Raw genomic sequence first — 60,948 nt, forward strand, 5'->3', positions numbered from 1 at the left:
GTATTACTTTGATTAAACAAACACCTAAACTACAATACTATGGATTAATTCTCCTGTTTATTCTATCAGTATCATAGTCAAACAGAATAGCAGGCCGTTACTTGACAACATCAAAGAAATAACCAACATTCTGAAGTATGACATCACAAGATGAAAGGATGGATTTTAGCAGAGGATTTGGAGAGTTACAGTATGAGAGCTTTGTGAAAGCACAATTTTAGTATTTCTTGAAAACTTGTAGCATTTGCTACATAACTCAAATCGTCAGCATTACATATAGGTCTTAAGGTAAAGACATGTTCTTCAAGTTGGAGGTTTCTCTTGAATTTGCCAATACTCATTGCTGGAAAATTGCTCTTAAGTGCCTGGTGCCAACAGGCTCTCACGCTTAGGAATAAACGAAAACAATGAACAAAACTTGTGTGTTTGCTAAGGAAAAGATCATGGTTTGGTAAGAAAAATGATGTAAGCCTAACCAATGACAGTTGGACTCACATAGGACTTGATGGCTACCTCCTAGTTGAAAGTCCTTGGTTTGATCTATTTGCTTTCCTAGTAAGATAAAGCACAGACGTTATGCACAGCCATTATTCACCATGCACCTTATAACTTATCATTTAGTATTTGCCTACTTGCACATAGCTCTGTATATACATATTTATTTCTCGTTTACTGCACATATTTCTGGTTACATCTGATGGTCCGATCACTGTCCACTTATATCTACTCTTTTATATTTTGTATTTTCAAGTTAAGTTTAAGCTTTAAGTTGTATTTAAATTGACACTTTATATTTAGGTTAAGCACTGTTGGTAATTTACTGCTCTGTGTGCCTTTGAATTGCCCCCAGGGGACAAAAAAAGTTTTTTGAATTGAATTGAATTGAATTGAAGGCAGGGCGATGTATTACTTTGATTAAACAAACACCTAAACTACAATACTATGGATTAATTCTCCTGTTTATTCTATCAGTATCATAGTCAAACAGAATAGCAGGCCGTTCCTTGACAACATCAAAGAAATAACCAACATTCTGAAGTATGACATCACAAGATGAAAGGATGGATTTTAGCCGAGGATTTGGAGAGTTACAGTATGAGAGCTTTGTGAAAGCACAATTTTAGTAGTTCTTAAAAACTTGTAGCATTTGCTACATAACTCAAATCGTCAGCATTACATATAGGTCTTAAGGTAAAGACGTGTTCTTCAAGTTGGAGGTTTCTCTTGAATTTGCCAATACTCATTGCTGGAAAATTGCTCTTAAGTGCCTGGTGCCAACAAGCTCTCACGCTTAGGAATAAACGAAAACAATGAACAAAACTTCTGTGTTAGCTAAGGAAAAGATCATGGTTTGGTAAGAAAAATGATGTAAGCCTTACCAATGACAGTTGGACTCACATAGGACTTGATGGCTACCTCCTAGTTGAAAGTCCTTGGTTTGATCTATTTGCTTTCCTAGTAAGATAAAGCACAGAAGTTATGCACAGTCCAGCAAGGCAGGGCGATGTATTACTTTGATTAAACAAACACCTAAACTACAATACTATGGATTAATTCTCCTGTTTATTCTATCAGTATCATAGTCAAACAGAATAGCAGGCCGTTACTTGACAACATCAAAGAAATAACCAACATTCTGAAGTATGACATCACAAGATGAAAGGATGGATTTTAGCCGAGGATTTGGAGAGTTACAGTATGAGAGCTTTGTGAAAGCACAATTTTAGTAGTTCTTAAAAACTTGTAGCATTTGCTACATAACTCAAATCGTCAGCATTACATATAGGTCTTAAGGTAAGGACATGTTCTTCAAGTTGGAGGTTTCTCTTGAATTTGCCAATACTCATTGCTGGAAAATTGCTCTTAAGTGCCTGGTGCCAACAAGCTCTCACACTTTGAATTGAAGGCAGGTCGATGTATTACTTTGATTAAACAAACACCTAAACTACAATACTATGGATTAATTCTCCTGTTTATTCTATCAGTATTATAGTCAAACAGATTAGCAGGCCATTACTTGTCAACATTAAAGAAATAACCAACATTCTGAAGTATGACATCACAAGATGAAAGGATGGATTTTAGCAGAGGATTTGGAGAGTTACAGTATGTGAGCTTTGTGAAAGCACAATTTTAGTATGTCTTCAAAACTTGTAGCATTTGCTACATAAGTCAAATCATCAGCATTACATATAGGTCTTAAGGTAAAGACATGTTCTTCAAGTTGGAGGTTTCTCTTGAATTTGCCAATACTCATTGCTGGAAAATTGCTCTGAAGTGCCTGGTGCCAACAAGCTCTCACGCTTAGGAATAAACGAAAACAATGAACAAAACTTCTGTGTTAGCTAAGGAAAAGATCATGGTTTGGTAAGAAAAATGATGTAAGCCTTACCAATGACAGTTGGACTCACATAGGACTTGATGGCTACCTCCTAGTTGAAAGTCCTTGGTTTGATCTATTTGCTTTCCTAGTAAGATAAAGCACAGAAGTTATGCACAGTCCAGCAAGGCAGGGCGATGTATTACTTTGATTAAACAAACACCTAAACTACAATACTATGGATTAATTCTCCTGTTTATTCTATCAGTATCATAGTCAAACAGAATAGCAGGCCGTTACTTGACAACATCAAAGAAATAACCAACATTCTGAAGTATGACATCACAAGATGAAAGGATGGATTTTAGCAGAGGATTTGGAGAGTTACAGTATGAGAGCTTTGTGAAAGCACAATTTTAGTATTTCTTGAAAACTTGTAGCATTTGCTACATAACTCAAATCGTCAGCATTACATATAGGTCTTAAGGTAAAGACATGTTCTTCAAGTTGGAGGTTTCTCTTGAATTTGCCAATACTCATTGCTGGAAAATTGCTCTTAAGTGCCTGGTGCCAACAGGCTCTCACGCTTAGGAATAAACGAAAACAATGAACAAAACTTCTGTGTTAGCTAAGGAAAAGATCATGGTTTGGTAAGAAAAATGATGTAAGCCTAACCAATGACAGTTGGACTCACATAGGACTTGATGGCTACCTCCTAGTTGAAAGTCCTTGGTTTAATCTATTTGCTTTCCTAGTAAGATAAAGCACAGACGTTATGCACAGCCATTATTCACCATGCACCTTATAACTTATCATTTAGTATTTGCCTACTTGCACATAGCTCTGTATATACATATTTATTTCTCGTTTACTGCACATATTTCTGGTTACATCTGATGGTCCGATCACTGTCCACTTATATCTACTCTTTTATATTTTGTATTTTCAAGTTAAGTTTAAGCTTTAAGTTGTATTTAAATTGACACTTTATATTTAGGTTAAGCACTGTTGGTAATTTACTGCTCTGTGTGCCTTTGAATTGCCCCCAGGGGACAAAAAAAGTTTTTTGAATTGAATTGAATTGAATTGAAGGCAGGGCGATGTATTACTTTGATTAAACAAACACCTAAACTACAATACTATGGATTAATTCTCCTGTTTATTCTATCAGTATCATAGTCAAACAGAATAGCAGGCCGTTCCTTGACAACATCAAAGAAATAACCAACATTCTGAAGTATGACATCACAAGATGAAAGGATGGATTTTAGCAGAGGATTTGGAGAGTTACAGTATGAGAGCTTTGTGAAAGCACAATTTTAGTAGTTCTTAAAAACTTGTAGCATTTGCTACATAACTCAAATCGTCAGCATTACATATAGGTCTTAAGGTAAGGACGTGTTCTTCAAGTTGGAGGTTTCTCTTGAATTTGCCAATACTCATTGCTGGAAAATTGCTCTTAAGTGCCTGGTGCCAACAAGCTCTCACGCTTAGGAATAAACGAAAACAATGAACAAAACTTCTGTGTTAGCTAAGGAAAAGATCATGGTTTGGTAAGAAAAATGATGTAAGCCTTACCAATGACAGTTGGACTCACATAGGACTTGATGGCTACCTCCTAGTTGAAAGTCCTTGGTTTGATCTATTTGCTTTCCTAGTAAGATAAAGCACAGAAGTTATGCACAGTCCAGCAAGGCAGGGCGATGTATTACTTTGATTAAACAAACACCTAAACTACAATACTATGGATTAATTCTCCTGTTTATTCTATCAGTATCATAGTCAAACAGAATAGCAGGCCGTTACTTGACAACATCAAAGAAATAACCAACATTCTGAAGTATGACATCACAAGATGAAAGGATGGATTTTAGCCGAGGATTTGGAGAGTTACAGTATGAGAGCTTTGTGAAAGCACAATTTTAGTAGTTCTTAAAAACTTGTAGCATTTGCTACATAACTCAAATCGTCAGCATTACATATAGGTCTTAAGGTAAGGACATGTTCTTCAAGTTGGAGGTTTCTCTTGAATTTGCCAATACTCATTGCTGGAAAATTGCTCTTAAGTGCGTGGTGCCAAAAAGCTCTCACACTTTGAATTGAAGGCAAGTCGATGTATTACTTTGATTAAACAAACACCTAAACTACAATACTATGGATTAATTCTCCTGTTTATTCTATCAGTATTATAGTCAAACAGAATAGCAGGCCATTACTTGTCAACATTAAAGAAATAACCAACATTCTGAAGTATGACATCACAAGATGAAAGGATGGATTTTAGCAGAGGATTTGGAGAGTTACAGTATGTGAGCTTTGTGAAAGCACAATTTTAGTATGTCTTCAAAACTTGTAGCATTTGCTACATAAGTCAAATCATCAGCATTACATATAGGTTTTAAGGTAAAGACATGTTCTTCAAGTTGGAGGTTTCTCTTGAATTTGCCAATACTCATTGCTGGAAAATTGCTCTTAAGTGCCTGGTGCCAACAAGCTCTCACGCTTAGGAATAAACGAAAACAATGAACAAAACTTCTGTGTTAGCTAAGGAAAAGATCATGGTTTGGTAAGAAAAATGATGTAAGCCTTACCAATGACAGTTGGACTCACATAGGACTTGATGGCTACCTCCTAGTTGAAAGTCCTTGGTTTGATCTATTTGCTTTCCTAGTAAGATAAAGCACAGAAGTTATGCACAGTCCAGCAAGGCAGGGCGATGTATTACTTTGATTAAACAAACACCTAAACTACAATACTATGGATTAATTCTCCTGTTTATTCTATCAGTATCATAGTCAAACAGAATAGCAGGCCGTTACTTGACAACATCAAAGAAATAACCAACATTCTGAAGTATGACATCACAAGATGAAAGGATGGATTTTAGCCGAGGATTTGGAGAGTTACAGTATGAGAGCTTTGTGAAAGCACAATTTTAGTATTTCTTAAAAACTTGTAGCATTTGTAACATTTGCTACATAACTCAAATCGTCAGCATGACATACAGGTCTTAAGGTAAAGACATGTTCTTCAAGTTGGAGGTTTCTCTTGAATTTGCCAACGCTCATTGCTGGAAAATTGCTCTTAAGTGCCTGGTGCCAACAGGCTCTCACGCTTAGAAATAAATGAGACCAATGAACAAAACTTCTGTGTTAGCTAAGGAAAAGATCATGGTTTGGTAAGAAAAATGATGTAAGCCTAACCAATGACAGTTGGACTCACATAGGACTTGATGGCCACCTCCTAGTTGAAAGTCCTTGGTTTTATTTACAAACCAAGTCCATTTACATACCTATGGTGAAAAAACAACCCCCCACAACCAGGTATGTGAAGAAGTGGTCTAAGGAGGCCACTGAGGCGCTGCAGGACTGCTTCGACACCACTGACTGGGAGGTGCTGTGCAGCCCACATGGGGAGGACATTGCCAGTTTAACCCACTGCATCACAGATTACATAAACTTCTGTGTTAAGAACACTGTACCCACCAAAAAAATACAGTGTTTCTCCAACAACAAACCCTGGGTTACCCCTGAGTTGAAAACCCTGCTCAATGAAAAGAGAAGAGTTTTTAGAGCTGGAGATAGAGAGGAGCTGAGGAGGGTGCAGAAGGAGCTCAAGAAAAAAATCAAGAAGGGGAAAGCCAGCTACCGAGCAAAGATGGAGGAGCATTTACAACCCCACCCCCAGCCACCAGAGCGCAGACCAGCCCACTTCTCAGACACTCCATCTGAGTACCCTGAGTACCCTGAGTACCCTGCCACCCCCCTCAACAGCCCTCTCCTCCACCTCCTCCACAGACGCCCCCCCAACAACCCCTTCCTCCTCCTCTTCCTCCTCCTCCGACGGCCTCTCCATAGCAGCTGATCAGGTGAGAAGTCAGCTGAGGATGATCAAGGCGAGGAAGGCCACAGGTTTCGAGGGCATCAGCTCCACACTCCTGAAGGACTGTGCAGACCAGCTCTGTGAGGTTCTTCTGCACATCTTCAACTTGAGCCTGAGACTGGAGAGGGTCCTGACTCTGTGGAAGACTTCCTGCATGGTGCCAGTCCCAAAGACATCTCACCCCAGGGAGCCTAACCACTTCAGACCTGTGGCCCTCACCTCTCACCTGATGAAGACCATGGAGAGGATCGTCCTCAACAACCTCCGCTCCCTGGTGACTTCAAATCTGGATCCTCTGCAGTTCGCCTACCAGCCGAACATCGGGGTGGATGACGTCGTCATCTACCTGCTGCAGAGATCCTGGACTCACCTGGAGAACACCGGCAGCACTGTGAGGGTCATGTTCTTTGACTTCTCCAGTGCCTTTAACATCATCCAGCCTGCACTGCTCAGGGGGAAGCTAGAGGGGGCGGGAGTGGACTGTCACCTGGCTGCATGGACAACGGACTACCTCACCAACAGACCACAGTACGTGAGGCTTCAGGACTGTGAGTCTGACATGGTGGTCTGCAGTACAGGGGCCCCGCAAGGGACAGTTCTCTCCCCTTTTGTCTTCACCCTGTACACCTCGGACTTCTGTTACAACTCTGGGAGCTGCCACCTGCAGAAGTTCTCCGATGACACAGCCATCGTGGGGTGTGTGTCTAAGGGGAGCGAACAGGAGTACAGGCAGGTCATCATGGACTTTGTCGACTGGAGTGAGCTCAACCACCTTCAGCTCAACGCCAGCAAGACAAAGGAGATGGTGATTGACTTCCGCAGGAAGTCACCCCAGACTGCACCGGTGAACATCCAGGGCTTGGCCATCGAGAGGGTGGAGATGTACAAATACCTGGGTGTTCACCTCAACAATAAACTGGACTGGTCACACAACACCGACGTCCTGTACAAGAAGGGCCAATGTCGGCTGCACTGCTGAGGCGACTGAGGTGTCCACTTATATCTACTCTTTTATATTTTGTATTTTTAAGTTAAGTTTAAGCTTTAAGTTGTATTTAAATTGACACTTTATATTTAGGTTAAGCACTGTTGGTAATTTACTGCTCTGTGTGCCTTTGAATTGCCCCCAGGGGACAAAAAAAGTTTTTTGAATTGAATTAAATTGAATTGAAGGCAGGGCGATGTATTACTTTGATTAAACAAACACCTAAACTACAATACTATGGATTAATTCTCCTGTTTATTCTATCAGTATCATAGTCAAACAGAATAGCAGGCCGTTACTTGTCAACATCAAAGAAATAATCAACATTCTGAAGTATGACATCACAAGATGAAAGGATGGATTATAGCAGAGGATTTGGAGAGTTACAGTATGAGAGCTTTGTGAAAGCACAATTTTAGTATTTCTTGAAAACTTGTAGCATTTGCTACATAACTCAAATCGTCAGCATTACATATAGGTCTTAAGGTAAAGACATGTTCTTCAAGTTGGAGGTTTCTCTTGAATTTGCCAATACTCATTGCTGGAAAATTGCTCTTAAGTGCCTGGTGCCAACAGGCTCTCACGCTTAGGAATAAACGAAAACAATGAACAAAACTTGTGTGTTAGCTAAGGAAAAGATCATGGTTTGGTAAGAAAAATGATGTAAGCCTAACCAATGACAGTTGGACTCACATAGGACTTGATGGCTACCTCCTAGTTGAAAGTCCTTGGTTTAATCTATTTGCTTTCCTAGTAAGATAAAGCACAGACGTTATGCACAGCCATTATTCACCATGCACCTTATAACTTATCATTTAGTATTTGCCTACTTGCACATAGCTCTGTATATACATATTTATTTCTCGTTTACTGCACATATTTCTGGTTACATCTGATGGTCCGATCACTGTCCACTTATATCTACTCTTTTATATTTTGTATTTTCAAGTTAAGTTTAAGCTTTAAGTTGTATTTAAATTGACACTTTATATTTAGGTTAAGCACTGTTGGTAATTTACTGCTCTGTGTGCCTTTGAATTGCCCCCAGGGGACAAAAAAAGTTTTTTGAATTGAATTGAATTGAATTGAAGGCAGGGCGATGTATTACTTTGATTAAACAAACACCTAAACTACAATACTATGGATTAATTCTCCTGTTTATTCTATCAGTATCATAGTCAAACAGAATAGCAGGCCGTTACTTGACAACATCAAAGAAATAACCAACATTCTGAAGTATGACATCACAAGATGAAAGGATGGATTTTAGCCGAGGATTTGGAGAGTTACAGTATGAGAGCTTTATGAAAGCACAATTTTAGTAGTTCTTAAAAACTTGTAGCATTTGCTACATAACTCAAATCGTCAGCATTACATATAGGTCTTAAGGTAAGGACATGTTCTTCAAGTTGGAGGTTTCTCTTGAATTTGCCAATACTCATTGCTGGAAAATTGCTCTTAAGTGCGTGGTGCCAAAAAGCTCTCACACTTTGAATTGAAGGCAAGTCGATGTATTACTTTGATTAAACAAACACCTAAACTACAATACTATGGATTAATTCTCCTGTTTATTCTATCAGTATTATAGTCAAACAGAATAGCAGGCCATTACTTGTCAACATTAAAGAAATAACCAACATTCTGAAGTATGACATCACAAGATGAAAGGATGGATTTTAGCAGAGGATTTGGAGAGTTACAGTATGTGAGCTTTGTGAAAGCACAATTTTAGTATGTCTTCAAAACTTGTAGCATTTGCTACATAAGTCAAATCATCAGCATTACATATAGGTTTTAAGGTAAAGACATGTTCTTCAAGTTGGAGGTTTCTCTTGAATTTGCCAATACTCATTGCTGGAAAATTGCTCTTAAGTGCCTGGTGCCAACAAGCTCTCACGCTTAGGAATAAACGAAAACAATGAACAAAACTTCTGTGTTAGCTAAGGAAAAGATCATGGTTTGGTAAGAAAAATGATGTAAGCCTTACCAATGACAGTTGGACTCACATAGGACTTGATGGCTACCTCCTAGTTGAAAGTCCTTGGTTTGATCTATTTGCTTTCCTAGTAAGATAAAGCACAGAAGTTATGCACAGTCCAGCAAGGCAGGGCGATGTATTACTTTGATTAAACAAACACCTAAACTACAATACTATGGATTAATTCTCCTGTTTATTCTATCAGTATCATAGTCAAACAGAATAGCAGGCCGTTACTTGACAACATCAAAGAAATAACCAACATTCTGAAGTATGACATCACAAGATGAAAGGATGGATTTTAGCCGAGGATTTGGAGAGTTACAGTATGAGAGCTTTGTGAAAGCACAATTTTAGTATTTCTTAAAAACTTGTAGCATTTGTAACATTTGCTACATAACTCAAATCGTCAGCATGACATACATGTCTTAAGGTAAAGACATGTTCTTCAAGTTGGAGGTTTCTCTTGAATTTGCCAACGCTCATTGCTGGAAAATTGCTCTTAAGTGCCTGGTGCCAACAGGCTCTCACGCTTAGAAATAAATGAGACCAATGAACAAAACTTCTGTGTTAGCTAAGGAAAAGATCATGGTTTGGTAAGAAAAATGATGTAAGCCTAACCAATGACAGTTGGACTCACATAGGACTTGATGGCCACCTCCTAGTTGAAAGTCCTTGGTTTTATTTACAAACCAAGTCCATTTACATACCTATGGTGAAAAAACAACCCCCCACAACCAGGTATGTGAAGAAGTGGTCTAAGGAGGCCACTGAGGCGCTGCAGGACTGCTTCGACACCACTGACTGGGAGGTGCTGTGCAGCCCACATGGGGAGGACATTGCCAGTTTAACCCACTGCATCACAGATTACATAAACTTCTGTGTTAAGAACACTGTACCCACCAAAAAAATACAGTGTTTCTCCAACAACAAACCCTGGGTTACCCCTGAGTTGAAAACCCTGCTCAATGAAAAGAGAAGAGTTTTTAGAGCTGGAGATAGAGAGGAGCTGAGGAGGGTGCAGAAGGAGCTCAAGAAAAAAATCAAGAAGGGGAAAGCCAGCTACCGAGCAAAGATGGAGGAGCATTTACAACCCCACCCCCAGCCACCAGAGCGCAGACCAGCCCACTTCTCAGACACTCCATCTGAGTACCCTGAGTACCCTGAGTACCCTGCCACCCCCCTCAACAGCCCTCTCCTCCACCTCCTCCACAGACGCCCCCCCAACAACCCCTTCCTCCTCCTCTTCCTCCTCCTCCGACGGCCTCTCCATAGCAGCTGATCAGGTGAGAAGTCAGCTGAGGATGATCAAGGCGAGGAAGGCCACAGGTTTCGAGGGCATCAGCTCCACACTCCTGAAGGACTGTGCAGACCAGCTCTGTGAGGTTCTTCTGCACATCTTCAACTTGAGCCTGAGACTGGAGAGGGTCCTGACTCTGTGGAAGACTTCCTGCATGGTGCCAGTCCCAAAGACATCTCACCCCAGGGAGCCTAACCACTTCAGACCTGTGGCCCTCACCTCTCACCTGATGAAGACCATGGAGAGGATCGTCCTCAACAACCTCCGCTCCCTGGTGACTTCAAATCTGGATCCTCTGCAGTTCGCCTACCAGCCGAACATCGGGGTGGATGACGTCGTCATCTACCTGCTGCAGAGATCCTGGACTCACCTGGAGAACACCGGCAGCACTGTGAGGGTCATGTTCTTTGACTTCTCCAGTGCCTTTAACATCATCCAGCCTGCACTGCTCAGGGGGAAGCTAGAGGGGGCGGGAGTGGACTGTCACCTGGCTGCATGGACAACGGACTACCTCACCAACAGACCACAGTACGTGAGGCTTCAGGACTGTGAGTCTGACATGGTGGTCTGCAGTACAGGGGCCCCGCAAGGGACAGTTCTCTCCCCTTTTGTCTTCACCCTGTACACCTCGGACTTCTGTTACAACTCTGGGAGCTGCCACCTGCAGAAGTTCTCCGATGACACAGCCATCGTGGGGTGTGTGTCTAAGGGGAGCGAACAGGAGTACAGGCAGGTCATCATGGACTTTGTCGACTGGAGTGAGCTCAACCACCTTCAGCTCAACGCCAGCAAGACAAAGGAGATGGTGATTGACTTCCGCAGGAAGTCACCCCAGACTGCACCGGTGAACATCCAGGGCTTGGCCATCGAGAGGGTGGAGATGTACAAATACCTGGGTGTTCACCTCAACAATAAACTGGACTGGTCACACAACACCGACGTCCTGTACAAGAAGGGCCAATGTCGGCTGCACTGCTGAGGCGACTGAGATGTCCACTTATATCTACTCTTTTATATTTTGTATTTTTAAGTTAAGTTTAAGCTTTAAGTTGTATTTAAATTGACACTTTATATTTAGGTTAAGCACTGTTGGTAATTTACTGCTCTGTGTGCCTTTGAATTGCCCCCAGGGGACAAAAAAAGTTTTTTGAATTGAAGGCAGGGCGATGTATTACTTTGATTAAAGGAACACCTAAACTACAATACTATGGATTAATTCTCCTGTTTATTCTATCAGTATCATAGTCAAACAGAATAGCAGGCCGTTACTTGTCAACATCAAAGAAATAATCAACATTCTGAAGTATGACATCACAAGATGAAAGGATGGATTATAGCAGAGGATTTGGAGAGTTACAGTATGAGAGCTTTGTGAAAGCACAATTTTAGTAGTTCTTAAAAACTTGTAGCATTTGCTACATAACTCAAATCATCAGCATTACATATAGGTCTTAAGGTAAGGACATGTTCTTCAAGTTGGAGGTTTCTCTTGAATTTGCCAATACTCATTGCTGGAAAATTGCTCTTAAGTGCCTGGTGTCAACAAGCTCTCACACTTAGGAATAAACGAAAACAATGAACAAAACTTCTGTGTTAGCTAAGGAAAAGATCATGGTTTGGTAAGAAAAATGATGTAAGCCTAACCAATGACAGTTGGACTCACATAGGACTTGATGGCTACCTCCTAGTTGAAAGTCCTTGGTTTGATCTATTTGCTTTCCTAGTAAGATAAAGCACAGAAGTTATGCACAGTCCAGCAAGGCAGGGCGATGTATTACTTTGATTAAACAAACACCTAAACTACAATACTATGGATTAATTCTCCTGTTTATTCTATCAGTATCATAGTCAAACAGAATAGCAGGCCGTTACTTGACAACATCAAAGAAATAACCAACATTCTGAAGTATGACGTCACAAGATGAAAGGATGGATTTTAGCCGAGGATTTGGAGAGTTACAGTATGAGAGCTTTGTGAAAGCACAATTTTAGTAGTTCTTAAAAACTTGTAGCATTTGCTACATAACTCAAATCGTCAGCATTACATATAGGTCTTAAGGTAAGGACATGTTCTTCAAGTTGGAGGTTTCTCTTGAATTTGCCAATACTCATTGCTGGAAAATTGCTCTTAAGTGCCTGGTGCCAACAAGCTCTCACGCTTAGGAATAAACGAAAACAATGAACAAAACTTCTGTGTTAGCTAAGGAAAAGATCATGGTTTGGTAAGAAAAATGATGTAAGCCTTACCAATGACAGTTGGACTCACATAGGACTTGATGGCTACCTCCTAGTTGAAAGTCCTTGGTTTGATCTATTTGCTTTCCTAGTAAGATAAAGCACAGAAGTTATGCACAGTCCAGCAAGGCAGGGCGATGTATTACTTTGATTAAACAAACACCTAAACTACAATACTATGGATTAATTCTCCTGTTTATTCTATCAGTATCATAGTCAAACAGAATAGCAGGCCGTTACTTGACAACATCAAAGAAATAACCAACATTCTGAAGTATGACATCACAAGATGAAAGGATGGATTTTAGCCGAGGATTTGGAGAGTTACAGTATGAGAGCTTTGTGAAAGCACAATTTTAGTAGTTCTTAAAAACTTGTAGCATTTGCTACATAACTCAAATCGTCAGCATTACATATAGGTCTTAAGGTAAGGACATGTTCTTCAAGTTGGAGGTTTCTCTTGAATTTGCCAATACTCATTGCTGGAAAATTGCTCTTAAGTGCCTGGTGCCAACAAGCTCTCACGCTTAGGAATAAACGAAAACAATGAACAAAACTTCTGTGTTAGCTAAGGAAAAGATCATGGTTTGGTAAGAAAAATGATGTAAGCCTTACCAATGACAGTTGGACTCACATAGGACTTGATGGCTACCTCCTAGTTGAAAGTCCTTGGTTTGATCTATTTGCTTTCCTAGTAAGATAAAGCACAGAAGTTATGCACAGTCCAGCAAGGCAGGGCGATGTATTACTTTGATTAAACAAACACCTAAACTACAATACTATGGATTAATTCTCCTGTTTATTCTATCAGTATCATAGTCAAACAGAATAGCAGGCCGTTACTTGACAACATCAAAGAAATAACCAACATTCTGAAGTATGACATCACAAGATGAAAGGATGGATTTTAGCCGAGGATTTGGAGAGTTACAGTATGAGAGCTTTGTGAAAGCACAATTTTAGTAGTTCTTAAAAACTTGTAGCATTTGCTACATAACTCAAATCGTCAGCATTACATATAGGTCTTAAGGTAAGGACATGTTCTTCAAGTTGGAGGTTTCTCTTGAATTTGCCAATACTCATTGCTGGAAAATTGCTCTTAAGTGCCTGGTGCCAACAAGCTCTCACGCTTAGGAATAAACGAAAACAATGAACAAAACTTGTGTGTTAGCTAAGGAAAAGATCATGGTTTGGTAAGAAAAATGATGTAAGCCTTACCAATGACAGTTGGACTCACATAGGACTTGATGGCTACCTCCTAGTTGAAAGTCCTTGGTTTGATCTATTTGCTTTCCTAGTAAGATAAAGCACAGAAGTTATGCACAGTCCAGCAAGGCAGGGCGATGTATTACTTTGATTAAACAAACACCTAAACTACAATACTATGGATTAATTCTCCTGTTTATTCTATCAGTATCATAGTCAAACAGAATAGCAGGCCGTTACTTGACAACATCAAAGAAATAACCAACATTCTGAAGTATGACATCACAAGATGAAAGGATGGATTTTAGCCGAGGATTTGGAGAGTTACAGTATGAGAGCTTTGTGAAAGCACAATTTTAGTAGTTCTTAAAAACTTGTAGCATTTGCTACATAACTCAAATCGTCAGCATTACATATAGGTCTTAAGGTAAGGACATGTTCTTCAAGTTGGAGGTTTCTCTTGAATTTGCCAATACTCATTGCTGGAAAATTGCTCTTAAGTGCCTGGTGCCAACAAGCTCTCACACTTTGAATTGAAGGCAGGTCGATGTATTACTTTGATTAAACAAACACCTAAACTACAATACTATGGATTAATTCTCCTGTTTATTCTATCAGTATCATAGTCAAACAGAATAGCAGGCCATTACTTGTCAACATTAAAGAAATAACCAACATTCTGAAGTATGACATCACAAGATGAAAGGATGGATTTTAGCAGAGGATTTGGAGAGTTACAGTATGAGAGCTTTGTGAAAGCACAATTTTAGTATGTCTTCAAAACTTGTAGCATTTGCTACATAAGTCAAATCATCAGCATTACATATAGGTCTTAAGGTAAAGACATGTTCTTCAAGTTGGAGGTTTCTCTTGAATTTGCCAATACTCATTGCTGGAAAATTGCTCTTAAGTGCCTGGTGCCAACAAGCTCTCACGCTTAGGAATAAACGAAAACAATGAACAAAACTTGTGTGTTAGCTAAGGAAAAGATCATGGTTTGGTAAGAAAAATGATGTAAGCCTTACCAATGACAGTTGGACTCACATAGGACTTGATGGCTACCTCCTAGTTGAAAGTCCTTGGTTTGATCTATTTGCTTTCCTAGTAAGATAAAGCACAGAAGTTATGCACAGTCCAGCAAGGCAGGGCGATGTATTACTTTGATTAAACAAACACCTAAACTACAATACTATGGATTAATTCTCCTGTTTATTCTATCAGTATCATAGTCAAACAGAATAGCAGGCCGTTACTTGACAACATCAAAGAAATAACCAACATTCTGAAGTATGACATCACAAGATGAAAGGATGGATTTTAGCCGAGGATTTGGAGAGTTACAGTATGAGAGCTTTGTGAAAGCACAATTTTAGTATTTCTTAAAAACTTGTAGCATTTGTAACATTTGCTACATAACTCAAATCGTCAGCATGACATACAGGTCTTAAGGTAAAGACATGTTCTTCAAGTTGGAGGTTTCTCTTGAATTTGCCAACGCTCATTGCTGGAAAATTGCTCTTAAGTGCCTGGTGCCAACAGGCTCTCACGCTTAGAAATAAATGAGACCAATGAACAAAACTTCTGTGTTAGCTAAGGAAAAGATCATGGTTTGGTAAGAAAAATGATGTAAGCCTAACCAATGACAGTTGGACTCACATAGGACTTGATGGCCACCTCCTAGTTGAAAGTCCTTGGTTTTATTTACAAACCAAGTCCATTTACATACCTATGGTGAAAAAACAACCCCCCACAACCAGGTATGTGAAGAAGTGGTCTAAGGAGGCCACTGAGGCGCTGCAGGACTGCTTCGACACCACTGACTGGGAGGTGCTGTACAGCCCACATGGGGAGGACATTGACAGTTTAACCCACTGCATCACAGATTACATAAACTTCTGTGTTAAGAACACTGTACCCACCAAAAAAATACAGTGTTTCTCCAACAACAAACCCTGGGTTACCCCTGAGTTGAAAACCCTGCTCAATGAAAAGAGAAGAGTTTTTAGAGCTGGAGATAGAGAGGAGCTGAGGAGGGTGCAGAAGGAGCTCAAGAAAAAAATCAAGAAGGGGAAAGCCAGCTACCGAGCAAAGATGGAGGAGCATTTACAACCCCACCCCCAGCCACCAGAGCGCAGACCAGCCCACTTCTCAGACACTCCATCTGAGTACCCTGAGTACCCTGAGTACCCTGCCACCCCCCTCAACAGTCCTCTCCTCCACCTCCTCCACAGACGCCCCCCCAACAACCCCTTCCTCCTCCTCTTCCTCCTCCTCTGACGGCCTCTCCATAGCAGCTGATCAGGTGAGAAGTCAGCTGAGGATGATCAAGGCGAGGAAGGCCACAGGTTTCGAGGGCATCAGCTCCACACTCCTGAAGGACTGTGCAGACCAGCTCTGTGAGGTTCTTCTGCACATCTTCAACCTGAGCCTGAGACTGGAGAGGGTCCTGACTCTGTGGAAGACTTCCTGCATGGTGCCAGTCCCAAAGACATCTCACCCCAGGGAGCCTAACCACTTCAGACCTGTGGCCCTCACCTCTCACCTGATGAAGACCATGGAGAGGATCGTCCTCAACAACCTCCGCTCCCTGGTGACTTCAAATCTGGATCCTCTGCAGTTCGCCTACCAGCCGAACATCGGGGTGGATGACGTCGTCATCTACCTGCTGCAGAGATCCTGGACTCACCTGGAGAACACCGGCAGCACTGTGAGGGTCATGTTCTTTGACTTCTCCAGTGCCTTTAACATCATCCAGCCTGCACTGCTCAGGGGGAAGCTAGAGGGGGCGGGAGTGGACTGTCACCTGGCTGCATGGACAACGGACTACCTCACCAACAGACCACAGTACGTGAGGCTTCAGGACTGTGAGTCTGACATGGTGGTCTGCAGTACAGGGGCCCCGCAGGGGACAGTTCTCTCCCCTTTTGTCTTCACCCTGTACACCTCGGACTTCTGTTACAACTCTGGGAGCTGCCACCTGCAGAAGTTCTCCGATGACACAGCCATCGTGGGGTGTGTGTCTAAGGGGAGCGAACAGGAGTACAGGCAGGTCATCATGGACTTTGTCGACTGGAGTGAGCTCAACCACCTTCAGCTCAACGCCAGCAAGACAAAGGAGATGGTGATTGACTTCCGCAGGAAGTCACCCCAGACTGCACCGGTGAACATCCAGGGCTTGGCCATCGAGAGGGTGGAGATGTACAAATACCTGGGTGTTCACCTCAACAATAAACTGGACTGGTCACACAACACCGACGTCCTGTACAAGAAGGGCCAATGTCGGCTGCACTGCTGAGGCGACTGAGGTGTCCACTTATATCTACTCTTTTATATTTTGTATTTTTAAGTTAAGTTTAAGCTTTAAGTTGTATTTAAATTGACACTTTATATTTAGGTTAAGCACTGTTGGTAATTTACTGCTCTGTGTGCCTTTGAATTGCCCCCAGGGGACAAAAAAAGTTTTTTGAATTGAATTGAATTGAATTGAAGGCAGGGCGATGTATTACTTTGATTAAACAAACACCTAAACTACAATACTATGGATTAATTCTCCTGTTTATTCTATCAGTATCATAGTCAAACAGAATAGCAGGCCGTTACTTGACAACATCAAAGAAATAACCAACATTCTGAAGTATGACATCACAAGATGAAAGGATGGATTATAGCAGAGGATTTGGAGAGTTACAGTATGAGAGCTTTGTGAAAGCACAATTTTAGTATTTCTTAAAAACTTGTAGCATTTGCTACATAACTCAAATCGTCAGCATTACATATAGGTCTTAAGGTAAAGACATGTTCTTCAAGTTGGAGGTTTCTCTTGAATTTGCCAATACTCATTGCTGGAAAATTGCTCTTAAGTGCCTGGTGCCAACAGGCTCTCACGCTTAGGAATAAACGAAAACAATGAACAAAACTTCTGTGTTAGCTAAGGAAAAGATCATGGTTTGGTAAGAAAAATGATGTAAGCCTTACCAATGACAGTTGGACTCACATAGGACTTGATGGCTACCTCCTAGTTGAAAGTCCTTGGTTTGATCTATTTGCTTTCCTAGTAAGATAAAGCACAGAAGTTATGCACAGTCCAGCAAGGCAGGGCGATGTATTACTTTGATTAAACAAACACCTAAACTACAATACTATGGATTAATTCTCCTGTTTATTCTATCAGTATCATAGTCAAACAGAATAGCAGGCCATTACTTGACAACATCAAAGAAATAACCAACATTCTGAAGTATGACATCACAAGATGAAAGGATGGATTTTAGCCGAGGATTTGGAGAGTTACAGTATGAGAGCTTTGTGAAAGCACAATTTTAGTAGTTCTTAAAAACTTGTAGCATTTGCTACATAACTCAAATCGTCAGCATTACATATAGGTCTTAAGGTAAGGACATGTTCTTCAAGTTGGAGGTTTCTCTTGAATTTGCCAATACTCATTGCTGGAAAATTGCTCTTAAGTGCCTGGTGCCTGGTGCCAACAAGCTCTCACGCTTAGGAATAAACGAAAACAATGAACAAAACTTCTGTGTTAGCTAAGGAAAAGATCATGGTTTGGTAAGAAAAATGATGTAAGCCTTACCAATGACAGTTGGACTCACATAGGACTTGATGGCTACCTCCTAGTTGAAAGTCCTTGGTTTGATCTATTTGCTTTCCTAGTAAGATAAAGCACAGAAGTTATGCACAGTCCAGCAAGGCAGGGCGATGTATTACTTTGATTAAACAAACACCTAAACTACAATACTATGGATTAATTCTCCTGTTTATTCTATCAGTATCATAGTCAAACAGAATAGCAGGCAGTTACTTGACAACATCAAAGAAATAACCAACATTCTGAAGTATGACATCACAAGATGAAAGGATGGATTTTAGCCGAGGATTTGGAGAGTTACAATATGAGAGCTTTGTGAAAGCACAATTTTAGTAGTTCTTAAAAACTTGTAGCATTTGCTACATAACTCAAATCGTCAGCATTACATATAGGTCTTAAGGTAAGGACATGTTCTTCAAGTTGGAGGTTTCTCTTGAATTTGCCAATACTCATTGCTGGAAAATTGCTCTTAAGTGCCTGGTGCCAACAAGCTCTCACGCTTAGGAATAAACGAAAACAATGAACAAAACTTCTGTGTTAGCTAAGGAAAAGATCATGGTTTGGTAAGAAAAATGATGTAAGCCTTACCAATGACAGTTGGACTCACATAGGACTTGATGGCTACCTCCTAGTTGAAAGTCCTTGGTTTGATCTATTTGCTTTCCTAGTAAGATAAAGCACAGAAGTTATGCACAGTCCAGCAAGGCAGGGCGATGTATTACTTTGATTAAACAAACACTTAAACTACAATACTATGGATTAATTCTCCTGTTTATTCTATCAGTATCATAGTCAAACAGAATAGCAGGCAGTTACTTGACAACATCAAAGAAATAACCAACATTCTGAAGTATGACATCACAAGATGAAAGGATGGATTTTAGCCGAGGATTTGGAGAGTTACAGTATGAGAGCTTTGTGAAAGCACAATTTTAGTAGTTCTTAAAAACTTGTAGCATTTGCTACATAACTCAAATCGTCAGCATTACATATAGGTCTTAAGGTAAGGACATGTTCTTCAAGTTGGAGGTTTCTCTTGAATTTGCCAATACTCATTGCTGGAAAATTGCTCTTAAGTGCCTGGTGCCAACAAGCTCTCACGCTTAGGAATAAACGAAAACAATGAACAAAACTTCTGTGTTAGCTAAGGAAAAGATCATGGTTTGGTAAGAAAAATGATGTAAGCCTTACCAATGACAGTTGGACTCACATAGGACTTGATGGCTACCTCCTAGTTGAAAGTCCTTGGTTTGATCTATTTGCTTTCCTAGTAAGATAAAGCACAGAAGTTATGCACAGTCCAGCAAGGCAGGGCGATGTATTACTTTGATTAAACAAACACCTAAACTACAATACTATGGATTAATTCTCCTGTTTATTCTATCAGTATCATAGTCAAACAGAATAGCAGGCCATTACTTGACAACATCAAAGAAATAACCAACATTCTGAAGTATGACATCACAAGATGAAAGGATGGATTTTAGCCGAGGATTTGGAGAGTTACAGTATGAGAGCTTTGTGAAAGCACAATTTTAGTAGTTCTTAAAAACTTGTAGCATTTGCTACATAACTCAAATCGTCAGCATTACATATAGGTCTTAAGGTAAGGACATGTTCTTCAAGTTGGAGGTTTCTCTTGAATTTGCCAATACTCATTGCTGGAAAATTGCTCTTAAGTGCCTGGTGCCAACAAGCTCTCACGCTTAGGAATAAACGAAAACAATGAACAAAACTTCTGTGTTAGCTAAGGAAAAGATCATGGTTTGGTAAGAAAAATGATGTAAGCCTTACCAATGACAGTTGGACTCACATAGGACTTGATGGCTACCTCCTAGTTGAAAGTCCTTGGTTTGATCTATTTGCTTTCCTAGTAAGATAAAGCACAGAAGTTATGCACAGTCCAGCAAGGCAGGGCGATGTATTACTTTGATTAAACAAACACCTAAACTACAATACTATGGATTAATTCTCCTGTTTATTCTATCAGTATCATAGTCAAACAGAATAGCAGGCCGTTACTTGACAACATCAAAGAAATAACCAACATTCTGAAGTATGACATCACAAGATGAAAGGATGGATTTTAGCCGAGGATTTGGAGAGTTACAGTATGAGAGCTTTGTGAAAGCACAATTTTAGTAGTTCTTAAAAACTTGTAGCATTTGCTACATAACTCAAATCGTCAGCATTACATATAGGTCTTAAGGTAAGGACATGTTCTTCAAGTTGGAGGTTTCTCTTGAATTTGCCAATACTCATTGCTGGAAAATTGCTCTTAAGTGCCTGGTGCCAACAAGCTCTCACACTTTGAATTGAAGGCAGGTCGATGTATTACTTTGATTAAACAAACACCTAAACTGCAATACTATGGATTAATTCTCCTGTTTATTCTATCAGTATCATAGTCAAACAGAATAGCAGGCCATTACTTGTCAACATTAAAGAAATAACCAACATTCTGAAGTATGACATCACAAGATGAAAGGATGGATTTTAGCCGAGGATTTGGAGAGTTACAGTATGAGAGCTTTGTGAAAGCACAATTTTAGTATGTCTTCAAAACTTGTAGCATTTGCTACATAAGTCAAATCATCAGCAATACATGTAGGTCTTAAGGTAAAGACATTTTCTTCAAGTTGGAGGTTTCTCTTGAATTTGCCAATACTCATTGCTGGAAAATTGCTCTTAAGTGCCTGGTGCCAACAAGCTCTCACGCTTAGGAATAAACGAAAACAATGAACAAAACTTCTGTGTTAGCTAAGGAAAAGATCATGGTTTGGTAAGAAAAATGATGTAAGCCTTACCAATGACAGTTGGACTCACATAGGACTTGATGGCTACCTCCTAGTTGAAAGTCCTTGGTTTGATCTATTTGCTTTCCTAGTAAGATAAAGCACAGAAGTTATGCACAGTCCAGCAAGGCAGGGCGATGTATTACTTTGATTAAACAAACACCTAAACTACAATACTATGGATTAATTCTCCTGTTTATTCTATCAGTATCATAGTCAAACAGAATAGCAGGCCATTACTTGACAACATCAAAGAAATAACCAACATTCTGAAGTATGACATCACAAGATGAAAGGATGGATTTTAGCCGAGGATTTGGAGAGTTACAGTATGAGAGCTTTGTGAAAGCACAATTTTAGTAGTTCTTAAAAACTTGTAGCATTTGCTACATAACTCAAATCGTCAGCATTACATATAGGTCTTAAGGTAAGGACATGTTCTTCAAGTTGGAGGTTTCTCTTGAATTTGCCAATACTCATTGCTGGAAAATTGCTCTTAAGTGCCTGGTGCCAACAAGCTCTCACGCTTAGGAATAAACGAAAACAATGAACAAAACTTCTGTGTTAGCTAAGGAAAAGATCATGGTTTGGTAAGAAAAATGATGTAAGCCTTACCAATGACAGTTGGACTCACATAGGACTTGATGGCTACCTCCTAGTTGAAAGTCCTTGGTTTGATCTATTTGCTTTCCTAGTAAGATAAAGCACAGAAGTTATGCACAGTCCAGCAAGGCAGGGCGATGTATTACTTTGATTAAACAAACACCTAAACTACAATACTATGGATTAATTCTCCTGTTTATTCTATCAGTATCATAGTCAAACAGAATAGCAGGCCGTTACTTGACAACATCAAAGAAATAACCAACATTCTGAAGTATGACATCACAAGATGAAAGGATGGATTTTAGCCGAGGATTTGGAGAGTTACAGTATGAGAGCTTTGTGAAAGCACAATTTTAGTAGTTCTTAAAAACTTGTAGCATTTGCTACATAACTCAAATCGTCAGCATTACATATAGGTCTTAAGGTAAGGACATGTTCTTCAAGTTGGAGGTTTCTCTTGAATTTGCCAATACTCATTGCTGGAAAATTGCTCTTAAGTGCCTGGTGCCAACAAGCTCTCACACTTTGAATTGAAGGCAGGTCGATGTATTACTTTGATTAAACAAACACCTAAACTGCAATACTATGGATTAATTCTCTTGTTTATTCTATCAGTATCATAGTCGAACAGAATAGCAGGCCATTACTTGTCAACATTAAAGAAATAACCAACATTCTGAAGTATGACATCACAAGATGAAAGGATGGATTTTAGCCGAGGATTTGGAGAGTTACAGTATGAGAGCTTTGTGAAAGCACAATTTTAGTATGTCTTCAAAACTTGTAGCATTTGCTACATAAGTCAAATCATCAGCAATACATGTAGGTCTTAAGGTAAAGACATTTTCTTCAAGTTGGAGGTTTCTCTTGAATTTGCCAATACTCATTGCTGGAAAATTGCTCTTAAGTGCCTGGTGCCAACAAGCTCTCACGCTTAGGAATAAACGAAAACAATGAACAAAACTTCTGTGTTAGCTAAGGAAAAGATCATGGTTTGGTAAGAAAAATGATGTAAGCCTTACCAATGACAGTTGGACTCACATAGGACTTGATGGCTACCTCCTAGTTGAAAGTCCTTGGTTTGATCTATTTGCTTTCCTAGTAAGATAAAGCACAGAAGTTATGCACAGTCCAGCAAGGCAGGGCGATGTATTACTTTGATTAAACAAACACCTAAACTACAATACTATGGATTAATTCTCCTGTTTATTCTATCAGTATCATAGTCAAACAGAATAGCAGGCCATTACTTGACAACATCAAAGAAATAACCAACATTCTGAAGTATGACATCACAAGATGAAAGGATGGATTTTAGCCGAGGATTTGGAGAGTTACAGTATGAGAGCTTTGTGAAAGCACAATTTTAGTAGTTCTTAAAAACTTGTAGCATTTGCTACATAACTCAAATCGTCAGCATTACATATAGGTCTTAAGGTAAGGACATGTTCTTCAAGTTGGAGGTTTCTCTTGAATTTGCCAATACTCATTGCTGGAAAATTGCTCTTAAGTGCCTGGTGCCAACAAGCTCTCACGCTTAGGAATATACGAAAACAATGAACAAAACTTCTGTGTTAGCTAAGGAAAAGATCATGGTTTGGTAAGAAAAATGATGTAAGCCTTACCAATGACAGTTGGACTCACATAGGACTTGATGGCTACCTCCTAGTTGAAAGTCCTTGGTTTGATCTATTTGCTTTCCTAGTAAGATAAAGCACAGACGTTATGCACAGCCATTATTCACCATGCACCTTATAACTTATCATTTAGTATTTGCCTACTTGCACATAGCTCTGTATATACATATTTATTTCTCGTTTACTGCACATATTTCTGGTTACATCTGTTGGTCCGATCACTGTCCACTTATATCTACTCTTTTATATTTTGTATTTTCAAGTTAAGTTTAAGCTTTAAGTTGTATTTAAATTGACACTTTATATTTAGGTTAAGCACTGTTGGTAATTTACTGCTCTGTGTGCCTTTGAATTGCCCCCAGGGGACAAAAAAAGTTTTTTGAATTGAATTGAATTGAATTGAAGGCAGGGCGATGTATTACTTTGATTAAACAAACACTTAAACTACAATACTATGGATTAATTCTCCTGTTTATTCTATCAGTATCATAGTCAAACAGAATAGCAGGCCGTTACTTGTCAACATCAAAGAAATAACCAACATTCTGAAGTATGACATCACAAGATGAAAGGATGGATTTTAGCAGAGGATTTGGAGAGTTACAGTATGAGAGCTTTGTGAGTGCACAATTTTAGTATTTCTTAAAAACTTGTAGCATTTGCTACATAACTCAAATCGTCAGCATTACATATAGGTCTTAAGGTAAGGACATGTTCTTCAAGTTGGAGGTTTCTCTTGAATTTGCCAATACTCATTGCTGGAAAATTGCTCTTAAGTGCCTGGTGCCAACAAGCTCTCACGCTTAGGAATAAACGAAAACAATGAACAAAACTTCTGTGTTAGCTAAGGAAAAGATCATGGTTTGGTAAGAAAAATGATGTAAGCCTTACCAATGACAGTTGGACTCACATAGGACTTGATGGCTACCTCCTAGTTGAAAGTCCTTGGTTTGATCTATTTGCTTTCCTAGTAAGATAAAGCACAGAAGTTATGCACAGTCCAGCAAGGCAGGGCGATGTATTACTTTGATTAAACAAACACCTAAACTACAATACTATGGATTAATTCTCCTGTTTATTCTATCAGTATCATAGTCAAACAGAATAGCAGGCCGTTACTTGACAACATCAAAGAAATAACCAACATTCTGAAGTATGACATCACAAGATGAAAGGATGGATTTTAGCCGAGGATTTGGAGAGTTACAGTATGAGAGCTTTGTGAAAGCACAATTTTAGTATTTCTTAAAAACTTGTAGCATTTGCTACATAACTCAAATCGTCAGCATTACATATAGGTCTTAAGGTAAGGACATGTTCTTCAAGTTGAATTTGCCAATACTCATTGCTGGAAAATTGCTCTTAAGTGCCTGGTGCCAACAAGCTCTCACGCTTAGGAATAAACGAAAACAATGAACAAAACTTCTGTGTTAGCTAAGGAAAAGATCATGGTTTGGTAAGAAAAATGATGTAAGCCTTACCAATGACAGTTGGACTCACATAGGACTTGATGGCTACCTCCTAGTTGAAAGTCCTTGGTTTGATCTAGTTGCTTTCCTAGTAAGATAAAGCACAGAAGTTATGCACAGTCCAGCAAGGCAGGGCGATGTATTACTTTGATTAAACAAACACCTAAACTACAATACTATGGATTAATTCTCCTGTTTATTCTATCAGTATCATAGTCAAACAGAATAGCAGGCCATTACTTGACAACATCAAAGAAATAACCAACATTCTGAAGTATGACATCACAAGATGAAAGGATGGATTTTAGCCGAGGATTTGGAGAGTTACAGTATGAGAGCTTTGTGAAAGCACAATTTTAGTAGTTCTTAAAAACTTGTAGCATTTGCTACATAACTCAAATCGTCAGCATTACATATAGGTCTTAAGGTAAGGACATGTTCTTCAAGTTGGAGGTTTCTCTTGAATTTGCCAATACTCATTGCTGGAAAATTGCTCTTAAGTGCCTGGTGCCAACAAGCTCTCACGCTTAGGAATAAACGAAAACAATGAACAAAACTTCTGTGTTAGCTAAGGAAAAGATCATGGTTTGGTAAGAAAAATGATGTAAGCCTTACCAATGACAGTTGGACTCACATAGGACTTGATGGCTACCTCCTAGTTGAAAGTCCTTGGTTTGATCTATTTGCTTTCCTAGTAAGATAAAGCACAGAAGTTATGCACAGTCCAGCAAGGCAGGGCGATGTATTACTTTGATTAAACAAACACCTAAACTACAATACTATGGATTAATTCTCCTGTTTATTCTATCAGTATCATAGTCAAACAGAATAGCAGGCCGTTACTTGACAACATCAAAGAAATAACCAACATTCTGAAGTATGACATCACAAGATGAAAGGATGGATTTTAGCCGAGGATTTGGAGAGTTACAGTATGAGAGCTTTGTGAAAGCACAATTTTAGTAGTTCTTAAAAACTTGTAGCATTTGCTACATAACTCAAATCGTCAGCATTACATATAGGTCTTAAGGTAAGGACATGTTCTTCAAGTTGGAGGTTTCTCTTGAATTTGCCAATACTCATTGCTGGAAAATTGCTCTTAAGTGCCTGGTGCCAACAAGCTCTCACACTTTGAATTGAAGGCAGGTCGATGTATTACTTTGATTAAACAAACACCTAAACTACAATACTATGGATTAATTCTCCTGTTTATTCTATCAGTATCATAGTCAAACAGAATAGCAGGCCATTACTTGTCAACATTAAAGAAATAACCAACATTCTGAAGTATGACATCACAAGATGAAAGGATGGATTTTAGCCGAGGATTTGGAGAGTTACAGTATGAGAGCTTTGTGAAAGCACAATTTTAGTATGTCTTCAAAACTTGTAGCATTTGCTACATAAGTCAAATCATCAGCAATACATATAGGTCTTAAGGTAAAGACATGTTCTTCAAGTTGGAGGTTTCTCTTGAATTTGCCAATACTCATTGCTGGAAAATTGCTCTTAAGTGCCTGGTGCCAACAAGCTCTCACGCTTAGGAATAAACGAAAACAATGAACAAAACTTCTGTGTTAGCTAAGGAAAAGATCATGGTTTGGTAAGAAAAATGATGTAAGCCTTACCAATGACAGTTGGACTCACATAGGACTTGATGGCTACCTCCTAGTTGAAAGTCCTTGGTTTGATCTATTTGCTTTCCTAGTAAGATAAAGCACAGAAGTTATGCACAGTCCAGCAAGGCAGGGCGATGTATTACTTTGATTAAACAAACACCTAAACTACAATACTATGGATTAATTCTCCTGTTTATTCTATCAGTATCATAGTCAAACAGAATAGCAGGCCATTACTTGACAACATCAAAGAAATAACCAACATTCTGAAGTATGACATCACAAGATGAAAGGATGGATTTTAGCCGAGGATTTGGAGAGTTACAGTATGAGAGCTTTGTGAAAGCACAATTTTAGTAGTTCTTAAAAACTTGTAGCATTTGCTACATAACTCAAATCGTCAGCATTACATATAGGTCTTAAGGTAAGGACATGTTCTTCAAGTTGGAGGTTTCTCTTGAATTTGCCAATACTCATTGCTGGAAAATTGCTCTTAAGTGCCTGGTGCCAACAAGCTCTCATGCTTAGGAATATACGAAAACAATGAACAAAACTTCTGTGTTAGCTAAGGAAAAGATCATGGTTTGGTAAGAAAAATGATGTAAGCCTTACCAATGACAGTTGGACTCACATAGGACTTGATGGCTACCTCCTAGTTGAAAGTCCTTGGTTTGATCTATTTGCTTTCCTAGTAAGATAAAGCACAGACGTTATGCACAGCCATTATTCACCATGCACCTTATAACTTATCATTTAGTATTTGCCTACTTCCACATAGCTCTGTATATACATATTTATTTCTCGTTTACTGCACATATTTCTGGTTACATCTGTTGGTCCGATCACTGTCCACTTATATCTACTCTTTTATATTTTGTATTTTCAAGTTAAGTTTAAGCTTTAAGTTGTATTTAAATTGACACTTTATATTTAGGTTAAGCACTGTTGGTAATTTACTGCTCTGTGTGCCTTTGAATTGCCCCCAGGGGACAAAAAAAGTTTTTTGAATTGAATTGAATTGAATTGAAGGCAGGGCGATGTATTACTTTGATTAAACAAACACTTAAACTACAATACTATGGATTAATTCTCCTGTTTATTCTATCAGTATCATAGTCAAACAGAATAGCAGGCCGTTACTTGTCAACATCAAAGAAATAACCAACATTCTGAAGTATGACATCACAAGATGAAAGGATGGATTTTAGCAGAGGATTTGGAGAGTTACAGTATGAGAGCTTTGTGAGTGCACAATTTTAGTATTTCTTAAAAACTTGTAGCATTTGCTACATAACTCAAATCGTCAGCATTACATATAGGTCTTAAGGTAAGGACATGTTCTTCAAGTTGGAGGTTTCTCTTGAATTTGCCAATACTCATTGCTGGAAAATTGCTCTTAAGTGCCTGGTGCCAACAAGCTCTCACGCTTAGGAATAAACGAAAACAATGAACAAAACTTCTGTGTTAGCTAAGGAAAAGATCATGGTTTGGTAAGAAAAATGATGTAAGCCTTACCAATGACAGTTGGACTCACATAGGACTTGATGGCTACCTCCTAGTTGAAAGTCCTTGGTTTGATCTATTTGCTTTCCTAGTAAGATAAAGCACAGAAGTTATGCACAGTCCAGCAAGGCAGGGCGATGTATTACTTTGATTAAACAAACACCTAAACTACAATACTATGGATTAATTCTCCTGTTTATTCTATCAGTATCATAGTCAAACAGAATAGCAGGCCGTTACTTGACAACATCAAAGAAATAACCAACATTCTGAAGTATGACATCACAAGATGAAAGGATGGATTTTAGCCGAGGATTTGGAGAGTTACAGTATGAGAGCTTTGTGAAAGCACAATTTTAGTATTTCTTAAAAACTTGTAGCATTTGCTACATAACTCAAATCGTCAGCATTACATATAGGTCTTAAGGTAAGGACATGTTCTTCAAGTTGAATTTGCCAATACTCATTGCTGGAAAATTGCTCTTAAGTGCCTGGTGCCAACAAGCTCTCACGCTTAGGAATAAACGAAAACAATGAACAAAACTTGTGTGTTAGCTAAGGAAAAGATCATGGTTTGTTAAGAAAAATGATGTAAGCCTTACCAATGACAGTTGGACTCACATAGGACTTGATGGCTACCTCCTAGTTGAAAGTCCTTGGTTTGATCTAGTTGCTTTCCTAGTAAGATAAAGCACAGAAGTTATGCACAGTCCAGCAAGGCAGGGCGATGTATTACTTTGATTAAACAAACACCTAAACTACAATACTATGGATTAATTCTCCTGTTTATTCTATCAGTATCATAGTCAAACAGAATAGCAGGCCATTACTTGTCAACATTAAAGAAATAACCAACATTCTGAAGTATGACATCACAAGATGAAAGGATGGATTTTAGCAGAGGATTTGGAGAGTTACAGTATGAGAGCTTTGTGAAAGCACAATTTTAGTAGTTCTTAAAAACTTGTAGCATTTGCTACATAACTCAAATCGTCAGCATTACATATAGGTCTTAAGGTAAGGACATGTTCTTCAAGTTGGAGGTTTCTCTTGAATTTGCCAATACTCATTGCTGGAAAATTGCTCTTAAGTGCCTGGTGCCAACAAGCTCTCACACTTTGAATTGAAGGCAGGTCGATGTATTACTTTGATTAAACAAACACCTAAACTACAATACTATGGATTAATTCTCCTGTTTATTCTATCAGTATTATAGTCAAACAGAATAGCAGGCCATTACTTGTCAACATTAAAGAAATAACCAACATTCTGAAGTATGACATCACAAGATGAAAGGATGGATTTTAGCAGAGGATTTGGAGAGTTACAGTATGTGAGCTTTGTGAAAGCACAATTTTAGTATGTCTTCAAAACTTGTAGCATTTGCTACATAAGTCAAATCATCAGCATTACATATAGGTCTTAAGGTAAAGACATGTTCTTCAAGTTGGAGGTTTCTCTTGAATTTGCCAATACTCATTGCTGGAAAATTGCTCTTAAGTGCCTGGTGCCAACAAGCTCTCACGCTTAGGAATAAACGAAAACAATGAACAAAACTTCTGTGTTAGCTAAGGAAAAGATCATGGTTTGGTAAGAAAAATGATGTAAGCCTTACCAATGACAGTTGGACTCACATAGGACTTGATGGCTACCTCCTAGTTGAAAGTCCTTGGTTTGATCTATTTGCTTTCCTAGTAAGATAAAGCACAGAAGTTATGCACAGTCCAGCAAGGCAGGGCGATGTATTACTTTGATTAAACAAACACCTAAACTACAATACTATGGATTAATTCTCCTGTTTATTCTATCAGTATCATAGTCAAACAGAATAGCAGGCCGTTACTTGACAACATCAAAGAAATAACCAACATTCTGAAGTATGACATCACAAGATGAAAGGATGGATTTTAGCCGAGGATTTGGAGAGTTACAGTATGAGAGCTTTGTGAAAGCACAATTTTAGTATTTCTTAAAAACTTGTAGCATTTGCTACATAACTCAAATCGTCAGCATTACATATAGGTCTTAAGGTAAGGACATGTTCTTCAAGTTGGAGGTTTCTCTTGAATTTGCCAATACTCATTGCTGGAAAATTGCTCTTAAGTGCCTGGTGCCAACAAGCTCTCACGCTTAGGAATATACGAAAACAATGAACAAAACTTCTGTGTTAGCTAAGGAAAAGATCATGGTTTGGTAAGAAAAATGATGTAAGCCTTATCAATGACAGTTGGACTCACATAGGACTTGATGGCTACCTCCTAGTTGAAAGTCCTTGGTTTTATTTACAAACCAAGTCCATTTACATACCTATGGTGAAAAAACAACCCCCCCACAACCAGGTATGTGAAGAAGTGGTCTAAGGAGGCCACTGAGGCGCTGCAGGACTGCTTCGACACCACTGACTGGGAGGTGCTGTGCAGCCCACATGGGGAGGACATTGACAGTTTAACCCACTGCATCACAGATTACATAAACTTCTGTGTTAAGAACACTGTACCCACCAAAAAAATACAGTGTTTCTCCAACAACAAACCCTGGGTTACCCCTGAGTTGAAAACCCTGCTCAATGAAAAGAGAAGAGTTTTTAGAGCTGGAGATAGAGAGGAGCTGAGGAGGGTGCAGAAGGAGCTCAAGAAAAAAATCAAGAAGGGGAAAGCCAGCTACCGAGCAAAGATGGAGGAGCATTTACAACCCCACCCCCAGCCACCAGAGCGCAGACCAGCCCACTTCTCAGACACTCCATCTGAGTACCCTGAGTACCCTGAGTACCCTGCCACCCCCCTCAACAGCCCTCTCCTCCACCTCCTCCACAGACGCCCCCCCAACAACCCCTTCCTCCTCCTCTTCCTCCTCCTCCGACGGCCTCTCCATAGCAGCTGATCAGGTGAGAAGTCAGCTGAGGATGATCAAGGCGAGGAAGGCCACAGGTTTCGAGGGCATCAGCTCCACACTCCTGAAGGACTGTGCAGACCAGCTCTGTGAGGTTCTTCTGCACATCTTCAACCTGAGCCTGAGACTGGAGAGGGTCCTGACTCTGTGGAAGACTTCCTGCATGGTGCCAGTCCCAAAGACATCTCACCCCAGGGAGCCTAACCACTTCAGACCTGTGGCCCTCACCTCTCACCTGATGAAGACCATGGAGAGGATCGTCCTCAACAACCTCCGCTCCCTGGTGACTTCAAATCTGGATCCTCTGCAGTTCGCCTACCAGCCGAACATCGGGGTGGATGACGTCGTCATCTACCTGCTGCAGAGATCCTGGACTCACCTGGAGAACACCGGCAGCACTGTGAGGGTCATGTTCTTTGACTTCTCCAGTGCCTTTAACATCATCCAGCCTGCACTGCTCAGGGGGAAGCTAGAGGGGGCGGGAGTGGACTGTCACCTGGCTGCATGGACAACGGACTACCTCACCAACAGACCACAGTACGTGAGGCTTCAGGACTGTGAGTCTGACATGGTGGTCTGCAGTACAGGGGCCCCGCAGGGGACAGTTCTCTCCCCTTTTGTCTTCACCCTGTACACCTCGGACTTCTGTTACAACTCTGGGAGCTGCCACCTGCAGAAGTTCTCCGATGACACAGCCATCGTGGGGTGTGTGTCTAAGGGGAGCGAACAGGAGTACAGGCAGGTCATCATGGACTTTGTCGACTGGAGTGAGCTCAACCACCTTCAGCTCAACGCCAGCAAGACAAAGGAGATGGTGATTGACTTCCGCAGAAAGTCACCCCAGACTGCACCGGTGAACATCCAGGGCTTGGCCATCGAGAGGGTGGAGATGTACAAATACCTAGGTGTTCACCTCAACAATAAACTGGACTGGTCACACAACACCGACGTCCTGTACAAGAAGGGCCAATGTCGGCTGCACTGCTGAGGCGACTGAGGTGTCCACTTATATCTACTCTTTTATATTTTGTATTTTTAAGTTAAGTTTAAGCTTTAAGTTGTATTTAAATTGACACTTTATATTTAGGTTAAGCACTGTTGGTAATTTACTGCTCTGTGTGCCTTTGAATTGCCCCCAGGGGACAAAAAAAGTTTTTTGAATTGAATTGAATTGAATTGAAGGCAGGGCGATGTATTACTTTGATTAAACAAACACCTAAACTACAATACTATGGATTAATTCTCCTGTTTATTCTATCAGTATCATAGTCAAACAGAATAGCAGGCCGTTACTTGTCAACATCAAAGAAATAATCAACATTCTGAAGTATGACATCACAAGATGAAAGGATGGATTATAGCAGAGGATTTGGAGAGTTACAGTATGAGAGCTTTGTGAGTGCACAATTTTAGTATTTCTTAAAAACTTGTAGCATTTGTAACATTTGCTACATAACTCAAATCGTCAGCATGACATACAGGTCTTAAGGTAAAGACATGTTCTTCAAGTTGGAGGTTTCTCTTGAATTTGCCAACGCTCATTGCTGGAAAATTGCTCTTAAGTGCCTGGTGCCAACAGGCTCTCACGCTTAGAAATAAATGAGACCAATGAACAAAACTTCTGTGTTAGCTAAGGAAAAGATCATGGTTTGGTAAGAAAAATGATGTAAGCCTAACCAATGACAGTTGGACTCCCATAGGACTTGATGGCCACCTCCTAGTTGAAAGTCCTTGGTTTTATTTACAAACCAAGTCCATTTACATACCTATGGTGAAAAAACAACCCCCCACAACCAGGTATGTGAAGAAGTGGTCTAAGGAGGCCACTGAGGCGCTGCAGGACTGCTTCGACACCACTGACTGGGAGGTGCTGTGCAGCCCACATGGGGAGGACATTGACAGTTTAACCCACTGCATCACAGATTACATAAACTTCTGTGTTAAGAACACTGTACCCACCAAAAAAATACAGTGTTTCTCCAACAACAAACCCTGGGTTACCCCTGAGTTGAAAACCCTGCTCAATGAAAAGAGAAGAGTTTTTAGAGCTGGAGATAGAGAGGAGCTGAGGAGGGTGCAGAAGGAGCTCAAGAAAAAAATCAAGAAGGGGAAAGCCAGCTACCGAGCAAAGATGGAGGAGCATTTACAACCCCACCCCCAGCCACCAGAGCGCAGACCAGCCCACTTCTCAGACACTCCATCTGAGTACCCTGAGTACCCTGCCACCCCCCTCAACAGCCCTCTCCTCCACCTCCTCCACAGACGCCCCCCCAACAACCCCTTCCTCCTCCTCTTCCTCCTCCTCCGACGGCCTCTCCATAGCAGCTGATCAGGTGAGAAGTCAGCTGAGGATGATCAAGGCGAGGAAGGCCACAGGTTTCGAGGGCATCAGCTCCACACTCCTGAAGGACTGTGCAGACCAGCTCTGTGAGGTTCTTCTGCACATCTTCAACCTGAGCCTGAGACTGGAGAGGGTCCTGACTCTGTGGAAGACTTCCTGCATGGTGCCAGTCCCAAAGACATCTCACCCCAGGGAGCCTAACCACTTCAGACCTGTGGCCCTCACCTCTCACCTGATGAAGACCATGGAGATGATCGTCCTCAACAACCTCCGCTCCCTGGTGACTTCAAATCTGGATCCTCTGCAGTTCGCCTACCAGCCGAACATCGGGGTGGATGACGTCGTCATCTACCTGCTGCAGAGATCCTGGACTCACCTGGAGAACACCGGCAGCACTGTGAGGGTCATGTTCTTTGACTTCTCCAGTGCCTTTAACATCATCCAGCCTGCACTGCTCAGGGGGAAGCTAGAGGGGGCGGGAGTGGACTGTCACCTGGCTGCATGGACAACGGACTACCTCACCAACAGACCACAGTACGTGAGGCTTCAGGACTGTGAGTCTGACATGGTGGTCTGCAGTACAGGGGCCCCGCAGGGGACAGTTCTCTCCCCTTTTGTCTTCACCCTGTACACCTCGGACTTCTGTTACAACTCTGGGAGCTGCCACCTGCAGAAGTTCTCCGATGACACAGCCATCGTGGGGTGTGTGTCTAAGGGGAGCGAACAGGAGTACAGGCAGGTCATCATGGACTTTGTCGACTGGAGTGAGCTCAACCACCTTCAGCTCAACGCCAGCAAGACAAAGGAGATGGTGATTGACTTCCGCAGGAAGTCACCCCAGACTGCACCGGTGAACATCCAGGGCTTGGCCATCGAGAGGGTGGAGACGTACAAATACCTGGGTGTTCACCTCAACAATAAACTGGACTGGTCACACAACACCGACGTCCTGTACAAGAAGGGCCAATGTCGGCTGCACTGCTGAGGCGACTGAGGTGTCCACTTATATCTACTCTTTTATATTTTGTATTTTTAAGTTAAGTTTAAGCTTTAAGTTGTATTTAAATTGACACTTTATATTTAGGTTAAGCACTGTTGGTAATTTACTGCTCTGTGTGCCTTTGAATTGCCCCCAGGGGACAAAAAAAGTTTTTTGAATTGAATTGAATTGAATTGAAGGCAGGGCGATGTATGACTTTGATTGAACAAACACCTAAACTACAATACTATGGATTAATTCTCCTGTTTATTCTATCAGTATCATAGTCAAACAGAATAGCAGGCCGTTACTTGTCAACATCAAAGAAATAACCAACATTCTGAAGTATGACATCACAAGATGAAAGGATGGATTATAGCAGAGGATTTGGAGAGTTACAGTATGAGAGTAACTCTCCAAATCCTCTGCTAAAATCCATCCTTTCATCTTGTGATGTCATACTTCAGAATGTAATAACTAGTGATAAGTCTATAGTCTATATCAAAATTTACCAAATAATGTAGAACACAAGTAGAATACACAAACATCAAAACTCTACTTACAATGGCTTATTTGAATAAATTATGACAGAAGATATTTTTTTGTAGTTTTTTTTATTGAAAGAAGGAATAACTATTGAAAAATGTTCAACATAACAAAGTCTTTACCTGAACCTAAGAACAAAACACAGATTCAGATGCAAGATAGTTTCACATATCTCCAGTGAAACAAAAATTAAAAAGCCTACGGATTGAGAGATCGTTGATCTTTAATTCACCAAGGATCAAGTCTGAAGCTCCTCATATAAAAAAAATAGAAGCGATCCTGATCCACCTCAGATATCCATTGTTCTGAATCGCAGTGTTTGCAGCCTGGATCTTCTTATTCAATGTTTGACTGAGATTTTTTATTATCTGTGACAGATCATTATGAAGTCGGCTCTGAAGCTCTGAATCAACAAATTAACAAATAAACATCAGCTTCCCAGTTGAGAGCGCACACATTAAAAAAACTATGGAAAGCCGAAGAGGCCATTCTAAATAACTTCTCAATTCATAATCTCCAGTTTACCAGGGGACACTAAAGATCCCAAAAATATATTGTGATCCAAACACAGAAACGTTGCAGTAGATCAAAATAGCTAGTAATATCTTTCTTTCTATATCATGTATAAGTCCCCCACACAATGCAATAGTCACCAAAACACACACAATTGACTAACATGTATATTTCTGATTTTTCTGCACCATTTATTATAATCTAAAAAAAAAAACTTCTTGTTGAGAAATAAAAATGTAAACAGAGCTCTTCTTTTACCCTCCTTTGTCCTTTGTAAATGAAAGCCCGATACTAAATTGTGTTTTTAAAATAGTTTGAAGTACAAAAAGCTACGCAATCGCGTTTAATCCATAGGTTTAATCGCACGGCTACCAGTGTTTTCTAATCTACTGCCGATACATTCTCAGGACTTGTTTTCACCCAAACGGGGGCGTGGTTACTCTGGCGAGCCGGAAGTGACTTTCGACTGCTCTTATGAATGGTCATTCCGTTGACTTTTGTGCGTTTGGTGTGTGCTATGTATACCTATACATAGCTTTACACAATTAAGGTAACATAATTGTAATGTGTGGGATAATGTTTATGAATAAAGTTTTTTCAATTATCACAAAAAAAATCCAATGGACTGTTGCACATTCCTTTGATCTGAGCATTCTATGACATCATGCTTTTGATCTGAGCATTCTATGACATCATGCCTTTGATCTGAGCATTCTATGACATCAGGCCTTTGATCTGAGCATTCTATGACATAGATCTCCAAGAGAGGCAAAGCTCAGACAGAACACAGTTAATAGGCGAGTTTATAGTCAGTTGGGCAGTTTACAGTAGTTAGAACAGTTCACAGTCAGTATACTTACTTTGATTTAAGACAACTTTAAAAGACATTTAAAAATGAATTTTGAGAGTTTGTATCAAAACGGACTTCAGAGTGAGTTGGAATGTGTTACAAGAGCAGTCAGCCTCTCACAACCAAACAACCTCCATGAATTTTTACTTCAGTATTTTACAGAATTGATCAGCTATCGAGAATCTCAGCCAGAAATGGATCCCAAGATCATCATCTTGAGACAGCACAAGCTATGGGGTAAGCTACTGTTCCATTATATCATATGTTTTATTTAAGTTTACTTATTTTTGGTGTCCTGAGCTAGTCACTTGAGTAATTTAAGTAGTAATATACAAATCAATTTCAGGTTTCTTAGATTGATTTTAAAAGGCTAACATAATATATAATAACTTTTGAATAAGTGTATAATTCAGGCAAGATGATTCAAGGTATTAAGTATTAATCATTGCTTTGTAGAAGGTGTGGGCCAGTTTAGAATCTGAGATGTAAATCGTATTAAGAAAATTCCATTTCATTATTTTGGAAATTTTTGGAATTTAAAATGTTCTTTTCCAGAGAAAAATTTCAAGAAGGGAATGAAGAAAAGTCAGAAGTCTTCTACCACCACTACAAAAAAGATATCTGCAGTATCTCATTGTATGCCATCTCCGGATGAGGTAAAGAATGTACTGAAGACTCTCTCCCCAGATTTGCCGTCTTCTACAGGACACATTTTGGAAAATACAGTTGGGAGACAAGTACCACAGAAAAAACAAAAAAAGACACCCAGAGTATCATGGGTAGAGGCACCTATTCAACAGCAGAGTAAGGAAACAACTGACAATGTCAAAGAAGCAACAGACAAATCCCAGCATAAGGTGCCACCAACTAAGAACAAAGATTCAACACCTGCAGGGTCAAAATCCAAGGCAGTCAGTCTGCCCTCCAAGGCCCTGAAAAAATCCACTGACACTGCCCCTAAAACACCTGAAAAACCACAGCGCATAGTAATGTCGACTCAGAAAAAGGTTCCCACACCTGAAAGTGTGTCAAAGTCCAAGGCAGTCAGTCTGCCCCCCAAGTCCCTGAAAAAATCCACTGACAATGCCCCTAGAATACCTGAAAAACGGCAGTGCATATCAACGTCGACTCAGAAAAAGGTTCCCACACCTGAAATTGTGTCGGGGTCAAAGACCAAGGAAGTCAGTCTGCCCCCCAAGTCCCTGAAAAAATCCACTGACAATGCCCCTAGAATACCTGAAAAACGGCAGTGCATATCAACGTCGACTCAGACAAAGGTTCCCACACCTGAAATTGTGTCGGGGTCAAAGACCAAGGAAGTCAGTCTGCCCTCCAAGTCCCTAAAAAAATCCACTGACAATGCCCCTAGAATACCTGAAAAACGGCAGTGCATATCAACGTCGACTCAGAAAAAGGTTCCCACACCTGCAATTGGATCAGTTTCAAAACCCAAGTTTGTCGGTGTGCCCTCAAAACCCCTTAATAAAAACACTGACAACTTCCGTAAGACACCAGACAAATCCCAGCGTACAGTGACATCGGATAAGGAAAAGGTTTCAACACCTAAAATTGTATCAGTTTCAAAATCCAAAGCCGTCAGTTTTCCCAGCAATCGTTTAGAGACAACCTCTGACAATGTAAAGAAAACACCAGAAAACCCCCAGCGCATGGTGACACAAATTCAGGAAAAAACTGAAGACAGTAAGCACTTTCAACCTTTAAATATCCCGGTACCAATAGTTTCACAAAAGTATGTTAGTCCACCTAGTCCAAAGAATGGGACGGGAGGAGATCAGCTGTATTTAGATAAGGGTAAGGATTTCACAAATAAACCCAGGAAAGGGGCAATAATGAAAAGGGAGGTTTTGCAAGAAAAACTCAAAGCTAGCCCTCTTGTACTAGAAACTTCTTCAGGACCAAGTACTTCAGAACCAGACAGCATTAGCACAATGCAGAAATTACCAAAGATCAAGAAGCGAAAAATTCAGAAAAAGATTCAGCCCAAAATGACACCAGCTAAGCCCAAAGTACCAAAGGCTCCATGGGTAGACATCACAATACCACCAGCACCGAGGGAAAAAATTAGAGGCACTCAAGGGTTAGCTGTCGACAAAAATGATTTAATTCATAACCACACCGGCCCTTGTGAACACGGTTTTACTCTCATCGTATACAGCCGTGTAATAGCCAAACAGCCAAACCAGTAACCCCATTTTGACTTTGTAATTTTTTTTTTTGTCATCCTGCCCACTAGGTGCCCTTCAACCTTGGAAGGGGGTCCCCTCTTGTGTGATCCTTCTCAAGGTTTCTTCCTTCTTGACCTGTTAAATGGTTTGGGGGAAGTTTTTCCTTGCTCGCTCGAGGGGGAAGGAACCTTATTTTATGGGTTTTAAGTTTAAAGTTGAGTTCTGGCCATTTAGAAATGATACAACACTAAAATAATAATGATAACAACAACAATAATAATAATAATAATAATAAATGAAATATGAAATAAATAAATAAATAAATAAATAAATAAATAAATAAATAAATAAATAAATAAATACATAAATAAATAAATCTAATTTGATGGTTTGTTTCATTGATACTCAAAGTTTACAAAAGTTTAAATGAAATAACTTTCTTTCAGTCCATGTTTGTTGAATTATTGTCTTTAATTCTCCATCTATTTTCTAATGCTTACCGTAATCAGTGTCGGTTTGCATTGGCAAAAGGCTAAGAAAGTCAACCCAGACCTCTCTTTTCCCATCAACGTTTTCCAACTCCTCCCGGGGGATTCTGAGGCGTTCTCATATGGAGATAGAGATTGTCTGAAAAAGATTTATACATATCGAAATGATATGTATAAAATTGTGACATACAAATAAATAAACTAATTTGTAAAAATAAACGTGTATTTGTAAATATATTTTAAAGATTTAAAAAATAAATATGCTTGACTTTGTGTGTGGATTCTGCATTTGTGGATCGCTTTTGGGCTTTTCTCTGGATAATTTTGAGACTTTCTTACACTGCAGTCCACAAATAAATACCCCAGAATTTGATTGCAAATACGCCCTCCCCTGAACAACCAGTAGAGGCAGCGTTGTGCAGCCACCGCTGGTTATGGTTATGGTTAGGTATTTGGCAGATGCTTTCATCCAAATTTACCGTCTGACTGCTGCAGGATCAACAACATGGAAGCTAACAGTGGACTAACTGGATGGCTAAGTAATAACTAGTGATAAGTCTATAGTCTATATCAAAATTTACCAAATAATGTAGAACACAAGTAGAATACACAAACATCAAAACTCTACTTACAATGGCTTATTTGAATAAATTATGACAGAAGATATTTTTTTGTAGTTTTTTTTATTGAAAGAAGGAATAACTATTGAAAAATGTTCAACATAACAAAGTCTTTACCTGAACCTAAGAACAAAACACAGATTCAGATGCAAGATAGTTTCACATATCTCCAGTGAAACAAAAATTAAAAAGCCTACGGATTGAGAGATCGTTGATCTTTAACTCACCAAGGATCAAGTCTGAAGCTCCTCATATAAAAAAAATAGAAGCGATCCTGATCCACCTCAGATATCCATTGTTCTGAATCGCAGTGTTTGCAGCCTGGATCTTCTTATTCAATGTTTGACTGAGATTTTTTATTATCTGTGACAGAGTCGTAACATCCCACAAAACCTGATGACCCTCAGCTGCACCGTGGGCTTATCCCGTGGATACTGTTTTGCTTTTAATATCTTCCTACCAAAAAAAATCAGTTTTTGGTTCCATTAATTTGTTTGTTACTACAATTAAGAGAAATCTACTGGCCGAATGTCATGCAACTTGGTGAAAGGCTGTAGCATGAACCCAGGGTAGAATCAGATCACATCCAACTTGCATACAAGCAATCAAAATCCATCTAATATAAGTAATAAATCAATTTGATCAATAAACCAGGTTTATGTAAAATCTTCAACTGTGCTGCTCCTGTGGGTTCCTGTGGTTCCCATCCTCCCCTTTCAGAGAGGCTGGGTGATCCCAGGTATGTGTTAACTGAAATTGCTCCAACTCATCTCTACTTTTGCTGTTCCCTGAAACTGCATAGTGCACTTTAACCTTTAACCCCTAAAGAGAAAGTCTGGTTACTTTATGAATTCTTAAAGGGGAAGTCAGTTTGATTTTGCTAACTTCTATTGATCAAATCAAAAATCGATTACGTTATGAAGCATACCATCCGATGGTAAAATTAAGATTATTTTGATAAATGTTGATGTTGAGGCCGAGAGGAATATCAATGTTTATGTAGAAAGATGTAAGTCATTTTGGTTATTATGACTTTGAAGTGACTAGAACTAATTCATGAATTGAACTTGTTTTTTTTCTTAGTTAAAGTGAAAGTGAAAGCAAACAGAATGTTTACGTCATGTATCATGTTGAATGTTTTGTATGCGTTTGTTTGGGAAGTTTGGACATTTTTTTGTCTTTTGTTCAATCATGTTTAAATCTCATTCACTCCATTGGGAGGTGAGATTGATTACACCTGCAGTCAATCTGGCACTGATTACAGCGCTCCTCTCTGATTGGCCCACGAGGACAGGTAACAGGATATTTTAATGTGTGTGACATCAGTAAACTGGTGGATGTGTGTCATTTTTGAGAAGGCTGTGAGGAGAGAGTTTTTTTCTGTTCGGATACATTTCTGTTTCAACTGAGAAAACTGCAACCTGGTTGTTGATTTGGTATCCTCGCTCACACCGCCTGCTATCCAGAAGTACAACAGTTATTTGGTTTGTGTGTGAAAAAATCTTGATTTTATTTTTAGGCCATATCGCCCAGGCCTAACAAGTGGACATCTATATAGTGGTTGCACTTGCATATATTGATACCAAAGACGTCTGGACTGTTATCAGAGGTCTGTGCTCTTCAAGTGTCGTTCTAGCTTCCTTAGTGAGTTTTCAGCAATGAAGGATCTAATATCCTTATAACGCTGAATCATGTTGACATTCTGAGAAAAACAAGGAAAAGTTTAAGACACTTAAGCAGAGCAAAGTGCATTCACTTAAATGTTTCTCAATTCAAGTCCCAGAAATTCCGAGCTTCTCTCCAAAACGTTGATGTTTGTTTGCTTCTTTGTGTCTTTTTTCTCCTCCCAGTATTCTCCATCACTGTTTCCTCCTCTTGTATCTGATGACCGGGTTGTGAGGCGTGTGAATCATTGTGGTGTAGTTGATTGTCGGGAAATATCCGTCCACCAGGTCAAAGTCGTACATGCGCACTAAAGTAGACCAGATGGTTTTGATCTGGACGTAGGCAAAGTTCTCCCCGATGCAGCGATGGCGGCCTGATGAGCAGACAACAAAATACAGTTTAAAATTATTTTTTAGGAACAGGTTAACTGATCATGTGGCCAGTTTAAAAAGAAGGAGCTTATATAGATTATACAGAATTTGTTTTCTTCTAAAATGTATCACTTCTGTTGAATTTTGATGAATACCACTCTTTTTACACTGAAAAGACACTCCTGACCTTAACAGAATGTCTCATAATTTAACTTTTTGTTAATTGGTTGTTCTGAACATTTTGTTCTGCACAACAGGACTTTTGGCAAATGATAGCAAAATAAAAGCAAGACACTTTATACAACTTCAACAATGCATTAAGCCAAGTCAAACCTATTTATAAATCAAGTCAACTTTCCAATAGCCTGATATCACAGGGTCTGTCTCAAAGAGATTTACATGAAATAGAAATCCAATAAAGTTGGAAAAAAAGAATATAAAACTCTTACCAGCTCCAAAGGGCACGTAGGCAAACTTCTCCCCTGCAGCCGGGTTGTCATTGAGGTAGCGGTCGGGGTTGAACTCTGTCCTTTCCACCCACGTGTCCTGCAGACGGTGGTTAACAGTCGGGGAGACACAGACCTGGTGGCCCACAGGGATGGTGTAGCCTGCTGCAGTCTGACAGGACAGAAAGAAACAGGAACAATATGATTAAAAAGTGAAACTGACTGTTATCTACTGATGATGACAGTAGATAACAGATATGTCAACTTTTAGAAATCAAGCAGGACTTGTACATGGGACAAATGTAACTGAGCAGGCCAGTTAGATTGTGGTTAGGCGTTCTTATACCTGAGGAGAGCGAGCCATTCTCATCATGGTCATGATGGGCGGGCGGAGGCGAAGAGTCTCCTTCAAACAGCGCTCCAACAAGCTGAGATCCTTCAGCTGAGAACGACATTAAGACATTATTAAGAACATATCTGTAAAGTGAATTTAACAAAAGCACATTTCATCATCGTCTTCATCATCAACCTTTATTTAAGTTCTCGGAGAGGTCATTGAGGGCGACCCTCATTTACAATGATGCTGAGAAAACATACATAAATGATAAACAAAGAGAAATTAGATAAAATCAATAAAAGAGCAATAAGAAGAATAAAATATATACTCTAAAATAATTTAAAAATTTGAAATGACTACAGTGATAAGTCAGTAATTAAATCAAATAAAACAGCTACAGTCAGGTATTGGGCGGTTAAAAATAATATTTCTAAAGTGTCCATAAGGGATAAAAGTGCTCAAATTCAGGTCCTGTTGTAAAATATTCCAGGAGTTTGCAGCAGTAACACTAAAAGCAGTTTTCCCCAGGTCAGTCCTGGCATGAGGAACCTGGAGAACCAACCTCTCTCTCTCGAGCGGGTTAAAAATGGACCAGGGTTCAGCTGTAACAAGGAGGTGATATATGATGGAAGCTTTCCAGTAAGGGCTTTATAGATAAAAAGATGCCAGGGTGTATTAGGGTGTTTTTGTATTATGGCTTACTGAATTAGACATGCTAATTTAATTATGACACTGTGTCTCACTTTATTATCGTGTTGCATGATACCCTTTTTTTCCTGAAATCATTTGTTTTAATCAAAAGTTCATATTAAAAAGTGTAAAACCTATGATGTTGTTTTTATGGATCATTTAGAGATGTTTTCAATCATTTCTAGCCTGATAATAAAGGTGATTATATGATCAGAGTTTTGCATGTAGGCCTGCACGTCAGCGCGCCTCACCTGGTCGAGGTCGAGTGGAGGCAGGTCTTCTCCACACATGGCTCTCTGCTCAGCGTAGCAGCGCTCCTGCAGGTCTTTGTCTCTGGCCAGGAAGAAACCCATCCAAGCGCTGGTGGTGGACGATGTGTGCTGACCCGCCAGGAGGAGACCGATCAGCATCCCCGCGATCTCGTTATCATTCAGGGGCTGTCCGTTTCTGAGGGGTTAAAAATATATCTACTTTAAAACTGAACAATTGTTCTAGCATCTGTTCAAACCTAATGGGGATATTTTTTTTCTGATGGGAAGCAGCAACAGACACTGAACAGTGAGGAATCAATTTCAAACCTACTATCTGTCATGATGTTCGGTTTATCAGCTTGAATGTATTTCTAATGAAAACTCTGGAGTTAAAAGTGTATTCACTTGATTTTAGAAACATAAACCCTCTCTAAAACTGAAAACTCTACCTTGCAGTATCTTGGGAAAACACTTAAAGGGATACTTGACCCGTTGAAACATGAATCTGTATTGACATTGGGTCATGTATGTAGTAGAAAAGTGAAATACATTTTTTAAGTTGGTGCCTTCTTGGCCTTGAAAAGGCAGAAAGTGTCTTTTTGGCTCATGTGGATGAAAGACACCAAATCCCAGAATGCACAGCACCGCAGGCCACTCCCACTAAGGTCCTCAATTTCAGAATCAGAAATACTTTATTAATCCCAGAGGGAAATTCGATCGATACAGTTTCTCCAAAATATACAGTATAGCAGGAGAAATATAGTAATAAAAACATTTACAGACATATTTACTTCAACACATAAGACCATTTCCTCAACTGATTCAGAGATTTCTTCCAGAAGGAATTGGTATCTTGGAAATTCCTGGCAGAAAACAGACTATGTCTGTGTCCATAGATAAACAGTGAGAGCACCGACACTGTAGTTTCACACCGCTAACCACAACAGCTTCCAGTGACGCAAAATGACGATTTTTGCGTCACTGGAAGCTCCTTTTCAGAGATTTCCCATCTCAGGGGAAAATGAGGGCGGGATGCACGACCATTCAAAAATACTACCAGGTTTCTAATGATACAAAGATTAATGCAAATGGATGAAGTACCCCTTTAATAGCCTTTGGAAAAAATAAAAATATATCTGCATGTGTCCAGCGATCAACACAAAAGGTAAACAAAAAGGTAAAAATTGGATTCTGCAGCATGAGCTATTAACTGAAAACAAGCCATTGTTTGTTCAACAGATAACATAAAGGGATATTGAATCAAACTTACTTGTATGTAGAGTCGATGAGGGTCTGAAGGATATCGTCTACTTTCTCTCCAGATTGTCTGCGCTTTTGAATCACCTTGAAGAAGATGTTTTTGATTTCTATGTGTGCTCTGTCCCTTTTCCTAAAAGAATAACATTTGTTTAGTCATTTTTTTACCCATAAAACAAAAGCTCCTCTCTTGTAATTTAATATAGAGTGTACTTCGTAAATTCAGCCTCAGCTTCATCCTGTGGCAGATGTTGGCATTGACCGTCCTACCTGAAGCTGGGCAGCGGCAGCCAGCCGGGGAGCAGCCAGGCAGCGTGACTGAATCCTCCGTCCAGGTCGGCATAAAGCTGAGCCACTCTCTCATTCAGCATGCTGCGGATCTCTTTCCCATGAAGACAGCTGCTGGCAGTCAGGATGATCAACTCAGACAGAGCCTCGAACAGATCTGAAACAGGGGAAATGTTCACGCTTATAAGCTGTGCATACTTCTGCAAACTTTCTGGATTTAAGTGAATTCTTTCAGGTGATTGAAGGTTCTTACTTCTCTCCCCGCTGTCTCCCCATCTCTGGAAATACTCTACAGTCTCTGCCTCGATAATTTTCACATGTTCCTTAAAATGAGCGATGTTTAGTCCGGTCTTCAACATCTTCTTCTGTTCCAGAAAGATCTGCAACCAAAAACAAAGTCTTAAATTAGCAGATTTTATATCAAAATTATTCATTTTCAAGCAATAACTATGTCTTATCTCTTTCCCTGATTGGTTTCTTTCTGATGTATTCATTAATAAATCTTTTTAAGGTGAACTCACAGGGTTGGGGACATCATAGGCGACTCCTTTGCCAAACACTGGAGTGGTCAGTCTGGAGTAGACGTCCTCAGCGTTCAGGTCATCATTCTTGCTGTTGAACATCAGCGTGGCTGCGTCACTGCCCAGCAGGTAAGTGAAGGTGCTCCCCACCATGGTGAAACTGAACACAGGGCCGTACTGCAGAGACACAGGGGTTCAAAAAATGACATCACAGAAATAATCAGAGGGGTGAGGTGAAAATGAATCTAATTGTCCCCATATGTGGGGAACTTTAAATACACTATACCTTACAGGTAGTTCTGTTATCGGCTCTGAAATTATCGGTTCCCTATGTGTACTAGATACACTTTGAAAATAATATAAATGCCTTTTTGATCATGCTTAAAGTAAAAAACCTACATATGTATCATTACATCAGAATCAGATTTATTGTCCAGGTATGCTTACACACACAAGGAATTTAACTTTGGTGAACTGTGTTCTCTTATGAACAGGTACAACATTAAATATCAACAATAAACATAATAAGAAAAGACTAATATTTACATGACTAAATATGAAACAGTGCAGTGGTGAATAGTGAAAAAGATGCTCAAGTAACATGATAAGTAAAATGCAGTTATGTGACAGATGAGTCAATTAAGATGTAAATTACAGTATTTACATAAATAAGTGTGTGTAGATTGATCATTTAAATTAAATAATATATATATACATATGTGTATATTCACAGTGACGGTTGGTTTAGAGTCATTATATAGACATAGAAAAGAATACTAAGAAAACCAGCCAAACCCACATTTTAAAGGGTCAGCAGACATTTTTACTTTAGCATTTTTCTCTTAAGAAGTCATCCAACAGATTCAAGAGGGAAAATGTCTTCAAATGTTTTATCACAGCTTACTATAATACTTACTTTTTCATAGGCATTTTCAAGAAATTCAATGGGACTTTTCCCAAAAGCAATGGCATGACCCAGGAACGGGATGCTGGAGGGAATGTAAGGTGGGTATTTCTGCAGGAGAGAAACATGATATATTATAAGATGATGTACAGATAGTAAAATGTGTTCCAACAACAACGGAGGTCTTGCTCTTACTTACCAGATGCTCGTCGGTGTTGGACTGTTTAAGCAGCAGTTTAGTAATGTAACCGATGGTGAGAGTGATGACAGAGGCAGCCAGCACCACCGAGGTCAGGTTGTCAGACACTTTCCCGACTGTTTCCCCGAGCAGTTTGCTGCTCAGTTCATACAGATGCAGAGTCATTTTTTGCTTCCTCTCCACAAAACCACCGATCACCGGAACAACTTTAGGTCTTGAGGAAATCTGCTTGATAGTTGTGTGATTAATGATCACACATTTAAACGTCCATCGGAACAGCAGTCCTTCTGATGATCATGTTAGAGGTTGGTTTATAATATTTCCTCTACAGCTCTACCTGTAAATACTCGCCCTGCCCCCGCCTGACCAGTGCAGGCTTCCTATTGGCTATTCACCGCGTGTCCATCAACCGGCCGCCGCTCTGATTGGTCGCTCGTTCCTGAACCGATGTCTGGCTATATGATGTCACTGCAGCAGGGCCAAAGACTGTATGCAGCTCATGGGCAGGCCGAAGAAAACACTGCGACATGGACTGTTGATGGTGTTTGATTTTAAGTTATTGAATATTGACGTCTTACTCATTTGTCTCATTGCAACACGTTACTCAAATATATTTAATTCTATATAAATGTAAAACAAATCCACAAATAAAAAAATAAGATTCACAAATGTATTTCTGATTCACACAGAAATATTTATAGTTTTGTATATATGTAATAGAAATCCACAAATATACAAACTGTTTGTCATTTGTGAACCACACTGCATTTGTGTGTGGGATTTTTGAGACTCCCCTGCCGTGGTTAGATTCACAAATGCATTTTTTTCAGCAGGGAAATGTCTGTAGCCAATCAGATTCAGCTGTGGATTTGTTTTACATTTGTTTAGAATGGAATATATTTGTGTGTGCATTGAAATACATTTGTGAATCCTTCCGTGTGCATTTGTGAATATTGAGACCGATCTAACTCCATACGTGACTGTATGTGAATAAACATGACTCGTACAGTGTTACAGAGAGGTAAGGAAAAATAAATGACAACTATAAACACTAATCATTTATTTAAAAAGGTTGAGGAACAGGAAAGCTTCTTAGAACTAGTAGGACAAAAACAGACAGTGCTCTTTGGTTGAGGTCATGAGAAAACCTTCAGATCTAGAATAAAAGGTTAAACTTGACTTTATTAATTTGGCAAGTTATTAAAGACTAAAAAAGTATTGCAGGAAATTTGGCCGCACATATTCAACACTGGAGAATAAACTAAAGGTATTATCTACATATTTTCAAAATGGTAAATTCAATAACTTGAGTAAACGAATAATTTTCTAAATGCTCAAATGAATATGTCCAACTGAAGACCCACAAAAAAACATATGAAAAATAAAGCTACATAATTGTATTGCCTGAATATTAGTTTTAAGTTAAGTAAACTTCAGCATTGACGTAATGATACACACAACATACAAATTAAGTTAAGTTTTACTAATGTTTCCTGTTTTTTCTCTCCTATAGACGACTAATTCCTCTTCATGTTTCCAAATCCTTTAAACTTGAATCCTTTAAATCTTTATAAGATTTTTGTTTATTCTTTAAAATTAAAGAAAATGTGGTTTGAATTTTACAATAAACGCTCTGATGGAAAGGTGAAGTTGCATTCAGTTTATTAAAACAAAACATTAAATAAACAATATTTACATGCACTCAAAATATATGTCAGATATCCTTTTATAAAATGGAGGTGTTTTTTTTTTGAGAGGCTAACGTTTGCTCTTCATCCAGAGTTATTGCGTTCAGCTGAGAAGTGAGAAGAACCTGCACTTGGATCTTTGGCAGCTGTGGTTGAATTCAACAGTTTTTCAGCCGTATGCATATTTGTCCATTATGCCTTTATCGTTTGCAGTCATCTGTCCACTCAGCTTCATCAAGAGCTTCACAATAAGGCCAGCCTGAAGGGAAAGAAAGAGCACAAGAGAGGCTGTTTGAGAACATTGATACTTGATGATACTCGTCTATACTGGACAAGTTAAAGTTACTGACTGCTCCTTTAAACTTCACATGTAAATCATAAACAAGAAACTATTTCAAACAGCAGCCTATAAACATCCCGGCACAGTTACCTGTTTTGTGTGCACAATGAAGTTCATTTTGTTGTCCCCGCTGTGTATCTGGAAGTACTGGTCAGCATGCCCGAGCTGCCACATGAACGTGCTGTACTCTAAACTGATGAGAAGGACCTGGGAGTGAAGGGATGTTACACATTATTATACTATTCAGTTAAAACCCAAAACAAAACAAACTAAGAAGTCATTTACTCGACTCTTAAAAACTGAATATCAGAAATCATCACAAAGATAAGCCACTACAAAGTGTGCGTTCAGGAATAGCTCTCTCTAAACTCCAATCCTGACAACAAACCTCTCCTCTGAAGCCTCATCTAAGCTTTCCTGCAGACTCTTTATTTGTTTTCCTCATGAAGCTTTAAGGTTGGAAAGATCATGATATTCCACACAAAGTATCACAACTTTTGATTGCAGCAAAAGGCGGTTTAAGAAAGTGAAATATTGTTCTTAAGGAAGCCTCAAAACATCAAATGGAAAATGTACACATTTCTCCTGGATACAATACCTATATAATAAAATAAATATTGGGACATTTTGTGCATCAAAAAAGTGTCTAAAATATTACTTTGAGCACCTTTCTTCGCCCTGCACGAGTTAATCTGTCTGAGAATAAAGTAAATAACAATGTTTCCTGTTTACAGTACTAAACATTAAACTGCCACGCATGTGTGCATCAGAAGCCAGCTTTAATATTTTCCTAAAACACTGCCTACATAAAAATGTACTTTTTGTAAATGAGAGCGATTATACACTGAATTTGAGATTCAATTATTGTTTGCTCTTGAGGAAGTATATTCTTTCCATTTTAAATATCTCCCTTTCAGCTTAGAACATTAAACTTAGCGTATACGCAAAGTTTTACACACAGAAAATAAAAATGGCCGATACCTTAGTCTCCATATTCATGAGGTGCAGCCCCTTTGTGTTGACCCCCACGTAGACTCGGATGACCTTGTGGTTGCTGGCGCTGGCCTTGGTGTAGACCTGGCCTGTGAAGAAGGCTGCTCCATAGGTGGGGATGTCCCAGCAGTTCTGCAGGAAGAGTCGCTGCAGGTGGTGCATCTCTTTACTGACGCCCTCGCTGGTGCTCAGAGCCTGTCAGAGACGAGGAGAAAAAAACCTGTCAATCAAGCAAGCAGTTGGATTTCAGTAAAACACTGTCAGATTTTTATTTTTATTTTTTAATAAAAGCTTCAGTCATACTTTGTATTCATGCAGGATCCTGTTTGTCCAGTGGTACGCTTTACTTTTCACCTTGGATATCGGCACAATAGATTTGAGGTTTTCCTCGCTATTAAGAAAACAAAAAGAGAAATTCAGTCTTCTATTTCACACACAATTTCATATTTTTATTACTATGCAAAAATAATAGCTTCACACAGAAATTATTGCTCATATGTTAGTGTATTTATAAACAGAAACAGGGCTGTACTTGAGGAATCCTTGTTTGTGTTTCTTGCTCTCATAGTTGCCGTAGATGATCTGCAGGAGGAGGCTGGCGAGTGTGATCAGTTTGCTGTCCGGAGCGGGAAAGAAGCCTTTGAGGAGGCAGTGACGGGCCTCGTCGAAAAGGATGAGGATGGCCAGAGGATCCTCCACCTGGAACAAAAACAGAGAGCAGCACCTGGCAAGTTATTCAACTGTGCTTGTTATTGGTTATGTGTGTGTGTGTGTGTGTGTGTATACGTGTATGCATGTATATCTCTATAATAACTGCATGCATGTAAACTTATTCACTACATGTATATGATATTGATACGCATTCTATATTGATACATATGTGTGTATGTGTATATTTAAAATTATATATATATTTATTAGCTCTCTTTTTATGATGGTCACATTATTACATTTATATAAATGTATTTTCTTTCCATTAATGTTTACATGCATATATACTTTTTTTTTTCTTTCCCGAACTCATTTTTCATTTATTTATAAATATATAGATATATATATATATATATATATTTTTTTTTTTTTACTTGCTACTCCCCACTAAGTTCCGCACTTTAATGCATTATGCTGTCACGAACACATTCACACCTTTCTAACACACTACCTGAACATAAAAACCATTGCTTGACCTTCATCTCATTCAAATGTATTTGTCTGTATTGTTGCTTTGAAGCTTATGTTTTGCTATTTTATCTGTTGTATTTTTTATTTATTTTTGTCTTTGTGTATTTGTCCTCGCTTTAGTTGTCATGTCTGTTATGTCTATATATTCTTGTTTCATTTTGTTCACTTTATCACCAATTAAAAAAAGTTATTCAACCGTCACATATTCCTAGTTTCACCTGTTTGTCTCTTAAACTCTAAAGTGAGCTACCTTTTTCTCAACCTCGAGAGGCAGTCGTACGTCTCTCCGGAGGAAGAGCTGAGGTGATTCCCTCTGAGGATCCAGCACCGTAAGGTCCGTCACGATCTCCGTCCAGATCCGCAGGTGCTGCAGGGGCTTGTGATACGGCTTCAGCTGCAGGTCTAAAACACAGAATCAACATCGGTGTGACTTTTCTGGGAGAAAAAAAATAAAGTTTGTTAAAATGTCTCCACTAAGAAGTTGAATGGAGTAATGCACATATGATACTTTTTACAGTGTGGGTGTGTTTATAGGTGAACTCACGGAGGTTCTCGGAGCAGATCCAGATGGTGAAGTACTGCTGGGTGTCCTGTGAGAGACGCATGCCTTCCATGATCTGCTGCACTGTTGTGTTGTTGCCGTGCTTCAGCTCCACTGAGCGATATGAGCCGTCCATGCGGTAGATACGCACCTTCTCATACTGTAAAACACACAAACACAACATGAACAATGAAAATAAATAAAGTTTAAGTGCTTTCTTGTGGAAAAAAAATGTCAAGCCACAAGACAATTTTGGATGTAGCCAAGGAAATAGCGCCATCTAGTGACATGCTGAGTTATTGCCATCATGTACTAACACAAGGACCTTGTTTAATATTATGTAACAAATTTACAGTTGGACACTGCGCCTTTCATAAATAGTTCTAATTATGTAGAAGTAATGGTAATCTTATATACATATTGTGTAATAATTTAAATAAAGCTGTTAAACTGGTCACAGTTTGGTGTCATGTCTGCAACAGTAACTTCAGTGTTTTCTGTGTAACTCACGGGTTTGGTGTTTGCTTGTTGCAAAAGCTTCATGGCCTCCTCCCATTCATTCTGTTTGTTCTCCTCACACACTTGCAGAGGAGATCTCTTTTGTTGGTCTTCTATGTGCTGCAAGAGGTAAAGACATCGTCCATAACCACCAGGTCAAAGACCCTGTCTGTCTGTAACATAACACAGCTACTAACTAAGTCAAATATAATTCAAATTCAAATAACTTTATTTATCTGTTAGGAACTTCATTTGTGTAAAAGAGCATCAGTGCGCATACAGCTAGACACAAAAACAACAACAGAAACACACACACACACACACACACACAAGTGGCTCTATTAAAAGCATGATAAATGGGTCATAAATAATTGTTATAAGTGGTTAAATGAGTGGTGTTAAAAATAAATAAGAAATAGATCACTTGTTCATGAGTCTGATAGAGCTGGGAGCAAAGCTTGACATGGCTCGATTAGTCTGGAAAGTGAGATCTGTGGCCTGAGGGGAGACGGTTGTAGAGATGGCAGAGTGTGTGTGTGCTGTCTGAGGCTATGTGTTGGCCTTTTAGTTTTGTTCTCCTGTTGTAGAAATCACAATAACAACATTACTTTTTAACTTGAGGGTATCAAACAATCAGGAGTGAAAAATAGCAAATATTCTATTGGAGGAGATGTAGAGTGGTCAGCATATCAACACTGTCCAAGCCCTCTTGTTTATTATGATTTTTTTTGCATTCAGATCCAGTTGAAGCAAAAATAACAATGATCTTATTTTAAGGGAGACAGTCCCTGTAATCCTACATGTTCCAGTCTTCTGTAACTCTTGAATAGATATAACATTGAACAGTTTTAAAACGGTGCATTTTACTCATTTTAATGTCATCATTATAAGGGTCGTCAGAAAATCGTCCATAGCAGCTGTGCAAACTTTGTGTTAAGACCTCATTCTGTTTCTTACCCTGTCGATCTCGGGGTGCTGCAGCAGCAACTGCACTATCTCCGCGTGTCCTCCCCTGGCTGCAAAGTGCAGAGGGGAGCTGAGCTGTCCGTTCAGCAGGTTGGGATTACAGTTTCCTTTCTCCAGCAGCAGTTTGGTCGCCTCAACTTTACCGTGCCTGGATGGAACCACACAAAAAACCCCAACCATAACTTAATACAGACAAGACGAACCAAACTAAAAGAAGCAAAATAGGACATTTGGATTCCTGTGATGTTCCTGGACTCACCAGCAGGCGTAGTGAATAGGAGCCCAGTGGTCACTGTCCAGCTGCTTGACGGAGAAACCGCTTTCCAGAAGCTTGGAGAGCAGCTCCACGTCTCCTTCACAGGCGCTGCGGTGGAGAGGGAAGTCATCGACCCACTGCCGCTCCCTGCAGAGACTTATGTTAATACAGTATCTTTAACAGGGAAACAATGCTCGGCATGCAAGAGTCACTCCTCACTTGTCTTCTGTCACACAGTTGGCACCATGTTGCCACTTCTCTCTCTTTGGGATCTGGATCTTGGAGTAGTCGGGCGCCCCGAGTCCAAAGTACGGGTTGATGATAACTTTGTCCACCTGCAAACAAAAGATTGCATGGGTAGGGAAATTCAAATTTTAATTTTTTGAAATTTGTGCATCAAAAACTCTCCATCCATGTTTGATGAGGTATCATCTGGGGCTGAAAGGAGCTCACTCACTCGGTTGGTGTACTGCAGATCGGAGCCGTAAAGCGGGTTGAGGATGCACATGTCCGCCTTCTCCAGCGACATCATCTTGCTCTTGATCTCCAGAGCCGTGTAGCCCATGTGCAGACCCTCGTCGCTCGGTTTGCCCTCGGTGCCATAGGCGGGGTTACTGACGTTGGTCTTCACCCGCTCCACAGGTGCTGGTCTGAACAGAGCAGGGACGGCATGAGGCACTGTGTGCTGCTCTGCTAACCATCTGTGGAAGACAAAAGAGACACATTTTATATCTTGGTCTCCCTGAAAAAGCCTCATCCATGACCACATTCTCAAATCTCTCCTCACTTGTCTAAGGCTAGGAGCATCTTGGAGGTGATGGAGCAGAAGTGAGAGCTGGTCTCACTGCACACCCGCATGATGTCCTGGAAGCAGTAGAAGCTCGGGCTGCCGGGAGTGTAGACAGGCTTGCTGTTGTCTGTTCAGAAGGATCTGATTTACAGCATGTACAGCTTATGACGTTTTCCCCCCAATATCTATGCCTTCATTTCAGTGAGTTTGATTCTTCTTTTTACTCACCTTTAACACTGACTGGCACAACAAAAAGAGATGCCTCTTTGCCTTCATTGTCTCCGACGAGGGGGAATTTCTTCATATGCACAACACGCTTTCCTAAAAGCAAAAAACTCAGTCAAGTCAAGATCAGTGGTTCTCAAACTTACAGGTCAACTCAAGGGCATGTGCAGTCAGTAACAAGGTGCACAAGCTCCCTCTAGAAGTCAGTCATCCACGAGAGTGTGAGTGTGAGAACTGACCTATGAAGCCTTGGTTATTGGATAAAGGTCGGATTTTTTCATCAACATAATCCAATATAGATTTGGATTTGTCTCCTCCTGTTTGGATCTTTGTAGCCAGCAGGACTTTCTTTCTTTTCTTCTCCTTCCCTTCCAGAGGCACTTCAATCAGCAGGATCTGTACACACACACACACACACACACACACACACACACACAGGAAATATGGAGTTGATTTAAATACACTATACTAAAAAACAGCCAATAAGGCTGTGTGATCATCTATGTAGATGTTTTTTTGAGTCCAGCATGTGATTGTTTGTCACACCCAGCACATTTACCTCGTAGGCTTTGGCTCTGTACTCCTTCGAGCTCAGGCTGACCTGGCTCTTCGGGCGAATGACAGCAACGAACACATCCTCCAGGCTGTCCTCGTTGCCCATGCTGCTGACTTTCCCTCAGTCCTGACAAATCATGCTCCACAAGGGCCAAATGCTGTGGAGAGGCATCCCTGAAACAGATCACCACAGAGGGAGTAAGGTTATCGTAGTGGAGTTATTGCGTGCTGATAAGACTTGACATCCAGTTTAATTCCAGCAAGGTCGCGAATAAAACAATAACCACAGGCAGCAGCTATGTGAAGAGTATGTTGGTAATATCTATTGATGTGTTATACAATATGTAGGCTAATGTTACATTACAAGTTAAAAATATATATAAATCAAATTCTTGGCTCAGTCACGATTAATAAAAAAAGTACTAAACATTCTCTAAGTTAAGCATCTCACATGCTGCTTTCCTCTAACTTATATATAATAATTATATCTTTTGAAAAACAAAACAGCTCAGCTAAAATTGTCTGCATCACCTACAGTACATATGGTTATAAGTATAATCCACTTTATCATAATTTCTAAAGTAGTCTCTTCATGTTTCATTTCTGTTCTCATAAAAAATTAAAGCTCCTCTGAGGAACTTTAAGTTTGAGTTGATTTTGGCGTCCCCCTGTGGACAAAGCAGTAAGTCTTATGTCTGCTGATCTTGTCCTCACATGAAAGTAGAGTTTATTTATTTGTTTATTCTTTACAATAGAACAAAATCTAATCCTGCTTATGTTTAATGGTCAAATAGAATCTTTGACAAATAAATACATAACAGGTTGCTGAGGCAGTGTGTAGTTTATCACATTTCTGGACATTCAAAATCAAGTATAGAAATAGGAAACCTTCTCATTGGTGATGGTTGACTTCGCATGTAGGTAATAAAGATGCATCAATATCAATATAGGCTATTTCATAACTAGCTAAAAACTCTTCACAGTGGCTTAAAATGAGAGAGGCTTTTAGCACCTGGATATTATTATTATGATGTATTTATCCGGGTTCTACCATCAGCACAGGGTAGGCTGCATGTTTTATGAACACGTCAAAAACACAACCTCACCGTTTTTTACTGTGACAAAAATAACAACTCAGAAAACAAGTAATAAAGGAAAAATACCCTGCTGTTTTCTTTGCCTGTGTTAAATATTAGGTCTATTGTAAGTTTGCATATAAACTTGTTGAGTGGAGATGATGGTTCCGCCCCGGAAACCAAACTCTCTGTTGTCTTTGAACAGTTTAAACATTACTAGCGGATATAATGTGCTATTTTTTAAGACGTCATGCTGTGCTGCTGGAAACAAACCAGTCTTTGATATATCTCCTGTCAACAGCAAATACAACTTTGTCAGACAGAATCAGCAGCTGTAGCCGGGATGCTAAAGTCATCTTCTCCACCCCCGCTTTTTTCGCTCGATGAAGCGGCTGAAACTTACCGAAAAACTACGTGACTTTCCCTCCAACAGACCAGACACTGCTTTTCTCAGCTCTAATGGAGATTCATGTTGTCAAATGTACCAGTCAACAGCCGATATATCCACTGCGGTTAAACTTTCAGTGAGGAGTGTGTTTGGGTTGAAGTAGTGGGCCTGCCTGTAACTTGGGGCAGAGAGACAAACAGAGGAATCGAGTTACGTTTCATTTCAGCAGCTCTGGTCGGGAAACAGAGGACTCTGGCGGTGAGGGGGACTCAGTGCGGGACTTTCATTGTTTCCAAACAAATGGTATTCTTATTCTTCATGGTGAGACCCACTGGGAGTAGGCTACTACATGTTTGTGTGACTCTGTTCCACAGACTACTTTACTTTAACAGTTAACATGGAAGAGGCTGCTCCTGTGTCCAACCTGCTCAATCTGCTGTGTAACAGTGGCAAGCCCTTTTAACATAAAAACAGTCTGGCTGACAAGTAGCAATTTAGTTTTCACTAGTGGAAATTACATTTCAACATGTCGAAATTAAATTTTGACATGTTGAAATGTTAATTCAAGATATTTGTAATTACATTCTTACATGTAATAATTCCAGGTCAAGATATCAATAATGTAATTTCGACTAGTAAGAATTGCATTTTAGATATCTAGAATTAATTTATGATATCTGTAATGTTAGAACAATTGTATATATCATAAATGAACTTTGTCACTAGTAAGAATAGAATTGTTGATATCAAGAATTAACATTTTTACTAGTGAGAATTGAGTTGTAGATATCATGAATTAGAATTGCGACATGTCAAAATGTCATTATAGATATGTCGACTTTGAATTACAACATGTGAAAAAGCAATTTTTGATATCTACAATTGCTATTACCGCTAATACTTAAATGTTAAAAGGGCTTGCCATAGAGTAACAGTTTATTTTACTACAGTGCATTGATGGAGAGATGGCCTTCAGTAAAATGGCCTCCAACACTCAAGAAACTGGACCAAGGTTGTAATAGTTTTGTATTTTTTAATAGTTTTGATTCTTATTTTGCTATGACTGTGTGTTCTCCATTTCCGTTTAGCTTTAGTTTTTATTTTTAAGTTTAGATTAGGATCTACTTTTGTGTATAGCTTTGTTTTAGTGTTGTTTTTTTTGGCTCTATGTTGAATGTCTCATACTGTATCCTCCAAACAGTAGAACAACCTTTTTTTTTTAAACAGCACATAATTCACAGAGACGTTTTCTCATTACTGTACAGCTGTTGGTGTGAAATGTAAATTAACTTCATTACTGTATGGTTACAATGTGACTTTAAGTGTCCATTAAGTTAGTGTGCTCTCTGTGTTTGTGTTTTATTCACGGTGAAGGATTTAAACATGTTCATAAGTCTGTTTGCAGGACCAGAGACAACAGATCCAACTTCTTGTAACCTGCAGCCCACACCTTCTAACCCCAAAATGAGACAGTTTGAAAAAAGTATGAATCTGTTCATCATAGACGTTCTTTGTAATTCAAATGATTCTATATAAAGTATCTATTGCTGTATACTCAGTATCTGGCTTGTTACCATCATTTTTCAATAACTGCAATTTGGTTCATTATGGTGCGATTGAAATATACCTTGGAATTTTTTTTAATTCCAAGGTATATTTTTTTTAAATATATTTTTTAGTGCATTACGTCTTTGTTTGCCACTGGTCTCGTAGAATCATCTAGTGTGTGCATGCGTTCTGAACTTAACTATGTGTTAAAAAAATCTGTTCTACAGACAGCTTTATTTTGATTATACTAACTAATCAACTCATTTTCAATGTACAAATGATTGTTTTTGGAGTAGATTAAATGGCTTTTATAAAAAAAATACAACATAAGCAACAATTTACTTGTACATTTGTATTTTTAATTCTTCTGTGTATAAAACTTCATCTCATTTATACATTTACAGTTACACAACAAGACAATTTATAGTTTTGTGATTGGTCCACAGCTGACAGTTCAGAGGAGATGCTCTCTCTGCTGCTCCGTCTTCAGGAGGACTCTGGTTTTGGTTTGCACTGACTCAGCACCTCCTGCATCTTGTCCTGGATGTGCACTACCCTCTTGGCCCACTTCTCCCACTTCTCCCGCACCTCTTCTTCATCGTCCTCGGTAACAGCCGTGTAGGCCTTCAGGGCGATGAGGCCTATGTGGAACAGGTGGGCGATGTGTGAGCAGCGCCGTTCCATGATCTCAAAGTCGCCGTCGCAGTTGTCCATGTACACCTTCAGCAGGGTTCTCCCAAACAGCAGGCTGGTGCCCATGACTCCACGGTAGTACACATCCAGACTCAGATCACTCTTATCCCTCTGGTAGATCTCCTTATATTTCTCAAAGTAGCGCTCTGTGTTCTCTGGATCTTTCTTCACCTGAGCCACCATGTTGTTGAAGGCGGTGTACTGGTGCTTGATGTACTCCTCGTACTTCCCGTAGGTCTCGTTCACCTCGTCAATGCGGATCTTCCTCAGGCATTGCTGATTCTTTTGGGAGATGGTCTCCAGTTTAGAGTTAATTTCCTGGAAGTCCTTTTCCAGAGCGTGGCTCTCTTCGTCCACCAGTACTTTGCGGGCCACCCCGACCAAGGAGGCGACAATGCCGAAGATGGGGTTGAAGGAGGAGGCGAAGGAGGACACTTTCTCCACGCAGCTTAGCACCTTCACTGCAGTTTGCGTGATCTTTTCTGAGTCTGCCATCACTGCTGCTGACGCTCTAATGCCCCGGTATGGTTCACACAAAGAGTCAGGAGGCTGCAGAGATACACAAAAAAAATAGAAACATATATGTTAGAAAACTGAGTCGGTGCATTCCCATCTGAACACAGGCTAAGAGCTCAAGCTAAAGCATCGGTCACACAGGGTCTCAAGTGTCCAACGTTGCTTCTTCGTCTTGCATTACCGTCATTATTAAGCTCATGGCTAACTCTCAGGTTGCTGATAGTTTGGCCTAATGTGGGCAGGAGAAGCTGGAAGCAATCAATCATTTCATTATCTAGGAATATGTCAAACATTTTCCTGATAATATAATGAACTCTTTGGTCTTTAATATGTAAGAAAATGAAGAAAGTGTCAGATAAATATTTAGTTTAATTTTACAAAGGACTAAGAAGACTAGTGAGTGTTCAAATCTGAGAGGATGGAAACTTTTTTTCTTATATCAGCTTTAAAAGAAATGTCTCAATCATCAGAATAGTGGCCCTATATTTTTTCAATGAAATTTATCAAGTAAAATGTTTTAATTTAAAAGGAGACTTGTTTTGTTTTTCAGCCACATCGTTGCACAGAATAGAGAATTAATTAGCAGTTTCTGTGTTTTGGGAAAGTGAGTTTTTCAACATAGTGTTCACAAAAGAAGCACAACTATGGATAACGTCAAAAGTAGCACTGGTATTGGAAACCACAGACTCTAATCCAACTCATTATTCTCATAGTTTTGACATATTCCTGCTGGAAAAATAACTCCGGGACAACAGTGGGTGTGTCTTTGTAGTAACACAAGAAAGACTGGAATCAAACACAGGTTTAAGACTTGATGAGCTTTCACATGTCATCCTCAACAGTTAAGATCACTTCCAGGGGCCTTTTGAAACCTTCAGCTGTGACTTAAGATGTGTTTTCCAGCCTGACTCTCTCATTTCCTGATTCCCAAACAACACACACTCAAGAATCAACCATCTTCATTTCATCAACCCGAGCTGACTCAGCTTTCACACAGCCTGCATACTCCCTTCAGATCATAGATTCATACTGAAACAGTAAATGTTCACTCACCAGAGATGAATCTGTTTCTTGTTCTTCTTTCTACTGCAGCCGTCTGACTTTCCTCTCCACCATTGTCCTCACTATTAATATAAGAACAGCCCCCTCCTGCCTGAAAGGGGTGTGCACAAGAGGATAAGTTAAGATAAGATAATACTTTATCTTATCAACCCTGATCATACATGTAAAATTTGAAGCAGATCAGATAAAGTATATGAGAGTTACAGCCACTTCCTGTTTGATGGCGAATGATGAATCCGTATGCCGAGAGCATTAGACGTAGGTGTTTGAGCTTCAAAGTGTTGTATGGCCAGGTTGTTTGCATAGTCCACACCAATTTTGAGCGGGAAATTAGCTACCTTGTAGCAATGGCTAATGCTAATTGAGAAGCAGTAACTTCCTGTTGTCAACAGGTGGCGCTGTGACTAAGCAAAAAATGTCAATCATGGATGTGTTCAGGGCGGGCCATGTATCATCGCATGGTCCATGCTCGGGCCCTAATAATAATTCCTTGGGTTTCAAGATGGTCCTACACACTTGTCAGTGCTTCGGGCCCTAATAAAAAAAATGTTTGGTTCTTTGGATTCCAATAGGGTCTTCGCTCACTCTGTGAGTGCTCGGGCCCTAATAATCATTTGACTGACCAGTTCTGGGGCAATACTATTCACAAATTTAAACATTAGTTTAATAAACGAGACAATTATTAATTTGTCAAAGATTCAATTAGATTAGATTCAATAATGCCACTACGATTACAGATATTTAAGCTACATGATATCATGGTTTATTGACATTGATTCAATGGTTGAGGCACATCAGATCTCTCCTTGGAGAATGAATAACGTACGCAGTAAACAAGTAAATATGATTATTCAGGCATGAGCTTTCGGTCTTGGAAATACTGTTCTGTGCATCTTTGTAGCCATTTTGCATGATTTTGGCAGTTTTGCGCCTCTTTATGGTAACATTGTAAATCTTTGAGGTCATCAAAGGATGAAGAATGAAGAATGAATATTAATGACCTTTATGACTTGAGACAACAAGGAGTGTAAAGCAATACAAGACGAGCACTGCTCAACGGTTCTTTTGTTGTTTTATAGCAATGACAATAAAGATCTGTTCTATCTATTCAATACACTTGGCCTGTTATTCATTCAGGACTTTGACCATTGTGCA

The 60,948-nt window shown here is 39.6% G+C and overlaps 3 protein-coding genes across 3 annotated transcripts; all 3 read right to left on the minus strand.

Moving 5' to 3' along the window:
- Nucleotides 1-39,591: 39,591 nt before the first annotated feature.
- On the minus strand, nucleotides 39,592-46,796 carry cyp51 (cytochrome P450, family 51). The gene is made up of 10 exons (XM_020648620.3): nucleotides 46,477-46,796; nucleotides 46,290-46,388; nucleotides 45,374-45,550; nucleotides 45,106-45,232; nucleotides 44,835-45,009; nucleotides 44,578-44,697; nucleotides 43,308-43,503; nucleotides 42,376-42,471; nucleotides 42,033-42,201; nucleotides 39,592-41,585 (listed from the first exon to the last, which is right to left on the minus strand). The coding sequence occupies exons 1-10, from the start codon at nucleotides 46,639-46,641 to the stop codon at nucleotides 41,407-41,409; spliced, it is 1,503 nt and encodes a 500-aa protein (XP_020504276.1). The 5' UTR covers nucleotides 46,642-46,796; the 3' UTR covers nucleotides 39,592-41,406.
- Nucleotides 46,797-48,121: 1,325 nt separating this feature from the next.
- Nucleotides 48,122-56,182, minus strand: krit1 (KRIT1 ankyrin repeat containing). Its single transcript, XM_020648551.3, has 17 exons — nucleotides 55,990-56,182; nucleotides 54,515-54,684; nucleotides 54,195-54,351; nucleotides 53,959-54,051; nucleotides 53,728-53,857; nucleotides 53,398-53,641; nucleotides 53,160-53,275; nucleotides 52,944-53,087; nucleotides 52,676-52,832; nucleotides 51,731-51,838; nucleotides 51,224-51,380; nucleotides 50,930-51,081; nucleotides 50,030-50,196; nucleotides 49,801-49,888; nucleotides 49,486-49,692; nucleotides 48,595-48,711; nucleotides 48,122-48,423 (listed from the first exon to the last, which is right to left on the minus strand). The coding sequence occupies exons 2-17, from the start codon at nucleotides 54,614-54,616 to the stop codon at nucleotides 48,334-48,336; spliced, it is 2,229 nt and encodes a 742-aa protein (XP_020504207.2). The 5' UTR covers nucleotides 54,617-54,684; nucleotides 55,990-56,182; the 3' UTR covers nucleotides 48,122-48,333.
- Nucleotides 56,183-57,859: 1,677 nt separating this feature from the next.
- Nucleotides 57,860-59,934, minus strand: LOC109994998 (protein rapunzel-like). The gene is made up of 2 exons (XM_020648547.3): nucleotides 59,785-59,934; nucleotides 57,860-58,764 (listed from the first exon to the last, which is right to left on the minus strand). The coding sequence occupies exon 2, from the start codon at nucleotides 58,708-58,710 to the stop codon at nucleotides 58,009-58,011; it is 702 nt and encodes a 233-aa protein (XP_020504203.2). The 5' UTR covers nucleotides 58,711-58,764; nucleotides 59,785-59,934; the 3' UTR covers nucleotides 57,860-58,008.
- Nucleotides 59,935-60,948: the final 1,014 nt, after the last annotated feature.

Source organism: Labrus bergylta, chromosome 19, assembly GCF_963930695.1.
Source record: "Labrus bergylta chromosome 19, fLabBer1.1, whole genome shotgun sequence".
Taxonomy (NCBI): Eukaryota; Metazoa; Chordata; class Actinopteri; order Labriformes; family Labridae; genus Labrus; species Labrus bergylta.

Bases quoted from the DNA above. Each gene is read 5' to 3' on its own strand.
- krit1 (XM_020648551.3), bottom strand. From the start codon at position 54,616: ATGGGCAACGAGGACAGCCTGGAGGATGTGTTCGTTGCTGTCATTCGC. The intron at 51,381-51,730 runs GTGAGTTACACA...TGTGTTTTACAG, and splicing joins AACAAGCAAACACCAAACCC to TATGAGAAGGTGCGTATCTA. The intron at 50,197-50,929 runs GTAGCTCACTTT...TTTTTGTTCCAG, and splicing joins CTCTCGAGGTTGAGAAAAAG to GTGGAGGATCCTCTGGCCAT.
- LOC109994998 (XM_020648547.3), bottom strand. From the start codon at position 58,710: ATGGCAGACTCAGAAAAGATCACGCAAACTGCAGTGAAGGTGCTAAGC.
- cyp51 (XM_020648620.3), bottom strand. From the start codon at position 46,641: ATGACTCTGCATCTGTATGAACTGAGCAGCAAACTGCTCGGGGAAACA. The intron at 44,698-44,834 runs GTAGGACGGTCA...TTATTCTTTTAG, and splicing joins CTGCCGCTGCCCAGCTTCAG to GAAAAGGGACAGAGCACACA. The intron at 42,202-42,375 runs GTATAAGAACGC...CTGTCCTGTCAG, and splicing joins GAATGGCTCGCTCTCCTCAG to ACTGCAGCAGGCTACACCAT.